The 66,348-nt window shown below is 56.0% G+C and overlaps 5 protein-coding genes across 10 annotated transcripts; 2 read left to right on the forward strand and 3 right to left on the reverse strand.

Annotated features, from left to right (window-relative positions):
- Positions 1-5,857: 5,857 nt before the first annotated feature.
- On the forward strand, positions 5,858-15,132 carry FKBP1A (FK506 binding protein 1A). Its single transcript, XM_017833212.1, has 5 exons — positions 5,858-5,961; positions 6,077-6,124; positions 12,082-12,194; positions 12,954-13,106; positions 14,117-15,132. Exons 1-4 carry the CDS (start codon positions 5,925-5,927, stop codon positions 13,080-13,082), a joined length of 327 nt encoding a protein of 108 aa, XP_017688701.1. The 5' UTR covers positions 5,858-5,924; the 3' UTR covers positions 13,083-13,106; positions 14,117-15,132.
- A 105-nt stretch (positions 15,133-15,237) lies between these two features.
- Positions 15,238-20,082, forward strand: SDCBP2 (syndecan binding protein 2). 3 transcript variants are annotated; one of them, XM_017833208.1, is made up of 10 exons: positions 15,238-16,630; positions 17,096-17,263; positions 17,919-17,984; positions 18,080-18,155; positions 18,390-18,493; positions 18,665-18,826; positions 19,035-19,210; positions 19,287-19,458; positions 19,582-19,673; positions 19,765-20,082. In XM_017833208.1, the coding sequence occupies exons 3-10, from the start codon at positions 17,931-17,933 to the stop codon at positions 19,817-19,819; spliced, it is 891 nt and encodes a 296-aa protein (XP_017688697.1). In that variant the 5' UTR covers positions 15,238-16,630; positions 17,096-17,263; positions 17,919-17,930; the 3' UTR covers positions 19,820-20,082. The 3 variants fall into 3 exon arrangements, with proteins under 3 accessions (XP_017688697.1, XP_017688698.1, XP_017688699.1); XM_017833209.1 differs by lacking the exons at positions 15,238-16,630; positions 17,096-17,263 and having other exon boundaries at positions 17,856-17,984; XM_017833210.1 differs by lacking the exons at positions 15,238-16,630; positions 17,096-17,263; positions 18,080-18,155 and having other exon boundaries at positions 17,968-17,984.
- A 112-nt stretch (positions 20,083-20,194) lies between these two features.
- On the reverse strand, positions 20,195-33,118 carry SNPH (syntaphilin). Of its 2 annotated transcripts, none has more exons than XM_017833207.1 (6): positions 33,068-33,118; positions 32,872-32,929; positions 26,268-26,344; positions 25,324-25,425; positions 23,516-23,665; positions 20,195-22,662 (listed from the first exon to the last, which is right to left on the reverse strand). In XM_017833207.1, the coding sequence occupies exons 3-6, from the start codon at positions 26,309-26,311 to the stop codon at positions 21,525-21,527; spliced, it is 1,434 nt and encodes a 477-aa protein (XP_017688696.1). In that variant the 5' UTR covers positions 26,312-26,344; positions 32,872-32,929; positions 33,068-33,118; the 3' UTR covers positions 20,195-21,524. The 2 variants fall into 2 exon arrangements, with proteins under 2 accessions (XP_017688696.1, XP_017688695.1); XM_017833206.1 differs by having other exon boundaries at positions 25,324-25,524.
- Positions 33,119-35,222: 2,104 nt separating this feature from the next.
- RAD21L1 (RAD21 cohesin complex component like 1) lies at positions 35,223-47,658 on the reverse strand. Of its 3 annotated transcripts, none has more exons than XM_017833145.1 (13): positions 46,829-47,658; positions 46,540-46,669; positions 44,961-45,060; positions 43,933-44,039; positions 43,372-43,557; positions 42,658-42,759; positions 41,570-41,680; positions 40,306-40,535; positions 39,339-39,441; positions 38,424-38,566; positions 37,640-37,720; positions 37,091-37,168; positions 35,223-36,273 (listed from the first exon to the last, which is right to left on the reverse strand). In XM_017833145.1, the coding sequence occupies exons 1-13, from the start codon at positions 46,970-46,972 to the stop codon at positions 36,067-36,069; spliced, it is 1,722 nt and encodes a 573-aa protein (XP_017688634.1). In that variant the 5' UTR covers positions 46,973-47,658; the 3' UTR covers positions 35,223-36,066. The 3 variants fall into 3 exon arrangements, with proteins under 3 accessions (XP_017688634.1, XP_017688633.1, XP_017688635.1); XM_017833144.1 differs by having other exon boundaries at positions 35,223-36,276; positions 46,829-47,657; XM_017833146.1 differs by lacking the exons at positions 38,424-38,566; positions 39,339-39,441 and having other exon boundaries at positions 35,223-36,276.
- Positions 47,659-57,321: 9,663 nt separating this feature from the next.
- Positions 57,322-63,428, reverse strand: PSMF1 (proteasome inhibitor subunit 1). Its single transcript, XM_017833281.1, has 7 exons — positions 63,261-63,428; positions 62,101-62,253; positions 61,491-61,573; positions 60,672-60,848; positions 60,469-60,522; positions 58,525-58,683; positions 57,322-58,399 (listed from the first exon to the last, which is right to left on the reverse strand). Exons 1-7 carry the CDS (start codon positions 63,387-63,389, stop codon positions 58,348-58,350), a joined length of 807 nt encoding a protein of 268 aa, XP_017688770.1. The 5' UTR covers positions 63,390-63,428; the 3' UTR covers positions 57,322-58,347.
- Between the last annotated feature and the right edge of the window lie 2,920 nt (positions 63,429-66,348).

Below are 66,348 nucleotides of genomic sequence, written 5' to 3' on the forward strand. Positions count from 1 at the left end.
ATTCCCTACCAGATGACAGGCAACACCCTGGGGTTTTTCCTCCAAATCTTCCTGTTGGATGTTGTGCAGGTGAGTGGCCATGTGAGATGGGGGTATCTGCGAAGGGGCTCAGCAGTCTGGGGCAAGGGTAGAGTTTGGTGGGTGTTTCAAAGCCCTTGGAATGCTTGTTGGAAATAGACATTCAAACTGGATCAGAATCACATGATGTAAACATTGGTGGTGGAGATGTTTCTGGGCCATTTCAACACTTAGAGGGATCTCCAGGGAATGCAGATGAAATGCTGGCTGGAGTGAGTTGCATCATGCTGCTGCTTCACAGTGTTTTGTTAGAATTTCCTTTCAAGCTGTGATTTCCCTTTCCCCCCCCAGCTGGAGGCATTCCATGCCTCCTTGATAATTTTCCTTGGAAGAGCCTTGGATGCAGTTACTGCCCCTGTTATTGGCTTCCTGGTCAGCAAGAGCCCAAGGAGAAAATACAGTAAGCTGGTCCCATGGTGAGTGTCCATGATGGAGCCTCAGGAGGGTCTTTGCTGGGCTCAAATTCCTTGAGTGGTGGCACAAGGAGGCAGCTGGGATGCCCTGCTGGAAGGTAAGGTTTGTGAGGGGTTCAGTGCTCCGAGAGGCCAGTGAGGTGGCACATACAGAGTTTGGCAGTCAGCTGTGCCAGCAGCTCTTCACCAGGCTCTAACCACAGGCAGATCTCACACGTAGAGGGTTATTGCTGCCCCAGGGTCCTGCTGCAGGGCAAGGACTTGAAGAAGTTAAGCAAGAGAATACAAGATGTTGTCAGCTTGGACACTACCTTTTCTCTCAAATGTTAGTACCTCCTCTCGTAGATCTTGATCTTGCAGCAGCTGGGCTGTGGTTTGGAGGCCAGGATTTAGCTGTGCTGAGTAGCTTGACTTGTGCAAGGAGCAGTGTAACCACCTTATCTGAGGGCTGCATCTGGCCAGCTCTGCTTCCTCCCCATGGCTGCAAGCTCCACGCCATCCGGGGTGCTTGGCTACAACGAGACGTGGTCCCACCCCCGTCTCCCTGAAATTCCTGTGGCACCTGTTCAGGTACTGCTTCTTCCAGACTTGCAGGACTGTAAGGAACATGGTGCCTGGGGCTGACTGTCTTTACACACCATCTTGTGCTGCAAGGGACGGGGGCACAGCCAGCTGGGGAGTCCCAGCCTCCCCAGGAAGGGACCTGGAGTGGAGCCTGGGAGAGCTCTAGCTGGGGAGCAGCAAGGGATGGATCCAGTTTAAAGCCATTTCTCCTTGTCCTACCCTTGTCTGGCTTCTCACCAGGTTTCACAAATGCTTGTGTTCCTTTTAACCCACATCAGGTGGAGTGTGGCAGCTGGGAATGAATCCGGGCTGAAGAGGGTGAGTTCACTGTGCAGGACGTGGATTTGCTGCGCTGTCAGGATGTGCTGCTGTTGGGGAAAGTCGGTCGCTTCCTGTTGTTTCCCATTCCCTGTCCCAAAGGCCTGGTTTGTATCCTGACCCCCTCCCTCTCCTGGCTGGCAGGCACAGGGAGGGGGTCCTGCTACAGCCCCAGCTCTGCCACCTCACCAGAGCTTTTCCAGGGCTTGGCCCGGCAGGTCCTGACAGATCTGGGCAAGGCAGATCCATGCTTTCCTTCTGGGAGAGACTGCAGTGCTGGAAGGAAGGGCCCCCACCAGCCCTGGAACAGCACTGACACACCAGGGTGTGGAGGTGTCACTTAAGCTGGTGGGAACACATGCACAGCAAACACAAGGGTTCTATTTGAGAGGAAACTATTTTTGACCAGTTTTTAGGGAAAATGCTGCAGAGATAGTGGATTTCTTTGTGCTCAGACTGCCCTTTCATGGGGAAAGGTTTAGAATTTCTTTGAACAAGGCTGAAGTTGAAGCCAGTGGTGGTTTCAAGCAGAAACAACAACTGGTAGCAGGGGTGGGAGCCAGCTCTGTCCACCTGCCTGGGCCATGTCACCTGAATCACTTCTGGGAAAACAGGAGCTTCTCCCACGAGAATGGGCTGTGCTGCCTCTGGTCAGGCAGCTGGGGTGGGTCTGGCAGCTTGTCCTGGTTTTTGCCAGGTTGGGAGGTTATGGCAGAAGTGTCAAATGAATGCCAAGAAGTACTGAGCTGCTTTTAAATCGTAGCCTGTAGCTAAATCTCCTGCAGCAGCATCTTCAAGAGATGCTGGCACCCCCACATTTCTCCTGGCAACAGTGAGGGGGCAGCAGGGGGAGAGGGGGAAATCAGCCATCCCGGGGCTGTACAGCTGGGCTGGGTTCAGCCTCATGCAGAGGCAGAGAGGGAGGCTGGTTATTTTTAGGGCTGGTGCTGGATCTGACCGTAGGCTGACCTTGCAGCTCTCCAGTCTGGTGCACACTGGCAGGATTTGAGCAAATTGCTCCCCAGTTGCGAGATGAATTAATGCAAAGCCTTAAGTCTCATGGTGCAATGCTGTGATCAACAGAGGGACGATGTTTTAGAGTGGCATCAGGATGGTTGCAGCAGCCTGGGTTCAGAACCATTGCTCAGATGCACAAAGAATCTCATTTTTCTTTTTTGTTTTGGTTTGGTTTGTTTGTTTGCTTGTTTTGTTTTTGTTTTGTTTTGTTTTCTGGAGCATGAAGGCTCTTCTTTGGGATCACTTGGCTCAGCCCAGCCAGGTGTTGGAATGTGCTGCACTTCGTCACTGCCTCGCTTCCAGCCTGGCTGCCTCTGGATTTAGGAACAGCACAGGGGCATGGTCACTGCCCTGGTCCTGCTGGCCACACTACTGCTGACCCAAGCCAGGTGCCATTGGCCTTCTTGCCCACCTGGGCATCTGCTGGCTCATGTTCAACTGCTGTTGACCAGCACCCCCAGGTTCTTTTCTGACAAGCAGATTTCCAGCCTCTCTGCCCAAGCCTGGAGCACTCCATGGGATTGCTGTGACCTAAGGGCAGGACCTGGCACTTGGCCTTATTGAACCTCATACCACTGGTCTTGTCCCATCAATCCAGCCTGCTCAGATCCCCCTGTGGAGCCATCCTGCCCTCCAGCAGATCCGCAGCTGCTGGTGTGTGCAGTGCCTGCCAGCCCACTGCTGCCCGGGGTGGTGCTTCTGTAGCTCAAATAATGTTCCTTTTATTTTTTACAGCATTAGATCTGAATGGTCACTCTTGGCATTTCTTACTTTGTGAGTTCTGCCAGCGGGTGATCCAGAGGGCAGGGACCCGTTTGGGCAGAATTCACTAGTTTTCAAGTCTTTGTGTTTTCTCCAGAGTTTAGGCACCAGAATTTGACCTGAACCTGTCCTGCGTCTGTCTGCTGGACCATGAGCAGTGAAGGGTGATCAACCCTGGCTGAGCTCCTTACCTCTGTTGAAGCACTGCTTGTTCCAGTGCCCTTGCTGCTGGTAAGATGAGCAGGTTATGCCAGGAAGTTAAAAAAAAAACCAAAATACCCCACCCAGAGCAAGAGCTGCTGTGTCTGACGTGTGCAAGCGTGCCTGCACCAGTGAGGTGAGGGCTCCAGCATGGGCTTACATCCAGCAGCATTTTCCCCTTTCAGATCCTTGTTTATCAGTGGTTCTTGTAAGGAAAGCAGGCCCAGCTCTCCACAGAGACAGTATTAATCAGGAGGGATGAGAATGTGCCCCTTTTTCTACCCTGTTGTTTTTCACCTTGACTCAGGGCCTCACACATCCACCCTGCTGATGTGGAAAGTCAGGGACCACAGGAATCATCAATGTGCTGGAGCTTTAACGTAAAACATAATACTATGAATCAAACAAGAAGAAAACCCCTTGATAGTTCAGTATTTAAAAGATGCAAGGAACAGAAGCAATTAAAACTTGCTTCATGCTATTATCTGTTATTTTAAGTCTCCTCCTCTTGTGTCCCATTTTAATGCACTTGCTGAGAATCCTGGCTTTTTATTAGTCTCTTGGCTGTCCTTGGAACTTTTCTGTTCCCTTGTGGAGGCTCAAGTTCATCTCCTTGAAGTAAAGAAATAGGACACTTTGAGGCAAAAATCCTGTGCTTGGAGTGATTCTTTTTTTGACCAAAAAAGAAAATAGTTGCTGCTTTTCCCAGAAAAAAAAAAAAAAGTCCTTTTGAGTGTTAGATTGTTAAAACCTGTGTGTCTTCTTCTGAGCCTGCCCCTGCCCTATCTGCACAGTGGGGAGCAGCACAGGGAGCAGCATTAATCACAGAATCATTTTAATCAGAAAAGACATTTAAGATCATTGAGTCCAACCGTTCCCCTGGCACAGCCAAGGCCACCACTAAACCGTGTCCCCAAGTGCCACATCCATGCGTGTCCTAAATCCCTCCAGGGATGGTGACTTCACCACTGCCCTGGTCAGCCTGTTCTAATTCCTGAGCACCATTCTGGTGAACAAATTTTCTCCAATACCCAACCGAAACCTCCCCTGGTGCAACTTGAGGCATCTTCTCTTGCTCTGTTACTTGTTGCCTGGGGGAAGAGCCTCACCCCCACCTCACTACAACCTGCTGTCAAGGAGCTGGAGAGAGAGAGAAGGTCCCCCCTGCACCCCCTTTTTTCCCAAACTGAGCCCCCCCCAGCTCCCTCAGCTGTTCCCTGTGTTCCAGCCCCTTCCCTAGCTCCACTGCCTTTCTCTGGACACATTCCAGCCTTTAATATCTTTGTTGCTGTGAGGGGCCCAAAACTGACTCCAGGGTTTGAGGTGCCTCAGCAGTGCCCAGCAGAGGTGGACAGTCCCTGGTCCTGCTGGTCACACGATGGTGGGCACAAGCCAGGATGCTGTTGGCCATTGCCATTGGGGTTCCTGAGCAGCTCCGAGGCTGCACTGCGGCCTTGACTGTGTCCAGTTCTGGGCTCCTCACTGCAAGGAGGACATTGAGGTGCTGGAGCGAGTCCAGAGATGGGCAATGGAGATGGAGAAGGGTCTGGAGCACAAGTGTGATGAGGAGCGGCTGGGGGAGCTGTGGGGGCTCAACCTGGAGAAAAGGAGGCTCAGGGGGACCTTCTTGCTCTCTACAACTCCCAGAAAGGAGGGTGTAGCCCAGGGGGGGTCGGGCTCTTGTCACACGTAACAAGCAATAGGACAAGAGGACACAGTCTTAAGACATTGGAATGGGCTGCCCAGGGAGGTGGTGAATTCACCGCCCATGGAGGTTTTTAAGATGAGACAGGATGTGGCGCTTAGTGCCATGGTCTGGTAACCACAGCGGTGTTGGATGAAGGGTTGTACTTGATGATCTCGGTGGTCTTTTCCAACCCAGTTGATTCTATCATTCTATGATTCTAAGATGCACTAGGGGAGGTTTGGGTTGGACATCAGGAGGAATTCCTTCACAGAAAGGGAGATTAGATATTGGAATGGGTTGCCTATGGAGGTGGTGGAGTCACTGCCGCTGGAATGCTCAAGGGCAGCCTGGAACGCAGCACTCGGTGTCATGATCTGGTTGACACGGTGGTGTTTGGTCACCGGTTGGACTCGATGACCTCGGAGAGGTCTTTTCCAACCTAATTAATTCTGTGATTCGATGATTCTGTGCTGGGCCACACACCTCGGGCCCGGGCATGGCCATACACGGGCACAGCCCACAGGGGCCCGAGCCCGGGGGTCCCTCACGGCCGGCCCGCGTTTCCCCGGCAACCGCGTGGAGCCGAGATGGCGGCAGGGCGGGGGGGGGGGCGGAAGATGGCGGCGGCCGGGGCGGGACCGCTCCCTGGCGGGGCGGGAGGGCCGCATGGCGGTGACGGGCGGGTTCTGTGGCGGTGGTGGGTGGGCTGGATGGAGGTGACGGGCGGGCTCTGTGGCGGTGATGGGTGGGCTGGATGGCGGTGACGGGCGAGTTCCCTGGCGGGGCGGGCGGGCTTTATGGCGCTGACCGTCGCGGCTGCGCACACGCGGTCCCTCCTCCCTCGGGCTGCGGGCGCTGCGGGTGCGAGCAGCACCGGCACGGGCATGGGCGTGCATGTGGAGACCATCGCCCCCGGCGACGGTGAGCCGCGGCCGTGCCCGCTTCTCCCACAGCCCCCATCCCTTGTCCCTGCTCTCCCCGCGGGTCCCGGTGCGGGTCCCGGTGCCGCGGGGTGACGGTGCGTGTCTCCCCGCAGGGCGGACGTTCCCCAAGCGCGGCCAGACCTGCGTGGTGCACTACACGGGTGAGTGCGGGGCGGCCCCGCCGGCACCGGCAGCGGAGGGGCGGGAGGGTCTGCCCGGCCCGGGCACCGAGGGAGCGGGGACTGCCGCTCCCCACCGCCCGCCGCCGGCTGCCTGCGGGGACCCCGGGCCCGGCGGCCGGGATGAGCCGTGGCGCTCCCCGGGGGAACCGGGGGGGTCCGGGCCACCACGGGCGGCTCTCCCGGGCGGGGCGCGGGGACGGGATGGGGGGTCCTGTCGGTGCCCCGTGGCCGTGGGGAGGCCCCGTTGTCCCCGTCTCTCCCGCAGCCTCATCCATGGAGGGGCCTTTTCCCGCACGCATCTCGCCTTGTTTTTGGGGGTGCACTGGGAGAACAGCTCGGGGGGTCCCCGGGGGACAGGAAGGGGCACCCAGGGCAGAGTCCAGCGCGTCTCTGGGGGTTCCAGGGCAGCCGAGGCCTGCGGGCTGTGGAGCCCAGAGCCCCTACGGGCTCCACGAGTCATCCCCGAGGCGTTTCAGGGTCCCCTGCCTTGGAGCAGGACCCCCCTGCCAGAGCTCCCTGTAGGGATGCAATCCCCCTCCCCACTACTGCCCCAACCCCTTCTCCCTTATGGGGCGACACCAGGGATGCCTGTGGGGCAGCTGCAGACCCAAATTCTGGGCTTTTCTGGGGCAACCCCAGTGTGGGTAACCAAGGCACTGTTTGGGGGTGGGGGTAGTGCTTCGATGAGGGGCTTCCCCAAAGCCAGAGAGGGTCATGTTCCATTCGGTGTTCTCCAGCAGCCTTCTGCAAGCTCGGGGGGCGGGAAGAAAACAACCTTGAGACCCCAAAAAATGCTTTGGGGAGTCACTCCTGGGGCTGCTGTCCCCCTCGGGCTCCTTTTGTACAGCTCTGGCTCATCAGGTTGGGTAAAAACGAGTCAGCGACTCATTTGTGACTGTTTTTGCTAATAACCAATTCCCCTTTCCGCCTCCCTGGCCATGGTGGGGGGCTGGGGAGCCCCTCTCTGCAGGGCCCGGATAGCCCAGCCTGCCGGGAGGGCTCGGCGGGCATCCAGCCCATCTGCTGCTCCTCCATCTCCCCCGTTCTTTCCCCTTCCCTCGTCAGCAGGGAGAGGAAGCAGCTTGGTCTGCCCAACCGCCCGGTTTCCTTCGCCGGTGGAAGAACAAAGAGAGGCTGGCAGGCAGTCAAGTGGCTCCCGGTGGGCCAGTCCTGCCGCCTGCCAGCCCTCCCAGCTCCCAGCCCTTCGGCTCCCAGCGCTGACTCCCCCCCTCCTGCTGGTCCCCCCGACCCTGGCAGAGCTGCCTGGGGGGTCACCAACGTCCAGTCCCCACGTCATGGTGCTTCAGGCAAAGTGCTACGTGGTGACTTGCTCCCGACAGGCGCTCCCCAGCAGCAGCGATCCGCTGCGCCCCTGGGAGCGGTTCTCTAATTTCCTTTATTTTGTTTGTTTGTTATTATTGTCTCCTTTTGTCCTTTATTCTCCCCCTCCCCCGCCCGTTCCGTCCGCAGGCGGCTCCTGCCCCCCCCACCCGCCTCGGCAGGCAGCAGGAATCAAACACCTCCAGGCCCTGATGCCGTTTCCCTGCGTCGGCAGCATGGCTCCCGCAGCCAGCCCTGCCAGAGGCTGGAGCGGGGCTTGGCTCTCGGGAATCCTTACAAACCTTTGATTCCCGGCTCCGTTGCAGAGCAGCATCAGGGATGGCGGCAGAGTGCAGTGCTGGAGGTGCTGAGCTCCCAGGGTGCTTCCAGAGCCCTGTGTTGGCTCCGTCCCCGGCTGCCCTTTGCTCCAGTGCTGGGGAGATCCAGCCTGTGGTGTACAGGAGGCAGCTCTCCCTGCACTGGGTTACGGATGCACAGTGATTTGGGTAAAAACCATTTTTGGGAAAAAAACAGTGATCCAAGGGTGAGGGACTGTGAGGAGCTGGCTCAGTCAGCCAGAGGCTGGTGCTGCTTCTGCCTGTGCCCCAGCTCCTGCTCCATGGGGCCTGGCCCCACCGAGAGCATCCCAGGCATGAGGGATGGACAGATAGACAGCCCTGGTGTGGGAGGCAGAGCTGGGGAAGGAGGTGGAGAGCTAAGAATCCTCTGGGCCTTCTGCTTGAGAGATGCCAGTTGCTTATGCTGGGATTGCAGAGGTGGAGGTATATGAGGGGAGCTGGGGGAATTGGACCCTTTCCCCCTCCTCCATCCCAGGACCCAGGTATTTTTGTGGAGAGCTCACACCGTGGGGCATCTTAAATAGCCTTCGATATGAAATCTGCTACATAGAGCCCTTAAAGGAGCTAAATCAAGGATAAAGTTCACTGATACGTTCAGGATTGCTCGCAGCAACTGGCATGGAATGGGAGGGTGGCGTCGGAGTGAGTCGGTGGGGAAGGGGTGTGGGTTTGGGGGCCAACAGAGCTGAGCCCCCTGGGTCAGAGCAGTGGGCAGAGTGGGGGGTCTGGCAGTGCTGGTGCCAGAGGGACCTGCTGTCTGAGCACACAGGGGCTGCGGAGAGTATGGGGAGAATGTGGGTATGCCACCATGCTTCTGGATGGGAAATGGGGAGCTGTGGTCATGCTAGGCAGTGCCAGGACAGGAGCAAGTCTGACATGGCTTGGCCAAAGGGCTTTGCCTGAGTGGCAGAGCGCACTCAGCATCTGCAGTCTTGGAAGGAGAGGGGTTTGGAGCAGGGAGGAATACTAGAGAAAACTATCTTTCTCCAGCAAAGTAGCACCGAGGGAACCATCCTCTCCAGCACCTGTGGGGTGGTGGTGCTCTCCCACTGCTCTGGGTGCTGCTGCCCTTGATGCTCTCCTGCTGCTCAGTGAACACCCTGTGGTTGTGAGACATTTCCTACCAAGGCATCTGACTGTCAGTTTGCTGGTTGTGACACTTGTGGCAGCTCCTGCACCCCCTTCCCTGCCTGCACTGGGGTCGTCTCTCCTGCCAGGCCGTGTGAGAACAGTGGACAAAACCCCCTCTGCATCCAGCTGCAGGTGGCAATGGGTGGGCTGGGTAATGGGGAGCACTGGTGGAGGCAGGATTGAACCTCAGCTGTGCATCCTGGTCCTGAGCAGAGAGGGGTTGGAGCATGCTGGGTATCCCAGGACTTCTGGGAAGGGTTTTCCATCCTGTCCCAGCTGGAGCAGGGGGGCCTGCACCACTGCTCTGGTCGCTCCCTGCTTCTCCTCAGGAAGCTGGCTCCACGTGGGAGCCCCTGGGCGATGATTGTGCCAAGAATTGGCAGCCTAGAGGGGATGGAGGAGGTGCAGGTGGGGCTCTGCACCCCCAGCAAAACCCGACCCGGCAGGTTTGTCCCAGGGCTGACTCTGCCTGCTCCAGCGCTGCTCTCTGCCGCCTCTGCCCGCCCAGGGGGGCCCAGAGCCAAGTCGCACGTTGCAGCCGGCGTCTCCCAGCTCCTGCCTGCCAAGTGTGGCAGAGACCTGGCACTGCCACTCTGCCCGTCCTGGGCTGGGGCTGCACTCCAGAGCCCCTGCTCCATCCCACAACTGCTGCAGCCTCTGCAGGGCTCCGTGCTCTTCCTCACTGTGGTTCCCTGAACCCTCCCAGGGTCTGTATAGCCCAAGTGGGATCTCTTGAGGCTCAAAGCCCTTCAGGCTGGTAACCAGGGTAGGTGGATCTCTGTAACCCACCTCCATGGGCTCTGCTCCCCTCACAGGACTGGTGATGGCAAGCACAGAACTGTGCCAGGGACTGTCTGCTGCTCCTGGGGCTCTACCGGGGTGGCTGCTTTTGCCAGAGGATGCTTTGCCTCCATAATAGCTTTAAGATCTCGTTATCTCCTTGCTCAGGGATGGCAGAGATGAGGAAATGGTTGCTCATACTTGTCCAGGGCTGGAGAAATCTCCCGGGAGGCTTGTGGGCAGAGGAAGTGCCTGAGATGAGGACGCTGTCTCCAAAGCATTGGAGCCTCTTTGTTTTCCCCGGTGGCGTAATGGGGGATCATGGCAGCCTCACAGCAGCCCCATGCTGGGGAGCAGGGATGGGCTGTGTGTGACCTCTGTCCTGGGCTGGGGGCAGCTGAGTGATCAATCCCTTGGGCTACTGCAACCAGCTTAGTCTGTCAGTCCCTCTCTTCTGCAGGCAGGGTACTGCCAGCCCTGAAACACTTCCCGAGGCTGGACTGGGTCAGGTGAGCTTGGCAGCAGGGTTGAGCAGTGCCATCCAGTCCTGTGCAAAGTTGACCGCATCTCCTGGGCTGCTGGTGGTGCCTCTACGTTGCCCTGCTCGGGACACCAAACGGGATGTGCTTCTGCAGGCAGCGGATGCCCCAGGAGCAATCCCGGAGGTCCCTACTTGCTGTGTGAGGTCCCTGCTTGCTGTGGCGAGCAGGGGATTGTGCTGCATGGCCCCTGGGGTTTTCCTCGGTGGGTGTCCAGTGAGGGGGATGGCAGAGAGCTGCCACCTCCATCCTTCCTCAGCCACCCCAGCTTGTTGCAGCGCTGGAGGGCTCGGAGCCGGAGGCAGGGTCAGCTCGGGGCTCAGCCAGGCAGCGCTGCCGGTGCCAGCCGGCACGGCCTGCCCCGTGTCCCTGCTGCCAGCGGCCCCGCCGGGCGGGAGGAAGGCCAGCGGACGGGAGCAGGGAGCAGTGCCAGACGGGGCTGGAAGCAGGTTCAGCGGCAAGAGGTTTATCCTGGAAGGAGGAGGTGAGAGAACTCCAGACTTACTGTTCCAAAGTCCAGGGCTACAGCGTGACTGGCTGAGCTGACGCTTGACATCTTGGAGAGGGGATTTTTGCTGTTTGTGAAATTAAAAGCTTAATTCTACTCCCTGAGAGAAAGCTTCCTGCAGCCCAAAGGTCTCAGTGCTTTTTGCCCCTGCAAAAGTGATGTATTTTTTCCCGTTCTCTTCTTTCCATTTGGCATCTCCCATCTCTGTGGCTGCTGGTCCCTGCATGCCATTTGCTCTGGTAACAGTGCAAGCAGGGGCCAAGATCCTCCATCCCATCTTTTTCACAGACACATTTTCCCTTGCCCATGTGTCCTGGCAAAGGGAAGTCATTCTACTCTAGGCCTTCCTGGGAAAATTTGGGTTTTCAAGGCTACAGAGCATTTTCCAGCCAGGAAAACAGGTTTTTTGGGCTGTTTCAGGAAGTGAAGAAGTGAAAAGCATTTGGAAGAGAGTTTAATATTGCTCTTATCATACAGGGTTTATTGTGCAGGGCACTGGCTGTGTTAATGCAGAGCTGGAGCTGCCTTATAGGAGTTGGCCAGTGGAGTTACTGCTCCTATAAGGCAGTGCCAGCTCCAAGATTCCCCAAGAAGGTCAGGCAGGGAGCAAGGGAGGGGAGGAAATTCCTCCTTAGCTCATGTTGGGGAGTTATATTTAGCTCTGGGGATATCAGCCTGGCTCAGCCCTTACTGGGGAACGAGGGCTGCCCCAGGCACACGCATCCAGCACTTGGTGCTGCCTCTCCCCGTTGTCATTCCTGGGCCCGGGAGGGATTTGGCACAGATCAGCAGGACACAGCTGGGCATGGGAGGGCTGGAGGCTGGTCAAAGCCTCCAGGTGGGGCACTGGAGCATCATCAGTGTTTTGGATGCCTAAAGGTGGAAGCCTGGCAAGGAGTGAGAGGTGTGTGCCGGTGTGATAGGAAGTGCCAGGCCGGATCCTGCTGCCTGACAAATGGCTGGCAGTGGTGCTGTGAGGTGGGCAAGGTTTTCTTCCCCCCCTTCATCTGCTCCCCTTATCAGTCCTTGGTCCCAGCCCAGAGGACCATTCTCTTTGGGCCAAGACAGCCAAGAGCCATCCTGCCATGCCCCAGGCTGGGTGATGCCCCAGGGGCTTTCCCCTCCAGGACCCCTGTGCAGGTGTTTCCCAGGGAAAAGGAGGCTCAACTGAGACACATCTTTGACTCAGAGCCATGTGAGCTGTCCCAGGGGTGACTGTCACAGGTCACAGCAGCTTCACGCTGGCGCGCGTGGCTCTGTCCCTGTGTCACCATCATATCTCTCTCTCTCTCCCTCCAGGTATGCTGGAGGATGGGAAGAAGTTTGATTCCTCCCGCGACAGGAACAAGCCGTTCAAGTTTGTGATGGGCAAGCAGGAGGTGATCCGCGGCTGGGAGGAAGGAGTCGCTCAGGTGCCTGGAGCTCCTTGGAGTCGCGATCCGCGTGCTGGGCTGTGCCGAGCCGTGCGCCGGGAGCTGCAGCGTGGGCAGAAATCACTGTGTGGAGCTCATTCCCTGTTTTATTATTTTTTTTTATTCTATTCCCCTGAGATTTCCACCCCTCCGCCCCCTCGGCGCTGGGAGGTGTGGGCGTGAATATCACCTTCTGCATTGCCACCTGCCAGCTGGCAGGGATGGAGCCGGGCCGGGCCCCAGCAACACCTACGGCACGTCGGTGACTCAGCGGTGACATTTCTCCACTGAGTCAGCTCCGAACGAGCGCGGCGGGAGCGCTCCAGCCTCCAGGGCTGTGAAGCCCACGGGGAGGGAGGGCTGGTGGGCACAGCACAGCTCCAGGCTGTGAGCCCACACCAGGGAGGGCTGGTGGGCACAGCACAGCTTTGGCTCCCGCCTGTGTGACTGCACCCGCTCCATGCCATGCTGGGGACATGAGCACAAGGGTGACAGAGGCTGGAGGGAATTGCCTGGCATTCCCTGCTGTCACCTGTGTGAAGGACATCTCAAGCTCTGCTCATTTTCCAGCCCATGCTGCATGCCTTTCCCCTCTGATGTTCTCCCCATTCCTCTCTTGCCCCTCTGGTTTGTTCAGCCCGGGGCCTTGCTCTTGCCCAATGTAAGGAAAGCAGTGGGGACAGGTCTGTCTCTCCCCTGTCACTCACCTGGCGGCTGTGCCCATCTCCTGACATCCCTGTGTTTCTGTCCCTGCCCCAGATGAGCGTTGGTCAGCGGGCAAAGATGACCATCTCCCCAGATTACGCCTATGGCTCCACTGGCCACCCAGGGATCATCCCGCCAAACGCCACTCTAATTTTTGACGTGGAGCTCATGAAATTGGAATGACCCACCCCAGCGCCCTGTCCTCGGGTAAGGAGGGGCAGCTGCTGGCAGGGAGTGTGTGGACTGGGGACAGCTTAAGGCCCCTGTCTTTGGTCTTGGGACAGTGTGGGGAGGTGGGATGGGGGTGAGAGGCAGGAGGAGTGGGTGGCAGTGGGGGAGTATGAGAAGGAGGGGGCAGGTTTCTGGCTGTGGGTAGAAGTTGCTCTTGGGAGTCTGGTGAGCTGGGGATCAGATCACTGCGGTGATAAAAGTGAAGCTCCCAGCCTGGCAGGGCGGGTTCATGCCATGGATGTGTTGTGGTGCTGGTTGTCTGTGCCTCAGGTTCCATGTGCTGTGTTGCTGCACCGTGGGGCTTGGCTGCTGCTCCCCCTCCTGCCTCTCATGCTGATGGTGCTTGAGGCTGATGGTGTGGACAGCAGGCTTTGATTATGACTCAAGAGCTGGAGCACCTCTGCTATGGAAACAGGATGGGAAAGCTGGGGTTGTTCAGCCTGGAGAAGAGAGGGCTCTGAGGAGACCTTAGAGCTCCTTCCAGTAACTAAAGGGGCTTTAAGAAAGCTGGAGAGGGACTTTGGACAAGGGCCTGGAATGACAGGACAAGGGGGAATGGCTTCACTGACACAGGACGGGGTTAGATTGGATATTAAGAAGAAATTCTTCCTTGTGAGGGTGGTGAGGCCCTGGCACAGGTTGCCCAGAGAAGCTGTGGCTGCCTCATCCCTGCAAGTGTTCAAGACCGGGTTGGGCAGGGCTTGGAGCCACCTGATCTAATGGAAGGTGTCCCTGCCATGGCAAAGGGTTGGAACGAGATGAGCTTTAACGTCCCTTCCAGCTGAGACCGTTCTGTGATTCTGTGGGGCTGTGGTCTGGGGTGCAGGGTCCCAATGGTGGGGGCAGGATAGGGCTGTGCTCCCCCTGTAATTGGGGCCTGACTTCTGCTTGAAAGGCCGGATGTGGTTTGTGCTGAGGCTGCCATGCCCTGAGTTCCCTCGGCGGGTGGGCGGCTCTGTCACGCTGCCTCTCCTCTCTCCCCGCAGGTTTGGCACATGGAGGAATCCAGAATCTCAGCTTCAAGAAGAGTGCACATGACTTTGTACGGAGCTTTTCCTGATAGTCCACTACACTCATTGTATAACCTTACACCTTGATTGAATGCCTTTGGTCACTAAGCTTTGCGTCTGACTCTTCCTCCTTGTATCGTGTTTTTATGTCTTTTTAAACTATACGCCGTAAACCTCAACTCTTTTTGGGTCAAGTTCTTAATCTTATTTTTGTTCCAGGTGTAGACTGCGTTTTCCCAGTAGCACGCAGATGGGTTGACCTTAGATAGGAGTAATTTGAACAAAAGGAATCCTGTTAGTTACTTGTTTTGGTGCAGATTTATGGTGTTTCCAAACCAGAAATTGCTGCTGCTGCAAAAGCCATAGCAGAGTGAGCCTGTTGAGGCTAAAGGGATGCAGAGAGCAAGGTAGCACTAGGATTGTTCATAGGAATTCTGCCTGGAATGGGACAGCGAGGGAGCAGCCTGGCCTTTCCCTGTTCTCCATGCAGGGAGCAGCATCGGGGAAGGGGGGGCTGCTCTGCCCCTGCTTCACCCTGCCACAGGGTGAGCCTGCCTTCCCCCCAACCCACTTTTGAATTTAGGGAGTTGGGTTTCCATCAGAGCTCCATTGCACCCTGAAAATCCCACAGCATGGAGCATTCTGTAAAGAGAAAGGAAAACAGTGGACAAAGGGAAGGTGCTGTTAGCAGGGGAGGTGATGGAGGCTCAACTCAACAAAAATGCCCCTGTCCTCCCTCCCTCCCTCGGGAAAGGAACCATCAGCCCCTGCTGTCCCTGCTCTGAGCACACCTGCCCGTTCTCTCCTGCCACCTGATGCTGGTCATCGCCGCTTGCCTGGTCTCACAGGACACATTGCTGCCCCCCGTGCCCCCTCCTCTGCTCTGCCCAGTCCGTTGATAACAGAAATTCCTGCCGGTCACTTCCTTCTCCGCCGCACAAAGGTATCCAATTTATTATTGCAATAAAAACGCTTTATGCTGGCTTTTCTCAGCTCTGTGTCCTGGAGGTTTTTCCCTTGCCCGTCTGTTGCTCAGCGCAGCAGGGCCTGGGCTGGGCTTGTGGGGTGCTGTGGGTGCTGTGCCCGGCTCACGGGGTGCTGTGGGTGCTGTGTGGGGTGCTGTGGGTGCTGTTCCTTCCTCACAGGGTGCTGTGGGTGCTGCTCTGCGCTCCCAGGGTGCTGTGCCAGGTTCGTGGGGTGCTGTGGGTGCTCCGCCAGGGTTGTGGTGCTGTGCTGGTGTGCCTTTGTGTGAGGCTCAGGTGCTCAGCTCTGGGAGCGCAGTGGGATGCCTGGGGCTCCTGGGCTCTGTGGGGAGCTGATGGCAGCCTTCTGGAATTTGCATAATTAATTGCCTCACCATAACCTATTAAGTGTTGCCCTCACAGCCTCGTGCCCTTGCAGCTGTGAATCACCCCAGACTGGGAGCATGAAGGGCAGACTGATGCATGTTCCCAGGGTCCCTGTACCTCTGGGGAAGTCTGTCCATACATCTCCCTGGATTTATCTTGGCCCTTTTTGGAAGCCGGACATGGCACGTGGGACACGGCACATCCCCCACTTTGGGCTTGGCTGCTCCAGCTGTGGATGTTGTGTGTGTAGGAGCTGCTCGGGCACCAGCACAGGCCAGTGCCCGGCTCCTCGGCTGACGGCCTTTGATCCAGTGCCACGACTGATAACACAGCCATGATCGATAACATGGCCAGTCCCAGCTCCAGAGCAAAGTTTGTGTGTAACAACAGGGCCTGGAGGGAACTGTGGCCCTGGGGCAGGAGCAGCTCAGCCACTGGGATGCATCCAGGAATAGGGGGCTGTGCAGGATTGGGGCCAGGCTGTGCAGGAATTAGCACTGCCCTTAATTGCTGCTCAGTGAAGCAGAATGGGAGCTGCTGGGGCACCAGCAGCCCACTCTGCCCTTGGCTGTGGCTGTTTCTGGGCGGAAGCTAAAGGCCAGCTTGGGTTTCTCTTCCTGCAAAGCTTTTTGCTTTAATTATTAACCAGTGCCAGGCAGTGCCGTGGCTTCTGGCTGGAGATAAGCCAGGGCTAGGGAGAGGCTTAGGGGACCTTGCTGACCTCAGGCCCGCAGCCCCTGCATGGTTCCTGCAGCACCTATAAGTGCAGGTGGGGTATAGGTTCTTCCAGATCTGGTTTTGGGGAAGGGACAGACTCCTAGGAACCCTCTGTCTGTATAGGACTCTCCCTGCCACTGGGCTGTTCTCGTCCCGGGGTGGCCACGGCAGCCAGGGACCATCCAGCTAAAAATAACACCAGTAAATAAAATGCTTCCTCCTGGTCTGGCACGCAGGAGTGGAGGCACAGGGAGCTGGGACTTGCCTGGCCATGGCTGCACAGCAGGACTGGCCCCAAGCCAGAGAGCTCTGGGCTGGTGCCACGGGCTGTGGGCCCGGCTGAGCACCCTCAGCACCACACTGCCCAGCCCCTGAGGACACAGTGTCCTGTGGTGTCCCTGGTGCGAGCAGCAGGATGTCACAGGTGAGTGCTGGAGGGCTGGATCCCAGAGTGACACAGTGATATCCCATGGCAGTGGGATGCCACATCCACCTCGCGCTGAACTCCGCACTGGTTCAGTTTTTCCCTCTGTGGTGTGGGACTCCCACGGGGCTGTCATGCCTGGCACGTGTCCCAGGTGACAGCTGGAATGGTGCAGGACACGGCATCCCAGTCACGGCTGTGTCAGCCCCACGTGCCCGGGCAGTGAGGTGTCAGCAGGAGCCACCGCCCACGCAGGGGCTCACGGTGGGGCATCCCCTTCATCCCCCGGCAGGGCCGTGGAGCCCAGGATGGGGTGTGGTGGGGGGCCCCCCCTTGGGGGGGCCAAGCCATGTGCTGGGGCTGACAGGAGGGGTGATGTGTGTGGGAGTGCTACAGGCCCATCCCTGCTCCTCCAGGATGCCCAAATCCATAGAAAGCCATCCCTGTCCTCATCCCTGTCCCCAGGGCCCTGCACAGTGTTGCCTTCACCTTCCACTTCCTCTTCCTCACCTATGCCCTATCTGTCCGGGCTGCAATCAGCTGAGGCTGCCTGGCCCCTCCCTAGGCTGGGCATGGCTATAAAATCCAGCGGCCAAGCAAAGGGTGTCACAAGGATCTGGGAGCTGTTGGCAGGTGAGTGCAGGGGTGCCAGGGTTGGGCTTGGACAGTCTTGTCCGTTGGATGCTGCTGCCATCCCTGAGCTGCGGGTGGGATCCTGCCTGGTTCCCACAGGGCTCAGAGCTGGGTCTGGATTTGGCCTCTACCCACCAGTTTTGGATGATACTTTTTGGGGAAGGCAATGCTGTGGGGCAGAGCTGGGGGAGTGCAACCTTGCCCTGGGCACAGTATGAGGTGCACTGGGGACAGAGGGGGCTAAGGGGGGGCAGAGAGGCTGTTCCCATGGGATATCCCTCTCCCTTGTCTGGATGATGCCGGGCTGGTCCCTCAGGGCAGGTGGACATGGTGAGCAGAGGGGCTGATGGGAGGCACAGGGTTTGTTCCCATGGGATATCCCACTCCCCTGTCTGAGTGATGCTGGGATGGCCCCACTGGACAGGTGGACGTGGGGAGTGGGACCTGCCACCAGGAAAGCAAAGCCCAGGTGCCTGTGCCTGGCAGCCACCCATGTCCCAGCCACCAGGAAGTGGTGGAGGTGGTGGCCCTGGTGACACAGCCTTGAGTCACGCCAGAGGCTCTGGGTGACAGCCTGTCTGGGACACCTGGGCCGGGAGGGGGATGCTTGGAGAGAGGTACCCCAGTCCCTGAACTGCCCCATCCCTGTCCCCAGGCAGCAGCAGCGATGGCAACGCTCTACCCCTCCCTGGAGGACATGAAGGGCCATCAGGTCCTGCAGGTCAGTGCCAGCAGCATTCTGGGGGGTGAGCAGACCCCAATGGAGGGTGCATAGGGTGGGGGGCACAGCACTGAGCAGACCCCATCTCTTGGCAGGCACAGGCAGCTGCTGGGGTGAGGACCCCCCCCACCACAGTGGTCACAGAGAAGCCAAAGCTCACCTCGGGCACCGGTAATGTGGGGCACAACCAGCTCACCCTGTCCAGGGGCTGCCTGGGGGGGGTGATGCTCACCATGTGGGGGACTCAGCTGCGATCCCCCAAAACTCAGTACGTGGGTGGGGGATGGAATTCTGGGGGTTTCTTTCTGCTGGCCCATGGTCCCAGGGGGCTCACAGGCTGGAGGGTGGCAATGTCTGTGGGTAGGGGACCCCAGGAGCTGAGATCACCCTCGGTGTGTCCCGCAGAGCCGCCCATGCTGTACCCCAACCTGTCCGAGCTGGAGAACTACATGGGGCTCACGCTCTCCAGCGAGGAGATCCAGAAGAACCTGCACCCAGAGGACAACACTGTAGGTGTCTGAGCCAGCTGCTCTCCCTGTCCCACATGGGGTCCCCGTGCCATGGTGGGGGTCCTTTTGGGTCCACATCTTGCCCAGGGAAGGCATGCAGCACCCCCCAAGGGCTGAGGTGCACAGGCCCCGTGTCCCCCCCATTCCCACTGACCCCTGGCTCCACCACAGGCCCTGACCCCTGTGGGCCCCACCCCAGGCCAGCTGGTCGCCCCTCTGACCGGGAACAGCGCGGGGCTGCGGCGGGCAGAGATCAAGCCGGGCGTGCGGGAGATCCACCTGTGCAAGGACGAGCGGGGCAAGACGGGGCTGCAGCTGAAGAATGTCGACCAGGTGAGGGGCTGGGCTGGCACGGGGCTGGGCACGGCACAGGACAGTGTGGCACGACATGACGTGGTGCACTCGTGGCGTAATTGTGACAGTGTATCACGGCACGGTGTCTCATAGCACGGCAATGGGTGGCATGGCACAGCACAGCAGGGTGCAGAGGGCATGGCACGGCATTCCATGGCACCGTGCCACCGCTCCTCTGTGTCCCCAGGGCATCTTCGTGCAGCTGGTGAAGGCCAACTCGCCAGCAGCGCTGGTGGGGCTGCGCTTCGGGGACCAGGTGCTGCAAATCGATGGCAAGAACTGCGCGGGCTGGAGCAGCGACAAGGCACAGCGGGCACTGAAGAAGGCGAACCCCGAAAAAATCGTCATGGTGGTGCGGGACAGGTGAGCGGGTGGCAGTGCTGGTGGCAGTGCTGGTGGTGGCAGTGCCAGTGGCAGCACTGACCGTGCTCTCCCACAGGCCTTTCCAGCGCACTGTCACCGTGCACAAGGACAGCACCGGCCACATCGGCATCGTGGTGAAGAAGGGGAAGATCGTGTCGCTGGCCAAGGACAGCTCAGCTGCCCGCAATGGGCTCCTCACCCACCACTGCATCTGTGAGGTGAACGGACAGAACGTCATCGGCATGAAGGTAGGGCTGTGCCCTGCTGGTGGCACAGGATGTGCCCAGGGAGTTCAGGATGTGGCCAGAGAAGCTGCGGGGGTTCTGAGCAAAGCTGGGCACCCCACAACCCCTCCCTGCTCTCCCCCACAGGATAAACAGCTCACGGAGGTGCTGGCAGGGGCTGGGAATGCGGTGACACTGACCATCATCCCCACTGTGATTTACGAGCACATGGTCAAACGGTGAGAATGTGGGGCTGCAGGGACCCCCACACCCCACAAGGCCCCCTGGGTTCCCCTCAGTGATCTCCTCTCCCTCTGTCCCTCTGCCCAGGCTCTCATCAGGGCTGGTGAAGTCATCCATGGACCACTCCATCCCTGACCTGTGATGCCATCGCTGCCTTCCTGGGGAGCTGACACTGGAAGCTGGGAGGAGCTGCTGAGGGGACCCTACAACATCTGAAAAGAAGCTTTTTTAGTGTGAATCTCCTCATCGCTCCAGAGGCTGGTGGCTGCTGGGTGGTTCTTGCTCTCCTCAGAAGGGGTAGGGCAGGTGTCCTGTCCCAGGGTCCCCATGTCCCCCTGTCCCTGCTCAGGCCAGCCCCCCTCAGGGTGGACGCCAAGGGCTGGCTCCAGCCAAAGCAGACACAGACCCAGCGACGTTTATTACATCCACCACAGAGAGCGAGTACAGGACAGGGGAAACAAGAAAAGGGGGGTTTACAGCTTTTTCAGTTCTGTATTTAAAAAATATATTATATAGATTTGTCTTTCAAATATAATCGTTACATTTATTTCTTGGCAAAGCTTTGGATAGTCTAACAGACGTGTACACAGATCCACAAATACATTGCACGAGAGGCGAATATCCCAGCTCCGCTTACATCTGCCCCGGCTGCCTGGACACTGCTGCTCCCCAGATCTTTTCCCCGGCACCTGGTGCTGGGCTGGTGGAAGAGCTGCTGCCCCCCACTGCCCCCCAGCACAGGCAGAGCCGGCGGATGGGGGATGCAGGGAAGCGTGGGGCACGCGGGATGTGGCTCGTGCCCCTGCAGGGACCGCTGGGTGCCGGTGTGTGGAGCATCACCAGCTCCCAGGGCACCTGGCCAGTGGCACCCATGGGTGGGGGAGTGGGCTTGGGTTGGGGTGGGGGGAAACACTGTTAGTTCAAGTCACGAAGAAACCACAGACATTCGTGGGGTGGGAGCGCGGCGCGCACGGGGGGAGCCCGAAGTCCCGCGCCCCAACAGCCCCGCTGAGCAATCCTCGCTGTCTTTGCGTCTCGACAACAAAAAAAAAGGCATTTTTCTGGAGGCCACCAGCAAAGCGGGGATTTGGGTGGGCCAGGGGGGCAAAGGGCTTGGCTCTGCCTGCACGGCACTGCCCGCACCCCGGCAAAGGCATCCGAGCTCCAGCACATGGTGGGATAACCGGCATCACCGCTGCCAAAACTGCGAGAGGCCCCCGACCCGCTGTCTGGCGGCCAGAGTCCCAACACCCGGGCTTCAGTCTGTACCCAAAAAAAAAGTGAATATAGTGCAAAGCAAAGGGAGGGAGAGCCCACGGCTTCCTCAGGGCACTCCATGTGTGAGCAGCAGCACAGTTCCATCCTGGTGTGGGGAGGCATCTCCCAGGGAATGGGCAGCTGGATCAAACCGCTCCGGAGCTGGTTCCTGTTTCCGGGCAGGATCCCCCCATCCCGCTGCCCACAGACAGACTCTGCACCTGGAACAAGGGACCACTGCACCCCCAGCACTCCCCGCTGCCAGAAGCTGCTTGCCATCACCCACCCGTGGCAGGGCTGACCCTCGGGACAACCTGGGGACAACCAAAAAGCAAGTGTGATGGAGGGAGAGCCCACCTGGTGGGTGCAGCCCCCCGCAGCCAGAGGTACGGGCAGGGATGTCCGTCAGCAGGGGGTGATGCTTAGTGCCCCTCTTCCAACAACAGTCCTCCAGGACAGAGGAGCTGGAAGGGGCAGCACACCCCGACACACCCACAGACCCCTCCACCCCGTCCCACCCGCCAGTGCCACACCAGGGTTTTACAATCAGCAGTCGGGTCCGTGGGGGCGGGTGGGGGGCCTCGGGGGGGTCAGGGCTGGGCGCTGCCCCCGGGGCCAGGGCTGGCGACGGGGCGACAGCCCATCCTGCGGATGGAGTGGAGGGCGACGGTGCAGCAGCCCCGCAGCAGGGAGCTGATGTTGTAGATGGGCTGGCCCTGCCGCCGCTGCGAGCGGCACAGCCAGGCCACCGTGGGCACCGCCGGCACCACCACTGCCAGCAGATCCACGATGAAGTGGCGGCTCCAGTAGCTCTTGGAAGGGTTGTTCTCGCAGCCGGTCGCCTCCGTCAGCTCCTCCTCCGCCACGCAGGCGATGGCCACCGAGGGGCTGGCGCTGGGGGGCTGCCGCACCGCCGGGTTGCAGGGGGCACTTCCCTCAGCACCGGTACCCGCCGTCGTGGCATCGGGCTCGGCCACCAGCATGTCCGTGGCCCCAGTGGGGTTGGCAAGCTCAGGGACGGGCATCGTGTCTTCCATTTCGGAGACCCAGGCGGAGGTGGGGCTGCCCAAGCTGCAAGCCTGGGACTTCATCACCTTCTCCAGGATGGTGTCCAGGTCGGGCTGGCAGGGCACAAAGTCTGTCTGGATGGCCCGTTCCTGCATGCAGCTGGCCTGCACCCCTGCCTCCACGCTGCCCCGCAGTCCCAGCACCTTCTCGTAGGTGTTGTTGGGGGGCAGGCGGGTGCCAGGCTCACCCCCCACCTCCAGCGTGTCCGTGTGGCCCGGAACCTCCTCCATCCCCACGAAGCCACTGTCGGCCCCCTCGTCCAGCGAGATGGTCTGTGAGCCCCCCACGTTGCGGTCCCCGGCCCCCTGGTCGCTCAGCTTGGTGTAGGTGGAGCTGCGGGTGAGGGATCGGGCTGGGGACCCCCCGGCTGACTCGCCGGCCCCCTCCTCCTTCAGTGCCCCGTTCTGCGCCACCTCCATGCTGTGCAGCAGCGTCTCCAGCTTCTTGTTCTGGATGTTGATGTCCACAAAATACTTCTGGAGGCCCTTGTCCTTCTCCAGCAGGTTGTTCTTCACTGTGTCGATGACCTGCTTCAGCTGCTTTATCTCCTTGCGGGCCTCCTTCAGCGCCAGCTGGGCCTCCACGCGGTGGCACTCCTCCTCGATCCAGTCCTCCTGCATCCGTGACAGCTGCGTCTTCAGGTCCTCGATCTCAGCGTCCCTGCGGAGATGGGAGGGCACCGCCACGGCGCTGAGGGGGCTGCGGGGACAGCCCTGCCCTCGTGTGCCCAGCACTGAGTTGGAACCAGATCACCCAGTAACACTCGTGACTGGATCCAGCGGCTCGAGGACCCTTGGGAGCAATGCTCAGGACCCCAGGGGGTGACACTCAGGGACCCCAAGGAGGGATGCTCAGGGAACCTCAGGAGCAATGTTCAGGGACCCCTAAGAGTGATGCTCAGGGACCCTTGGGAGTGATGCTGAGGGACTCCTAAGAGTGATGCTCAGGGACCCTCAGGAGCGATACTCTGGGACTGTCAGGATTGATGCTCAGGGACTCTTGGGATTGATGCTCAGGGATCCCCTGGGAGTGATGCTCAAGGATCCCTGGAAGTGACACTCAGCCTTCTCCTGGAGGGGCTGCAGCACCCAGGGCTCCCGAGGGCTGCGTGGGGGTGGGCAGGTGCCCTGGGCAGGCGTGTGGCAGCTGGCATTCCAATGAGGACATGCCTAAGCCCGAGAGGAGCAGATGGGGATTAGCCACCCTCTGACGCTGAAATTCAGCAAAAGCACGGCAGGGACTTAACCGGGGCGAGGGGAGAGCGCAGCCACCACAGGTGGGACGTGGGGCTCTGTGGCCCCCTAATCTGCAGCTCTGGGTTGGATGGGCAGCAGTGCCAGACCCCTGCAATGCCACAGTAGAGCTGTGACCTCGGTACCTGGGCACGAGCCTGAAGACAAGATGCCGTGCTGGGAACTGAGACCCCCAAAAGGACCAGTCCCAGACAGGAGCTGCCACAGCAGGTGGTGATGGCTGGTGCCAGGGAGTCAGTGCCTGCTGCTCCCGTGCTCACCTGTCCTGCAGCCGCTCCTGTGTGTCCTTCAGGCGAGCCTTCAGGTGCCGGATGCAGACCTCCTTCTGCTGCAGGGGGGTCAGGTACTGCTCCGGCGTCGGCGGCTTTATCCCATGGTTGTCACTGCAGAGGTTGTACTTGGACGAGCGCCTGCAGGGACATGGATGTCACCCACTGCCAGTGCCAGGGTCAGCACAGGCTCGGCCCAGGGGTACCAACCTGCTCCCGGGGTGCAGCCCCATAGCACATCCCAAAGGAGCTCTGAGAGCAGAAGGGGCAGGATGAGTGCCCGAGGGTGCTGTGCTGCTGGCAGGAGGGGCAGGATGCATGTTTCAGGTGCTATGCCACTGGCAGGAGGGGCAAGGTGGGTGTCTCAGGTGCTGTTTGCTGGCAGGAGGGGCAGGGTGGGTGTCTCAGGTGCTGTGTTGCTGGCAGGAGGGTAGGTGCAGCTCCTAGACCCACTAATGCTACTGGCAGGCACTGAGCCTTCTGTGGAGCTGGGATTTTGCTAGGGAATGAGCAGAGCTGGGAGCAGGTGGGCACCGAGGTCTCTGTGTGCCTGTAGTGAGCTTTCCAGGAACAACTGATGTGGATGGAGACCCCAGGGTGGGATCAGCCCCATCAGGAATGGAGGCAGAGGATGGGGAATGGAAGGGTTTGGTAAGGAGTAGGTCTGGAGATGGCAGCTGTCCTGCCTCTGGAGAACAAGCAAGGGCATCCAGCATTTGCTCCAGGCTGGGCCAGCGGCACATCTGGACCCTCCTTGTGCCACCCCTGGCACTGGGGTGGAGGAATTGACATCTCTGGCCCAAAGCCTAGGGCAGTGTAGAGACCTGGGGCTGGTCAGGGAGGCTGGTTTTGCACATTTAGGGGTATATGGTGGGCTGGGAGGCACATGGAGAGCTGGGAGCAGAATGAGCGGCTCCCGCATGGCAGTGGGGGAACCGAATTCCCCGTGCATGGCAGCAGGGTGGTGGGAATTCCCTGTGCATGGCAGGGGGCCATCCCAAAGCCCCCATGCATGGTGGCCAGCAGCCCAGCAGCCTTCGGCCAGGGACAGAAGCATCATGTTAGAAGCATCCAGGCAGGACTGTAGCCTTGGACTGCCCCATGGCCACTGCCCCCAGCTGCAGCACTCATGGGCCCTGATCACCATGTCACCCGCGGGCCCTTCAGACCCTCCCAGACTGACTCCACCTCTGGGAGCTGGAAGGTGACTGGGGACACGCAGGAGTTGGGCCTCACTCCCTGGAGCAGTGCACCATGGGCTGCTGTGCCTGAGGGGCTGGGGCTGGGGCTTGTCCCACAGATTGGTGCCAGCTGTTTGTGCCCCAAACACACCAGCAGCTCCCTGCTAAGAAGCCGGGGTGCCATCAGCTCTTGCCAAACCTTTGCCAGGCAACACAAGGGGATGGAAGCGAAGTTCTTGCTCTCGTGCCTTTGGTCTGGAAGGATCCAGGTGCTCCTTGGAGTGCGGGAGCAGCAGGAGGGAGCGTGCAGCGTGCAAGCCACAGCCACAGCAGGACGGAGGGAAGGGGACGGGGGTCCCTGAGTGGCAGGCAGGGGGACAGGGAGGGACACAACACAACAGCAGCAGTGGAGAGGTTTGGAGGAGGATAGTGAGGGTCTTTGGAGACACACCAGCAGCTCTGCCAGCTCCAGCTCCCCCAGCCACCACGTGCACAGCCTCACTCCACTGGGCCCTGCACTCCTGTCCCCGCCGGGCACCGGCACCGGCAGCATGGGGGGCTGCTCCCCCTGCCCGGGGGCACCCGGCAGCCACCCTGGGGCCACGGGTGATGGGTTACCTTGGGGTGGGGCTGCTGTCGCTGCCCTTGCAGGAGCCAGAATTGCTGCTGCTGCTCAGCGAGGAGGTGCCGTAGGTGTCCCTCCCGGGGGGCGAGGGGCGCCTGGAGGCAGGGAGAAGAGGCTGTGTCTCAGGCCGAGTGGCTGAGGGCGCTGAAGACTTAAAGAAGGAGGCAAAGCCACTCCGTCCATAAACCCCGCGACTGCCAACCACCACACCGAGAACACACAAGACAAAAGGACAAAACAAACAGCAGGGATCAAAATGGCACGGACATGGCGACGGGCACAAAGGCAGGGCTGGGGGGGATGCCCACCCGTTCCCCCCTCCCTGGCGTGGCAGCCCCTGGATGCTGGCACAGCATCCTTGCACCCTGAGGACCTTGGGAGCCCCTGGGACCCCCCGGGAGCCCCTGGAGAGTCCCCTGGGAGCGTGGTCCCGGCAGAGCTCGGGCCACGTCTGCCAGAGCATCACCTCCACATGGGCAGCTCTGCCTCTTCTCCCTGCCCATTCTGGGCCTCGACCTCCATAACAGCAGTCCAGGTCATGGAGACACTGGAAAGGAACAAACGCTTTTTTCCTCCCTTTTTTGCCTCTATCACTCAGCTCGAGGAGAGACTTTCCAAGGGCTAACACACCTCCCAGTTTCACTGCCCCAACCCCAGTGCTCTCCACCACTCACTGCCTGCCTTCGCCCAGATGGACGGTGGGGTCGATCCTGGCCGTGGCACAGACGGACAGAGGGACGGGGAGTGCAGCGCTCAGGGGGCCACATGCACGGACAGGGAAGTGCTGTGCAGTGGGCAGCGCCATGCAACCCCCCGAAAGCTGGGCTGGGGGTTCGTGCTGCGAAGTGGCAGCTGGTGGTGGAGGCGTGGGGATCATCCCCTCCCGGCTGCAGGCGCTGGTGCCCGGTCCTGGAGCCAGAGGTTGCAGCATATTCACCTTCGTGATCCAGTGGACGAGCGTCTGCTCCCCGGCATGGACATGGCCGCGGTGCCACGGGTCCTGGGCACGGGGAACTGCGGGTGAAGGCAACAGAGAGAGGAGGTGAAGGCAGGAACGTGGCCCCGGGGAGGCAGAAACCCTGCAAAATGAGAGGTGAGCCCTGGCACCAGGGTATCACTGTAGGCCCGAGGGCCACCAGTCCCAAGGCAGACATGGACAGCATCCCCTGCACATCTGGGCTGTGCTTCCTGCCTGCCTCCCATAGACTGGGAATGCTGGGATGCAGCATGCCTTGGGCCCATCGGGATGCTGTGGGCACAGGGCGAGGGTGTTCTTAATTTAGAACAGCAGAGCAGGTGCCTGCCCATGGTCTGGAGCTCCTTTCCCACCAGGCTCCAGACACGGGACAAGATTCCCGCTGCCCCCAGGTGCCCATCCATGCCAGAAGGAGAGTATGCCTCAGAGACACAGGGTGCCTGCAGCGGTGGCATTACTCAGGGCAGAGATGGGACAAGGGCTCTGACACCCGTCCCTGGACCTCCCTGGGCAGGCAGCTCTCCCCGCAGTGGGATGGGCGCCTGCTTTGCCATAATTAAGTCCAAATCACGCATTCAGCAGTGAAATCAGGTGAGGGAGAACAGATCCCTGCGTGATGAGGCAGCAGCAGCTAATCCCTCGGGAACCACAGAGCCTGCTTTCCTGTAAATAAATAGGCCAGATCCAGAGGCTTGCAGCACCTCGGGCACACGCAGGATGTCAGGGAGTGAGGGAAGCATCCGCTCAGCACCCGCATCCTGCCAAACATCCCACGGCACCGCTGGGATCCCCACTGTGCTCACAGTCTGCCAGAGAAGGACGGGATGGGGGCACTGTGTGCTCCTCCCTCCCCCCATCCCCAAGCCCATTCACAATGCCAGCATTTATCCCAGATTTTGGCAGAGCAACGCGAGCGATGGGACCAGCCAGCACATAATCGATGGGTGACAGGAAACACCCGGTGCTGCTGGCCCTGCTCCAGGGGAGTGCGAGGAGTAGGACAAGAGGGGAGGCAGGAGAGGAGGGGGGACATAGCCAGCTCACCCCAGGGCAGCCTTTTGCATTTGCCACCCCAGGCTATTTTTTTCCAGGCTGCCTCAAAGCCCACCCTGCCCAGCCCAGGCCTCTCCTTTGCCCAGGATTCGCTGTTCCCCAATCTCCAAACCAGGGCACTGAAGAGCCCAAAGTGCTGGGGATGTGCAGCCATAGGGTACCCCCAGCCCTAGCCAGGGTGGGGGCAGCACCCCCGGGACACTGCAAGAAGGAGCTGGAGGTACTGGTGCTCCGACCTGGGATGGATTTGCCAGGAGATGACCTGGGCAGGGGGAGGCAGTGCTCTGTCCTGCTGGATCACTGCTCCTGAGTGGCTGCAAGCTCTGCTACTGCAGCAGCGTGAATCAGCATCCATGGAGAGCCAAGCGTGGCCAGCAGGAGCATCCTCCAGGATTCTCCGGCATCCTCCAGCAGCGCCATGCAGGGCTGCGGCACAGCCTGCACTCCAACAGCTCTTGAGCAGGGATTTAGGGAGATCTGTGGCCACAGGGGTTGACTCCTTGCCCTCTCACAGCCCCAAGCCCTGTGTCCTGGGCCCTGCAGCCAGTGATATCCGTTATCAGCCCAGTGGTATTCCAGCATCAGCCCAGCAGTATCCCAGTATCAACCCAGCGTGCCCAGCATCAACCCAGTGTGCCCAGCATCAACCCAGTGGTATCCCAGCTGTACCCAGGTCTTTCCCCACCCACGGCAGAGTCACCCTCATGCCAAGCCACTCTGCACAGAGGTCCCTCTGCCCCCTCCTAACACGCAGCACCAGTAAGTCCCAGCACCACAGATGGCATGTGCGTGTCCAGCACTTGGGGCTCCTGAGAGCACCCTGTGCTGCACCCCAGGCACCCCCTGCCAGCATCCGCAGCCAGGAATGGCTCTGTGGGGAAGCCTGGATTTGACCTTATGTCTGAGGAGCTCATTTCGTTCTCTTCCTCCTCCCACTGCTGCAGACTTGCCTGGTGCCCACGCCGAGGCTCAGTGCCTCCCACAGCACCCAGGGTGTCTGGAATTCAACCACCGGTAATAAACTGTCACTGTCTTTATTCTCAAAGAATCAACGGGCCACTTCAGTCTCCCCAGAAGCCTCACCATGCCCAAGGGCTGCCCAGGACAGGCAGGGTGGGCAGACTCAGCACCAAAGCCAAACACACACCTTCCCGTGTGGTGCATGGATCCTAAAGGCTGAGGAAATTATTGATCTGCACACAGAATTACCCCCATCACATGGACCAGGATGAGCTGCTGCAGCACCAATGGAGCCTCACTAGGAAGGCAAGGAGAAACCCAAGATTAACTCTGGTCTAGTGGGTGGCATCCCTGTCCATGGAGGGGGGTAAGAATCACAGAATGGTATGGGTTGGAAGGGACCTCAAAGCTCATCTCATTCCAACACCCTGCCATGGGCAGGGACACCTTCCACTAGACCAGTTGCTCCAAGCCTCATCCAACCTGGCCTTGAACAATTCCAGGGATGGGGCAGCCACAGCTTCTCTGGGCAACCTGTGCCAGGGCCTCGCCACCCTCACAGGAAAGAGTTTCTTCTTAATATCCAATCTAATCCTGCCCTCTGTCAGTGTGAAGCCATTCCCCCTTGTCCTGTCACTCCAGACCCTTGTCCAAAGTCCCCCTCCAGCTCTCTTGGAGCCCCTTGAGGCACTGGAAGGCACTCCAAGGTCTCCCTGGAGCCTTTTCTTCTCCAGGCTGAACGACCCCAGCTCTCCCATCCTGTCTCCAGAGCAGAGGTGGTCAGGACAATTCCTGGAGCAAGATCAGGGGGCACTGGTTTGTCCCCATACTGGGGGGACCAGAACCAACACTTTCCTGGAGCCTCTAACAGCAAAAGTCCCTGTGAGTCTCCTGCCACATGTAGAACAGAAGGGGAGCACTTTTAGAAACAACAGCACAAACCAGGGCTTGTTCCATGCAGTGGAATTAGCCTGAGGAATTCCTGATAAATGAAAGCAATGAGCCTTAACAAGGAAACAACTGGAGCTACAGCACGAAAAGCAGATCCCCCACAGAGGGCTGGGATGCAGAACTGGCACAAGACCCACACACTGCCACTGTCCTGGCATGGGTGACCACAGGGCACATCTCCTGGTGGGTCCCACCAGCCACAGAGGGGACCTGGGGCTCTGCCCACCTACTGATCACACCATGACAGTGGTGCAAAGGGCAAAGGATGGCAGAGCAGTGAGAGCAGGGGTAGAGCACCCTGAGGCTCAGCCTCATGCCCCAGAGGAAGATTTTCCCAGGAAGAGCAGCTCAGCTCCTTTTTGGGATCACTGCCCCGCAGAGACGCCTCTTCACCTCCAATCCTGCCACTTCCCCACTCCATCATGGATCCACCACCTGTGCCAGTGATACACTGGGCTGGGCAGGTATTGCCCCTCCTAGGTGCTTCCCATTGGGAAACGGGGCCATGGAACCCTTGGAGAGACCCTCACTATCGGCTCAGTGAAGTGTCCGATGGTTCCTCAGCTTGTTCCTCTGAAGGTTTCATGGCCACAGGCTGATGAGCTTCCAAAGCTCAACTCCTGTGGGATTCAGAGGAATCCGGCTGCTGTGCTGGCCTGAGACACCCCAACAGCTCATCCCATCCCCACGGGGAACACGGGAGAAGGTGTGAGAGCCCGGGGCTCACCGCCAGTGCCAGCCCTCAGCACAGCGCTGCTGTGCCAGCAGTTGCCACATTTCCCCAGATTTCTCGCTCACTGCTTCCTTTGTCGAGGCTCCCATCACCCTGCCCGCTGCCGGATTCCCGTGTTTCCCTTGGCACATCCTGTGTGAGGAGCGTTTTGCAATGGTGGCACCGAGCCCAAGCGTCTGAGAGCAGCTTCACCCACTGCAGAGACCTGGGAGAGGAACCGTGGTGCCCCCTGGGAGATCTCCAGCCTCCCAGGATGAACAAGATTAAAAGCAGAGGGAATGCGGGGAGGGAAATCACAGCTTTGTTTTTCCACGGGGCAAAAAGGGCTCCACAGGAGCCTCCCTGCCTTCCTGACACTGCCTCTGTTTTTCTTCACACTAAAAATAAGCACAGTATTGGAGGTGGCCAACTACCAGCAGCTGATGCAGGGCAGAGCCCTGTGTCCCCAGACAGCAGCAATGCCAGGGGTGGCTTGCAATGGAAAAGGGACTGGGATACAGCCGGGCTGTGGTGGGAAGGAGAAGGATCCAGCATCCAGGGACGGCAGAAGTCCTGATGGAGGAGGGGGGTCAGCACTGGAGGCACCATCCGAGCAGCTGGGGGCAAACACTGGTGACCATGTCTGTGCTCCTACTCCTGCCATGGGGGATTTTTGGGATACAGGGGTTGCATTGCTCCTGCTCAGGAGATTCCAAGGATGTGGTGATACCTCCGTGGAGATGGCTCATCCCAAAGCAGGCAGAGCTTCATCTGGGTTCTGGGCAGAGGGAGATCATGGAATCACAGAACCATTTAGGTTGGAAAAGACCTTCAACATCATCAAATCCAACTGCTAACCCAGCACTGCCAAGGCCACTGCTAAATCCAGCTCAGGGCAGAGCTGAGTGCTCAGGGCGCAAGCAGGGACAAACCCCACGGGGTGTTTATGCAACACCACCAGAAAAATCAATGGTGCTAAAAGTGGTTGTATCCCATTCCAAAGTGCAGGAGCATCTCCTTTTATTCTCCTGTTTGTTATAAAACGCTGAGTTGCCACACGGAGATTACAGGAAAACAAAGACCATTTGGAAAGCTCGGGTTATGCAGTTCATCACTTTTCCAGCTGACCTGGCTGTACCTCCAAATGGGGAGGTGGCAATTCCCAGCCCTCACCAGCTAAAAACAAGGTGCCTGATCAGAGGGTGCAGTCTGGGCTCTCGCTGGGCCCACTGGAGTCAAGGGAAAATGGGAAAAGAGCTCCATGACATGCTGTAGCAGCATGACAGCAGGAGCAGGACACCCAGTGTGCAGACCCCATGTCTCACCCCGGGCTGGGAAGGTCAGCAGGATGGGATGGAGGTGACGTTGCACCGCACAGCCCATCCTGCACAGGTGCTCTGCCAGGAGCAGAGCTGAGGACTGGGAAGCAGAAGGAAGAGCCCACTCCTTCAGGATACAAAGGCAAAAACATGGAAGACAAATCCAGCTTCCAGTGCAACAGCTACTCCTCCCCTCTGTGCCTCGGCGCAGCGGAAGCAGGTCTCCCCTCACCACCATCCACCTTGAGAGAGGGCTGGGAATGACGGCGGTGCCGGGGGATTAGCCCTGGGTCTCCGCACCGCTGGAATGGCCTACTTTAACCACACACCACATCTCCTGCCTCAGCCCTCTGCAGCGCTGCCGAGGTGGGAGCAGGGGCACTGCCCCTCTGACCCCCACCCTGGGACCCCACAGCCCTGGACACCGGGATCTGCACCTTCTGGCACAAGGTCACAGCACGGTGTGTCCACTGCCCAGGGAGGGTGGGAACACCAGGATTTTATAAGCAGAACAGGCGCCCAGCAGCGGGTTCTGTGCGACAACCACAGCGCTGACCTTGCGGGGAGGAGAGAACAGAGCACCCGGCTCAGCCCACTCGGGTGTTTCCGTGTCCCTTTGGAGATGGAGCATGAAGCCATTAAGTAATAAAATGTCAACTGCACAGCAGCTCCAGCTCCTGCAATGCCCCACGGAGCCGGAGACACACTGGGATGCTGCACGAGCAGATATGGGGCTGGTGTTTGCAGGGACAGTCTGGTGCATAAGATGAGAGTCTGATCCCTATGACGTGGGACTGGTGTATGCAGGAGGGTCTGGTGCAGGAGAGGGGGGTTTGGGGTGTGCAGGGAGGGTCTGGTGCATGTGATGTGGGTCTGATCCATGTGACATGGGACTGGTGTAAGCAGGGAGGGTCTGGTGCATGAGATGCGGGCCTGGGGTCTGCAGGGAGGGTCTGGTGCTTGCAGGGAGGGTCTAATGCATGTGATGGGGTCTGATGCATGTGACAAGGGTCTGATGTGGGTCTGGTGCATGTGATGTGGGATCGGGGCATGCAGGGGAGGATCTGGTGCATGTGATGTGGGTCTGGGGTGTGTAGGGAGGGTCAGGTGCATGAGATGTGGGTCAGGTGCATGAGATGTGGGTCTGGTGAGCGTGATGTGTGGCTGATGCTGCTGTGTGGGTCCTAGTGCATCTAATGTGGGTCTGGGGTTGTGAAGCAGGACTGGTGGGTGTGGTGGGGGGTCCAAGTGGCTGCAGTGTGGGTCGGGGTATGCCACGGGGATCTAGTGCATGCCGTGGACTCCGGCGCACGCAATACGGTCCTGCCGTGTGTGCCGCGGGGGTCTGGCACACGCAATGCGGGTGCGCTGCGGGCCTAATCCGTGACCCGCCCGGAGAACCCTGTGCCCCGGGAAGCCCCCCATTCTGACCCCCCGCGATGCGGAGCGGCGCCGGCAGACCCGTGCTGCGCCCCCCGCCTCCCCTCTCCGAATCTGCAGCCAGAAAGGGATGAGTCACGGTGGCCCCGCACCGCGCCCCCCGCCCCGCACCGCGCCCCGCACCGCTCACCTGCGCGGGGCCCCGCAGACGTCGGGGGCGGCAGCGCCGGCGGAGGGGGCTCAGTGACCTGCCGGGGAAGGGAGAGAGCGGGCGGTGAGCGGCGGCGCGGTGCCCGGTGCGGTGCCCGGTGCGGTGCCCGGTGCGGTGCCTGGTGCGGTGCCCCGCGCCACCCCCCGCTGCCCGCACCCTCCCCCGCCTCCATCACCTGCGCCGGCCTTCATGGGTGCGGCGGGGCGGCCGGGAGCGCTGGAGGGATGAGGGATGGAGGGAGGGATGGAATGGGGAGGGAGGGAGGGATGAAGAAGGGAGGGAGGGATGAGCCGAGCAGCTGCGTAATTTGCTCCCTCCTCTGCGATCTTAAAGCGACGGCGCCGCGGGTGCCTCCCCTCCCGCCGGGTTTCCCCCCGTTTCTATGGCAACTCTCCTCTGTCGGGGCGTAACCCCCTCAAAAAAGAAAATAGCTGGTTTTGGGGTCCTTCCCCGTCGGCGGAGCCCCGCGGACCGGGTGAGCCCTGCGCCCTGTGGCGCTGAGCTCCTCGCCCCGCGTAACCCCGGAGGAGGAGGAGGAGGAAGGGGAGGGGGGGAGACGGGGCAGCCCCGCTCTGCGGCCACCTGGCCCCTGGAGTCCCATCGGCGTCGTAATTTTCATTTTAGCAAGTCCAGCTCTGAGGAGATCCCTGCCCCAAATTAGTGACGCATTTTCATAAAGTAAAATCAATAAATAACTGGAATTCTCTGCCCTATTTCCGTCCGCTCTGGGTGAGCGCGAATTGCCGGGGCTGGGGTGGAGAAGCAACATCAGCCACAGCGAGCTGCTGCCCCGGGCTGTTCCTGGGGTCCGGGGGTTTGGGAGATGAGGCTGGAGGCTGGCACGGCACGTCCTCCAGCACAGCCCAGGTACTCATGGCACTGCCCGCACGCTTCCTGCGGTAGCTGTCGAGATTAACCTTCCCAAATTATTCTATGAGGAAGCATCTCGGGAGCCCCCGCGCCACGTCCTGCAGCCTGCGAGTGGGTGGGTTGGGGGAGCAGGAGGGCACTGCTCCGGTGTCCGCGGCCGGGAACGCCCAAGGTCGTCTGCGGACACCCCTGTGGAGACCAGGAGCATGAGATGCACGTGTTACATACACCCAGGTAACATCCGACGCGTGTGTGTCCACATACGGACTCATGGAGGGAAACGTTCCCGTGTCGCCGCGGTCAGAGCAGAATCAGCTCCTGCTTTGGGTCCGGACCTGAGGCCCATTGTGCTTCCCAGCCATTCTCAGCTCCCTTTGTCACACCCCCACGGTTATTCTGGAGTTCTGACAAACCTGTTTGGTTAATACATGCCCGTCTTTCCTCCAGCGCTATTTCCTGCATGATTTGTACCTCATTAATCCCGACACACAGACTGTTTTCAGTGAATATATATATATCTTTCCCATTTATTCCTGCCCGCCTCCAGCTGCCTTTTGTTCCCCTTGTTCCTGGTGAATCCAGTGCACAGCCTCTATCCTTGAAAGGAAAATTAATGAGTTATCACATCTGCTGCCACTGGAGCAGCTCTGACCATGTGGCACAGGCAGCAGCTCTGCTGTGAGATGCAGAGTCATTCCTGATGGCTTTTGGGGGAGACAAATAGTTCCTCCTTCCCTCTGCAGTCTGCAGTGCTTGGTTTCCTGGGATGCTCAGACTCTCAGAGTGGGAGCACTGCTCCAAGAGGACTGGACCTGCCATGGGGAAAGAGGGAGAGGTTTTCACCAAAACCAACTCCTTTTCCCACTCAGGTCAGCCCTTGGCTCTGGAACTGCCAGGCCCAGCCCAAGGAGAGGATGAACCCACCTCGGTTCCAGTCTTGGCCTGGGCCATGCTCCTGTTCTCACCCAGAAAGGGAAATAGAATTTGTTTTGCTGAAAAGGGGGAGGTATTTTACCAAACAGGGACACTTTTCCCTTTTCTTACACCCCTCAGAGAACAGCAGCAAATGTTTATTGCTTATTTTATCAAAAATTCCTATGTGGAAATAAAAGGACACCAGCTGGAACACCCCATAGCCAGTGGCCACCCTGTGCCATCCTCCTGCCCCAAACTGGGGCTTCACCCCTTTTTAAAGCCTTTTTACTCCCTTAAACAGACCCTCAACCCAAACCTCACCTGCCCTGAACCCTGTGTGACAGGAACCACACATGTTTGAGGGCCCAGAGACACAGGGGTGTCACTGAGGTGAAGTGAACACCCAAAAGCCAGGTGACAATATCACCCATCCTTTCCAATTTTAAGTAAAATCACCACATCCCTGACTGAGATGAACCCACAGGATTCGATCCTTCAGAAAAAACACCAACAAGTGAAGGAAACATCTAATTTTTATTGATTCCACATGAAGGGAGAGTAGTGTCCCCACAGCACCTGAGCGGGGGCACAACCACTCCTGTGGTGTCTGTTGGGGCCAACTGGAAACCAAGAGCTTCAGAAAATGACAGTAAAAGGGGTAAAATTTATCCTAAATTAGACAAAAATACAAGGAACTAGTAATATTTCAGTTAACATCATTTTTAAAGTAAATCTACACATGAATAAAGGTGCTAGTAAGTAAACTATCTCTGAAATCTGAAATTGCAGGACTTCTAGGTAATAGAATTTCTTCCTGAAACTTATGGACACTTCTAGGGCCAGTGTAACCTCTGTCTCTCTGGACACACAAAAGCAACACTGGAGACAGGACCTTGCTAGGTCTTAAAATATCAAATACTGAACGTTCTTTGAAAGGAATAATTTTAAATAGACTAAATTTTTTGCTAAGGAGAGTTAACAGATGTCTCTTACTGATGGTGTGAGAGGATTAACAGACACAAGCCTCCATAAAAACAATTTAATCTCCAAAAGTGGTCTATGAGAAACGTTTTGAAGGACTTCTATAAAATCCCTTCAAGGACTTTTATAAAATTCCTTTAAGGACTTCCATAAAATCCCCAACAATGTAAATCTCCTATGTAGAATATATGTCAGTGGTATCTTATTAACCTATCATATAACCATCCTATAACTCATCGTATAACCATGAATATTAAAGATAAGCCCAGCAGTGAACACCCGGGGCAGCACACCCGCACAGGCCACTGCTGCGTGGTGTAAATGACAGGGAGCTCTGCTCAGCTCCCATGGTTGGACAAGGCACTCAACCCTTTTCCCAGGAAAACTGTTTGCTGAGAAGGTGTAACTTCAGGTGTGTTTTGCTGAGCTGACGATTCTGTCAAACATGGGCCCGGCCGTGGCCGTGAGGTCGGCGAAGGGCTCGCGCTGCCGCAGCTCCAGGACCAGCTGCTTCTTCAGGACCAGGAAGATGTAAAACTTGGCTGCGGCTTCTTTCCGGTTGTTGTTCCGACAGAGCTCCCGAAAACTGAAGGAGCACGAGCCTGATGTCCTCAGTTGCTGCGTGAGGGAAATGAGAAATCAGTCAGGTCAGCTTCCCCACCGGTCAAACAGGATCCCACGGGCTCCAAGCAGAGAGAGCTGCCCAGAGGGAATATCTCTGCTTGAACGCCTCGAACAGGATCCAGCCTTCGTGGAATCATGGAAGAACAGAACAGGTTGGGTTGGAAGGGACCTTAAAGATCATCTCATTCCCCCGCCCCAGGCAGGGGCACCTTCCACTAGACCAGGTTGCTCCAAGCCCACATCCAACCTGGCTTTGAACACTTCCAGGAGTGGGGAGTCTACAACCTCTCTGGGTATCTTGGCATCCGTGTTTATGGAAATGGCTCTGAACATTTTATTGCCACAGTATTGCTGGTACCTACATGTGTTACTAAAATCTACAATTCCAATGAATTCCGTGACACCAATGGATCACTTCCACCGTGGTTCGTGTCTGAAAACACTAAATATCCATGTGCAGCCTGTTCTTTGGTTACAGGGACCTCACAGGCAAGAACTAAGTGTTCTTATCTCTTGTTTTTTAAAGGCTACACTGAGGTTTAAGTATGTATTTATTATTTGCACAGAGCCTTTGAAATGCGTTCGTATAAAACGATGTTCAGAAAATTCTCGTGATTCCCGCAGCTGTGGGAGGAGACCCCACGTCAGGCACCCCAAATCCTGACATAAATACCCAGAAAAGCACAGTTACTTGCTGCAGGTGAGGGGCAGTGACATGGACAGTGTGGAAGGAGGAGCTTTTCTGACACGGTCCATCTGAAATCAACACCTGGTTTTGATGTCTAATAACAAGATCCAGAACTGGTACCTGTAAAGTTTTGTGTAACTGAAGAGTTCTTTTGCTCCATTTTATTTCTTCACTGTCTTTCTTGATCCTTTTTTGCTCCTTGAGAGGAAGTAAACAGAAGGTTAGTGTTTGTAAAAAGTCACACACTGTGATGAAAAGGACAGGAGTTCCAGCTTGACTGAAAACCTGAGCATCTGGGTGGCCAAAGTCAGGGAATCTGACACGTCAGTGCTCACACAAGGTTTTGTGAACAGAGAGAAGAAGGGTACCTGTGTGCTTTCTGCTGCAGAGACAGCTCAGGTGCAACAGGCCAGGTACCATGGAAGGCATTCCAGTGAGGCAGCTCCACAGCAAGGGACTGCTCTGTGGGACTGGGATTCTGACAGTATTTGTACTGGATGTTCAAATATTTGGCATGGGATTTTGGGCTTAACCTCTGAAGCTGGCAGCTGACTGCCCTGGTTCCTGATACCACATTTTCTTTCTTTTTTTTTTTTTTTTAATTTTTCTGAGAGAGAACAGGGTTCTCTTCTGAAACAAGCCAGGGCCACCAGCTCTGAGGACACACACCTTTGGCACCTCCACCTGCTGTTCTTCAGATTCCTGGCCCAAGGAAGTTTTTGAGCTCTCGGAGAAAGCTGCTCCATCCAGCTGTGGGCACGGAAAGGACAATCAGCAGGGCTGACCATTTATCCATACAGTGAGATTCTCATTACTTAGCTCTCTGCTCAGAGGATTTAATTATAATGAAGTTCTCCAAAATTAGTTAACAGTTGCTATTTCCACCATGCCTTTCCTGACACTGGGAAGGACCTTGCTGTAGGAGTTATCCTACAGCTGAACCTACACATATGGGCACAGTTCAGGCACAGAGCACATGTTCTCTGCTGCCATTAGGTCCAATTTTGTCACTTTTCAACTTTAATGAGGCTCACATTCTCTAAAGAATGCCCTTCACCCTAAGTGAAGATGGCAGAGATAGATAATTTGTTATTGCTTAAGTATTTCCTCAATATGAGACACAAAATGTTTTATCCTTTATAAAGATTATTATATTTATCTCATCAGTACAATATTTCATATTTAATATTAAGCTTTCATTTATACTTAGTGATTAGACTGTAATCTATACTTATCAACAGACAGTTTCATTAACCATTCCTTCACTGTGAGAATTTACCAAAGTAATTATAAATAAACTTTTATGACACAAGCTACTTCATGTTCTCTTGGTTGGCTTTAGCCTCCTTTTCAAACATTAATAATTTCTTAATGTGTTTTAGGTGGAACCTTAGCACAAAGTGGAACCAATATAAACACACTTAGGTCTCTAAAATTGAGGAAAACTGCTCACTATAGTTTCATCACAGTTCCCATTGGTTTCATTTCTGGCATTCTGTGGTGAAATAATCATAAAGGAGTCATTTCTAATATTTCTCTCAGTCTCAGAATGAGCTGACTCCTGCAGGTAACTTGGCTCTTCTACTGGCAGCATCCCTGTATTAATAGAAAACCAGAGTTCAAGAGGCAATTACTGTGAGTCACTGTCCTTAAAAAAAAACCACCACTGAAACCCAAATATCACACCCTAGTTTGCAATCTTTGAGAGTAGGAGCCATAATGAGCAAGTATTAAAGCAACATCCTTCCCAACAGGAGAATGGAAGAAGAACCTTCCAAGGGAGTGTTTCCTTTTCTAAAAGTTGACCTTTGTGGATTCACAGGAGGTGGGTTTGTTGATTCATTTCTGAGGCAGAAACACAGGTTAGTTTTCACAGAGTGAAACATGACATTTTTTCTTGCCTGATATTAAGAAAACCAAATCTTCCAGATAGAAATAGAATTATGTACAGGAATTTGAAAATTTGGAGAGCGGTTTGATTAAGCTCACAATAAGTGGGAATATTTTTTTTTTATTATATTAAAAAAACCCCAAATAACACCACCCAAATCTGCAGTTTCAGAGACAGTCAGAAGAACCAAAGGTAACACTAAACATATCTCTTCATGCCACAAGGAAGAAAAAGATTTGCATTTCATTTAATTTCTAAAGAACAAAAGAACAGCAAAGGACCAATAAAAGCAAACATACAAACCAACCTTTTTTTTTTTTTAATAACAACAGTCCCTTAACTCCCTTAACATTTAACTTTTTTGGCCTTTGATTTGTAGACTACTGCACACAAACACCATGCATGTGTCTCAAACATTATGTAGAATGGAAAATAGTTTCTAACAGCTAATTCTGCACAAGAGAATTAAAATATTACCTGTGGTATCTTGGTCTTTTCGCATTTCTTCTATTTCAGAGACCCTCTGTACTCTACCTCCTCTCATCTTAAATCTGACACTCTTGAAGCATTTTTCAAACAACTGAAAACAATTATTTTTTTCTTTGTTTGCTTTCAGAATATCACATCAGATCATTTGCAAACATCAACACAAAGGTATGAAAACAAGCTGCACGTTAACTATCGGTACCCAGAACTTTAATATTTAAATTAGGTCATTCTGAAAATCTGCAGTTTTGATTTTTTTTTTTTTTTTGAAAGAAAAACAATACGCAACCTCAACAATGGCCAAGAAACCCAAGAAAAAAAAAAAAAAAAAAAGATCTTAGGAGCAGCTTGGATCATTTTCCCTTGAAGCCAGGGAGGATGAAAGAAAGAAATGTCTGCAGTTTTTATCCTCTTAGAGAGCAAGTTGTAATTCTGCAGCTGGACTCTAAGTGGTGAAGCTGCACTGCTGCAGTGAACCCTTCCAAATCCATCAGCAATACTCTAACGGTAATATTTAAGTCTGATGCACATTTAAAGTAAATATAGGCCGAAGATGTCTCAGATTGATTACAGAGAGGGAACAAGCCAGAAAACAATAAAACAAAGGAGAAAGTAGAACAGAAATGGACAGAAATGCAAAAAATTGTGTCTTAGTGTAGGATCAGTCAGGTGCCAGTGTGTGAAATGAAACGCCAACTCTCACGTCTTTGTAATTTTTCCCTTCTTGTTGGACTGCAGGAGGTTAAGGCTGTGACTCTACAGATGATGAATTAATAAGTGGTGAGTGTGCAAATAATCCTCAGGTGTCCAGCTGACTTGCACTGCAGAGCAATGCTTCCCCTGACACTGAAATTCGGATCAAACTGAGTCTGCAAAACCCCTGTCAGCCAAATCCCACCTCTGCAATGGTCCTGGAATCTACTCAGTGGCATAAACCCCACAGGGAGCTGATCTTTACCTTTTGCAGGTCAGCGTGAACCACAGGCTGTGTGGAGTGGGACAGGAGTTTATCCACACCTCCCCACTCCTTCCACATCATCGTTTTCTTGGTTGGGGGAGCGAGGTCCAGCGTGGCCAGGATGTCTGTGCAGTTGGTGAGCTGGTTGTAAATGGCACTGCAGCTGAGCTCCTTCTGTACATCCACCAGCAACTTCCTCTTTCTTTTGGTTTTTTTCCTCGGGGTCACAGCTACATAGAGCAAGTAATAAAAACCAAGTCTTAAGGTCTATTCCCAGGACATTAGGCACAAAAAATAAAATAAAAAACAACAGCCCCGTGAATCAAACCAGCTGCTGACCCCCCAAACACCACCCAGACTTGAAAAATCAAAGTACAAGTGCAGAGGCCCTTTCTTCAAAATATTGCATAAAGTTTTCACTCTTTGTACTCCTTACAGGAAATTCCCATATGTTTAATTACAGAAGACATATGACTATTGTACTAAAGAACTGGGAACAGGAGGACTTAATGAGAACACATGATATAGCAGCAAGACTGAATAAGCTGTCTTTAATCCATCAGGAAGTTAAGTGTTCCAAAAACTGCTGGTGCACTCAACAGGTTTCATTACCTCATAATTCGTATCTGTATTTGTCAGTTTAATCCTTTAGCAATTTAATCAAGATGTAAGCACAAAAGGAAGACACAGGTTGGTTATATAGTCATAACTTCCTGAATATTGTTCTGGCAGGCTGGAAAATTCCAATGTGGTAAATATTGCTGTCAACGTGAGCTTGTTTATTTGCAAACAGCCAGCAAGGTGATAGGTAGCATTTAGATTTACTCACAGAGGAAATGTAATACTTTTTTTTTTTTTTTTGGATCTTTAATCAGAGTTAAAAGTTCACAAACCAACATTTTCCAAAGGCCTGAACGTTTTAAGATTATTATTTTAAACATAAAAGTCATTGATGTAATAAAATTAAAAATCACTGGTGATAAAAGTTCTTCAGGTGAAACTTCAGTACCACCCCTGAGCAGGCCAGGCTTGCAGTGCCAGCAGAGCAACAAAACTTGATTTGGTGCATGGAATAAACTGCAAGAAGAGACTTGGGCAGATCAGACAAATGACCTGACACTGGTTTTGTATAATAGTTACCATAAAATGGAACTCTAACAGAAGGAGCAGAGTGGGAATAATCTCTTTTGCAAATATTTTGACTACTAAGGAAACCAAACATAGTTAATGCAAACATCCAGCAAGAAAGTGATCAAGTTCTGACCTGTGTCATCGACTGGCTCAAGCACAAATCCCTCTTCTTTGAACAAAAGGAATGTCTCGTCCATTGTGTGACTTACATCCTTCATGGTGGTGTCTGCACAGTTGGACTCAACTGCAAGAAAACCCAGCAAATAACCCAAATGCAAGAAAGCTCACAAGATGGACTGACATCTCAACTGCACAACAGAGAGTGATATCAGAGGAAAATGGTGACAATTAGACAACTGTGGCTTTGTTTATAAGCTCATAATTATGTTGAGCAGTAATCAGTGGCACTGCTGCTGCTCGTGCCCTGCCCTGCGCGTTTCCCTTCGCTGACCCCAGAAGGACCAGGCAGTGGGAGAGGCAGGAGAACTGATCTGGAGAAAAAGTGTTTAGGGGGAAATGTGTGTAGTTTCAATCTGTATCTGTTTGCAGTTCCAGGCAAGTGCAGGACGGTGTGGACATTTCTATCAACAGAGAAGGAACAGGGAGCACCAGCACTAGCACAAGCAGAGGCAAGAGCCACTCTATGCCTTTAAAGCTGTTCCAGAATTCTCAGTTTTAAAGCAACACCGTGATGGGGGAACAGGGATTTAAGATAACAAAAATTTCCCAGAAACACTTTTCAAAATGTAATTTATTTCATCAACATCAAACCAAAAGATTAGCAACACCTTTATGAACTACTTAAGTGTCATTTGTCACAGAAATATGAAACCAGAAATAGAATTTTTTTAGGTTGGGAAAGACTTTTTAAGCTCTCATAGGGAAAGTTCACAGTTATAGCACACCCTTATAGGGTTCTCTTCCCCCTCAAAAGGAAGATCACACTGTGAGCAGCAGGGTGGACCAACAGCATATCCAACAGGATGCCACATAAAAGAGTTTCTAAGCAAAGTCAGGTTACAAATTTGGAATCCCTAAATCAAATGAAATTACCCTAAAGTAGGTGGATGAAGCAGTTTAGAAAAAAAAAAAAAGAAAGGCAAAATAAATGAAGAAAGGAAAAAGCCACAGGATACTGCACAAAGCTGAATGTGTGTGACCTTAGGCATTAACACAGGAACAGAGGGTTTGTGTGAGATGGAGCAGACTCTGCAAACTCACTGGTTGTGCTGTTCTCTGGCAGATCTGGTGACAAAGGACGTGCTTCCTCTATATCCAGAATATCTCTATCTAGGCCATTTTGCTCATCCCTCAACAGGATTTCTTAAACACAAAACACACAGTTTTAGTCATCCTAAGCCTTGGTAGTCATGAAATAGCCTGATACAGCCTGATGTTACTTAAGGTTAATTCTCTGCAAAGAAAGCAAGCTCAGCTTCCCCAGATGGCTGTCAGTGGTGGGGCTGTCTGCAACAGCACAAAAAGGAGAAGGTTAGTCCTAAGTTTGAAATTTCCACCTTTTCTTTGAAAAACATGGTCTTGATAGTGTTAACAGGTATAAATCTATAAGGTTTACATAAATATTCTAAGCCATAACAATGTAGAAGCTACTTTGCTGCCTTTGTTATTTCAACAGTAAGGATAAAAATGCTGCATTATTTCACCTTTGAAAATAGAAGTTAAACTGTTAAGCATTAAGCATAAATTTAATGCCTTTAATTCTAAAATAATGAAATATAGCCTTTAAACCAATTTGGCAATGTCTAGGTGATCACAGATTTAGTCATAAGTAGAAAACAAATGAAGCATGAAAACAACAAATAACACAGAATTTATGTTTGAAAACAACCACTTTGGTGCTGTCTTGTTTGTTTTCCTGTAAGAATAAAAATATTTGGAGAGAAACTGATTCTGTTTGTCTGTTGCAAATCCTACCAATCATATCTGCAGCATCCTCCTCATCTCCAAAACGGTCATGCTGGAAGCAGAACACATCTTCATGCAGCACAGACTTGTCTCCACTGGCACTGGCTGAGTTGTGATCAGTCACCAGACTGTTGCTGCTCGTCAGGAAGCTGCCCTCAAAGAAGCTTTGTCTTCTCAGTGCATCTGCTTCTTCCTCTGAGGAAACACACAGCTTCTGATGCCTCATCTGCCCGAGCTTTGGAAACCCACATTCATCCATTTCCTAGGTTTTTCAAATAATTTTTAAAAGATTGCAAGATAACCCCATACCTCAGTTGGGATAATCAATAAACAATTCTGCTAGCTCAGCAAAAGCAGAGAATGCTTAGTTTGATTCTCACTCTGATATCAGATTATATTGCTTACATAAAATTTTAAGCACAAGATGGTATGACAGACCAACCACAACAAGCATGGAACAAATGCATGATAAATCACAGCTTTTTCACACGTGGAAAGGGATCTGTACAAAATTTCACATAAAATACAGTTTCCCTTATGGAATATTTCTAATTTCTCAACTTCTCTCACCAAAGTTTCTGACACAGAGAGGTATGTTGCTTTCGTAATCCTCTGTAAGTGTGATGTCTTCAGCTCTGCTCTGATTCAAGGTGAAATGTTCAGCAACATCAATGGCACTGATGAAAAAAACATTATAAAAATAGAGGGTGAATTGAAACCCATTGAGCATTCAGCTGGAATGTGAAAATTGCTTCTAAATATCCTTCAATCCTAGAATTTCATCACAAACCCCCATATTTCTCCACTCTCTTTTGCCAGTAAACTTGGACTCATTTGATTTTGTTCCTGAAACATCTTTTAAACCGAATGAGACAACTATTTGAGCTGGCAGAAAAGGCACCTTTACAGAACACACTTACCACACCAAGGCCCTTGAATAAATGGTATTACATTGCAGCTGTACTTACGAAATAATAAACCCTTACTGATCCCATCAAACTGTATTTATGGGGAGGTGCAGAGGAAGCCTCAGTGGAAATCTGTTACCCTGGACCTTCAGGGCATCAGAGCCATCAGAAACATAACTTGGCCTCCTGCTTTTTTTTTTTCAGTTTTCTACTGAATTAATGCTGATCTGTGTTAGAAAAGCCAAAGAAATATGCTGGCTTTTCCTCGGGAGCCAGGCTGACTCCTGCTGATAAAACACCCCGGCCACGGAGAGCAGTGGAGCAGAAATGAAGTCACACAGTGGAACAGTACAACTGTGGGGTTACTGGCCAGAGCTTCCAGGATTGATACTAACTTTTATCTCTTCTCTTGAGATCAGAAAGCTGTTTGCATCCTTCACTCAGACAATGTAAAATCCTGAAGTCTAAGTTCAAGGCATTAATTCGTTGTGAAGGTCTGTTGATTAAAAGACTGAGGAAAACTACCAAAGCACAAAGACTGCACCTGCAGCTTTGTAAAGCTCAGAATTTAGGAAAATTCAGTTATCAAATCAAAACAACCCCATCTGAGTCTTGATCAGGTAACAGCAAGGATAGCTTTTACTTCTGAAAATACTAAAAAGAATGAATAAAAACTAGGGAAGCATTTACTTTACATCTGGCAGTGGTGTTTCAAAATCATGAAATTCTTCAGGTAATGTAACGGACTGATAAGCAGCCTCAAAGTTCTCTTCTGGAAGGTCAAGAAGCCCTGAAAGAAACAGACAACATAACAAAATAAGTATCAATAAAATAAAAGTAGTGTTCTCCCAAGTAGGTATAATAAGCCTATAAACCTGTCAGGAGGGGCTGCTGCCATTCTAAATCACAGCATGGTAAAGCTTAGGCACTCCAAAGTGGAATTTTATTTTCCACATCTTTTAGAAGATCTATTTTTTACAGGCAGATACAGAAGAGTCTGCTGCAATAGGACCTGAAATACGTAAGTACTTGTGTTTCTGAATAGTTGCTTTAAGTTCCTGGAAGATTCTCCCAGCTGACATTTAGCCCAGAGTCTTTCATGGCACTGCAAATGAATCACTGTGGTTTCCTTTTCTCTCCTGTGTCTCCAGCATCAAATAATTATGTACTGAGACTGCAAGTACTTGGAAATCAAGAGAATCCTGGAACAATTTGGGTGAGAGGGGATTTCTGAAGGTCATCAAACCCAACCTTTTGCTCAGAATAGAGTTCATTTCACAGTCAGATCACTTTTGACTATTTCTGCTGATGGAGATCCCACAGGATCCCCGGACAGCCTCTTTCAGCATTTTACCACTTCCACTGAGATTTTCTCCCCCCTTCTGTCTAGTTTTAGTCTCTGTTTCTGCTGTGACACTTGTCTTGTTCTTATGCTGCATGGTGCCCTCCAAGCTGCTATAGTATCTATCCAAAATAGCCTCAAGATGTGCCAGGGGGGTTTCAGTTGGATATTAAGGAAAGTTTCTTCACTGAATGGGTTGTAAAGCCCTGGCACAGATTTCCAAGAGCAGTGGTGGAGTTGTCATCCCTGGAGGGATTTAAAACACGTGCAGATGTGGCACTTGGGACACGGTTTAGTGGTGGCCTTGGCAGTGCTGGGAGGAACAGTTGGACTAGATCTTTGGAGGGCTTTTCCAACCTAAACAGTTCTGTGAGTCTATGATTCTATAATCATATCTTTGAAAATAATGCAGAGTAATTTTTCTCTATTCTGCAAACAGACCAGGTCACAAAGCAATTAGAGCTGGCAATAGACATTAGTGTCCCCATTCTCAGCCTTTTTTTAGACAACAGTGCCTCCCATTTGTTGCCTAAGTACAACAAACATAGAGCCTGTTGGATAAGGACCCAGTCATCTCAGCTCCCTTCTCCCTGGCTACATGGCCAGAGCTCAAAACATGCTGTCAGGTCTGGCACTGACACTGTTAGACATGCTGTCAGTGTCATCAGAAATTAAAATTAATTATCCAGCAATGGAGGCTGAATTCAAGCATCTCCTTGTAAGCCTACTTAAGATGCTGCTTCTGTTAAGGGAGTCAAAAACTTGAAATAGCATTTAAATTAAGCCAGACTAAACACCAGCGGTAGGCACAAGTATGTTCAGTTGCCTTTGGGATCAATAACGTGTATTTAACAATATCCAAAAATTAATTTTTAAAATGAGAGCTGTAAAGGATACAGCTGGGAAAGTGCTATATTCTGAACACACCTGGGCGAAAGGCTGACTTCATCTTGGTCAGAGCTTCGCTGCAGTCTGCCAAGAGGTACTTGGCTTTCCTGTGGTAAATCCGCACCACTCCCAGGAGTAAGTGTCCAGAGGTTCGCAGAGCTATAGCAAACTTAAGGATTTAAAAAAAAAAAAAAAAAAAAAAAAAAAGTTGTTCAGGAGTTAGGATTTTTTTTTTTTTACAGTTACAGTAGTAACAGAGTTCCCTATGAGAGACGAACACCTCCACCCCAGGACTTTGCAGGAGATTGCTCCTCATGGCACAGCCTACCTTTGGGGAGATGATCTTTTGCACGGTGTCCTCTAAATTGCACTCAAAGATATGTGCCTTGGTGAGCTTCTTCTCCCAGTGGGCAGCCAGCCAGATTTTGGCCAGCGGCCCCCGCTTGTTGATGAGCAAATGGACGTAGAACATGGTGCCTGGCCAAGGGTTGCAGGGCAGCCCTGCTGAAATTCCCCTTGGGAAATTCCCCCTCCCAATGGGAAATGGGTCCTGGGGCACCAAGTGGGACTAGGGATTTAATGGGATCTAAGGGAATGGGGGACCCAGTTGGGTGCTATGGGGGGGGGGGAATTTATGGGATCTGACTGGATTGGGGGGGGGGGAAACCCAGGCAGGTATTGAGGGAATGGGAGGATTTACTGGGATCTGAGGGGATGTGGTACCCAGGTGGGTATTGAGGGGGTGGAGGAATTCAGTGGAATCATGAGGGGATGGGGACCCCCAGCTGGGTGCCAAGGGGATGGGGGAACCCTGAGAACACTGAGGGAATGAAAGGATTTAGTGAGACCCTGAGGGGAGGGGGACGGTGAGGGGGAGATTTGGCAGGACCTTGAGGGGACGGGAGGGGAAGGATTTAGTGACCCAGATGGGCGCTGAGGGGATGAGGAGATTTAGTGGGATCTGAGGGGACAGGGTGCCCGGAATGTCGGGCTGGGGGGGGTGGTGGTGGTGCTGGTGGATTTAGCGGGATCCTGAGGGATGGAGGGGCCCAGCCGAGCTCTGAAGGGGCCCAGCTCGGCACTGCGGGGATCAGGCGGGATTAGCGGGCGCTGAGGGGGCGCGGGGGCTCGGCGGGGCGGGCGGGCCCTCCTCAGGCCGCGGCTCAGCCAAGGGCGGGAAGGCGCCGCAGGGCGGTCCCGGTACCGTCCTCGGAGCCGCCGGTTCGCGGCAGCCCCGGCCGCGGCCCTGCAGGGCTTGTGTCCCCTCGCCGCGGCCCTGCACAGCTCTGGAGCCCCCGCAGGGCCCTGCCACTGGAAACTACTCCCCATTCCTTCCTGGGGCTCACCGGGAGCACACACACATCCCTGGGAGCGCCCACACATCCCCGGGAGCACGGTGCTGCACCCCGCATTTCAGGTTCCTAAGAGAGGGGAGCAGTCTCCCTCTCCTCCTTCTCCTTCCTCTCCTGCCCCCCTTCCTCTCCTCATCTTGCCTCCTTCTCCTCCTCTCCTTGTACTTCCCCTCCTCTCCTCCCAACCCCTTTCACCCTTGACATTCTAAGAGCCTGCTTGCAGGCACCACCCCATCCATCTCTTTCTCTCCAGGTGAGCAGCTCCTCTGTGGCTCCAGGCACGTCTGATAAAACTCCCTTGTGAAGGAAATTTGCAGAAGAAAAAGAGGGGAAAAAAGGGGAAAAAAACCAAACCAAAACAAAACAAAAGCAACAAACACAAAAATTCCCCAAAAACCCAGATCTTCAGACAGGACCTCTGTGCAGAGGGAGAAGGGGAAAGGTTTGCAGCCACCCACCTGCACCAGCCCCAGCCACCACCGAGAGCAGAAGGCAGTATGTTTGCACACTTTAGTGTCATCAGACAGGAAAAAATTAGTTTGCAACCCTCTGCTTCGTGCTTTCCATGCTTTATATTCAGGCAGAGCACAGCAAGGCTCCCGCTGCTCCCAGGCACAGCCCAGTGCATCAGCTGTTGCCATATCACAAGGCACCTGTGGTTTTCCCTGTCTCCCTGGTGTTAGCTGAAGATAACGAGATCTTAATTATCACCAGGAAAGTGCTGAGCCTCTTCCCAGTGTGGCTCTGCAGTTGGTCATAGTGAGAAGCAGGGCTCTGTCCTTCCATCTGCCTTTGGGCAGAGTGGGAACACTGGGCTGGGGCTCAGATGTTTGAGGAAGGAGAGGGATTTTTGCTATAAACCTCCCTTGGAATGATGTATCCACAATGGGGACATGGAGGAACCTCCCATGAGCCCCAAAGCAGGTATTCACTGCCCCTGCCAAGGCACCAAACCTGCTTGGGTGTTCCACACACTATGAGAGGGAAATTGCCCTCTCTAGTGCCCACTGTGCTGCTCTCTGGTGCCCACTGTGCTGCTCCAGACCTCCCCAGTGCCGAGGCTGATGTCCAGCCCTGCCTGCCTGGGCAGTGGCAACAGCTCCTGGGAGCAATTTACAGAATCAGAACCCCCCCTGCCCTGTGGGGAGCACTGGGGTGCTGTGTCTGTGTCACACAGGGACCAGCAGTGACAGGTGGAGAGGCCGTGATGTGCCAGGCACCGCTGGTCCTCCCAAACTGCTGGATCTCTTGACGGTGTGGAGCCAGCTCCTGAATTGCCCAGCTGCTTCTTCCCTGACCTCTGAGTCACCTTGAGCCATGCTGGCTGTGGGCGCTCGCTCTGCCATGGGATGCTCTGAATGCTAAGGAGGCAGGAAAGAAGCTTCACCTTCACCTCAGTGGTGGGGCTGGATCGGGGTCAGCACTGCCAGGGGGCACCAGACAGCTGTGCATGCCCCAAAATCGGGCTGTGCTGCACAGGGCTGTGCTGGGGGACAGAGCCCGGTATACAGCCCATCCAGCTTCATCACATTCCTGCTCCTGCTGTCTTCCTCTGCCTGCCTGAGGCTCCCATTTGCTGTCCCTCTCATCCACGTTAATAATTTCTTCTGAGCAGTGACATGTGCCCATCCCTGGCAGCCCCATCTGGCTCCCTCACCCTGCTCCATGTCCCAGACTCCCCTGCCCTTTCCCTTTCTTTCCAAGCCCTCTGTCTCTCCCCTCCAGCACTCCTGCAGTTTCATTGTGAATTTTGGCAGTGCTCTCTCTGACCTTGGCTGTCTCCCTCCTCTCTTTGCTCCTGTGCTGGCAGCATAAATCCTGGCTGTCTCTGTCTCCTTCCCTTCCCTCAGTGCCAGCACCTTGGGGATGGAGTGGCCTTTGCCAGCCCTCAGCCTCACGCTCAGCCCCTCAGGATCAGGCTGGGGAAGGTTTTTGGGCTGTCCTGGGGCCCTTCAAAGGCCTGGGGTCACCTCCCAGCTCCCATCCAGCAGTGGCAGTGGGATCCTGGGGCAGCACAGTGCCAACAGCGATGCTGGCAGGATGTGTCCCTCCACCTCATCCATCACAGGTGGCCTTCCGAGCGTTGCTGTGGGATTGGGGTGCAGGAGCAGCCCCCCAGGCAGCATGGAGCCCTGACCCCATGGCAGGCTCAGCCCTGTCACTGTATAAAGGCATGAATAGCTCTGCTTCTGCCACCCAGATTCCCATTCTGGCAGGGCTCCCAGCCTTTGCATCCCTGGGCTTGGGTGCTCCAGAATGGAGGGCTTGACCAGGACTCTGTTCAGGAGCAAACTGGCGTCGGTTCTGTCTTCCCATGGAATTTGGCAATGGTGAGACAGCAGATCTCCTCCTGCCCGTCTGTTCACAGAAATGTGCCCGCCTGCTCCAGATCCATCTTTTCCTGCTGATTCGGGACAATCTGTGTCCCATGACCTACTTGTCTCCAAGCATCTCCTGCCTTCCCGTGGAGTGGGTTGATACTCAAGCCTCTCTAAATGTGGTTAACGTGTCAGGATGCACTTACATTTATTTTTAATTCTGCTTTTTTCTCGGCCCACTTTTGGCTGAGTCCCCAGGGACATTGTGCTGGGAAGCTTCTGTGTTTCATAGAGTCACGGAATGGTTTGGGTTGGAAGAGACCTTACAGATCATCTCATTCCAAGCCCCTTGCCATCGGCAGGGACACCTTCCTTTAGACCAGGCTGCTCCAAACACCCTCCAGCCTGACCTTCAACACTTCAGGGATGGAGCATCCACACTGAGGAGGGAGGAGCAGAGAGCAGGTGGGTCACGGCACACAGAACTTCCACTGCAAACTTAAAAAATAATAAAATCACGTGTATCCATGCCCCTGAGATGGGAAACAGTGATGCTATCAACCACCCTTGGAGTGATGTTTTCCTAGCCCACGCCGCAGCCCTGTGCCCTGCTGCAGCTCGGGGAGTAGAGGTGCCATGTGTTGGTCTGGTGAGTCCCGGTCAGCATCATGGATAGGCACTGTGCCTGGATGGGTGCTGAGCTTGGATGGGCGCTGAGCCTGTCCAGCCCTCAGAAAACACAAATGCACCTCTTTATTTGTGCGGCACTTCCTAAACTCTCTGACCCCTTTTGATCCCTTTTAGCTGCATCTGACAGAGACTCCAGAGGAAATCCCTGGGCCTGTCATGACACAGGTGGCAGAAGACTCCCGTCTGACATCCCCACACAGGGCAATGCTCTCCAACTGTGACTGGCAGGGAGCCCAGCATGGCTGCAGAGGAACACACTGAGGGGGGATAAGGTTCAGGACATGGGCGGGACAGGGTGCAGGGCATGGGGGGGGCCAGGGCGCTGGTCATGCATCCCTGTGTCCCTGGCACTGTGCCAGCAGCACTGGATGAGCTTGTGGGAGATGCTGGAGGCATGTGAAGCTGTTGAAGGGAATGGCAATGTGATGGACAAACCTTCCCGGCAGCTGTCAGCAGCCCACCCGCTATCGCTCGGGATTTACATCCACATCCCCAGGCACCGCTCCAAATGTGGAAATAGACCACGTCTTATTAACAAACGAGGGGAAGCGTGCGGCTGCCAGCAGGTCACTGCCGGGGCACGGGCCTGGGTCCGGTGCCAGGTCAGGGAGAAGCAGGGTGTGGGCACTGACGTGAGTTCTCTGTGAAAAATTGAATAAATTGTGTGTGCGTGTGTGTGTGTGTGAAGGGGGGACTCTGTGCCATGGGACTGCAGTGGGACTGTGGTGGGACCACGGGGGCCAGGCTGTCTCAGTTTGGAGCATTTCATACCTGATGTAAACCCGGGTCAAACCCCCAATTCCCTCTGGGGATTTGGGGACAGGCTGTAACCTTGTGGAGACTCAGGGTGGGCAGTGGCCGGGTGGAAGCTCTCCCTGCTGCCTTTAAGACTGGGGACGCTCAGGTTGCAGCCCCAGTGTCCCCATCCCAGCTGTGCCCCGTGGCTGTGGGGAGCACGTCCCCGTCCCCCAGGCACACCCCATGCAGACCCCACGGTTCTGCCCTGTCCTCTCCTCCAATGCCCCTCCCCACGCAGCCCCCCGCGGTGCCCACGGAGGGTTCTGGCGCTGTTGGGGGGTGCACGGAGGGGTCCCTTTGCACGGGGTATGTGAGCAGGAGGTGCCGGTGTGCAGCCGGGTGTTTCATGTGTGTGCCCCCCGTACGTGTGTGTGTGTGTGCGTGTGCGTGCGGCTGCCGTGCGCGACCGCAGCTCGGGGCACCCACCGCCCGCCCCGCGGCGGCACCGGCACCGGCACCTGCCCGGGGAGCCGGGGAGGCGGCGGGGGTAGGCATCTCGGCTCGGGGGGCCGGGAGGAGAAGGGAGGCAGCTCGGTGCGGGCACCGGCGGGGCGGGCAGACCGAGCGGAGAAGCGGGAGCGGAGCCCAGTGCGGGAGCGGGGAACCGGCGGGCAGAGCCCGGCGGGAGAACCGAGTGCGGAGGGGGGCAGCTCGGTGGGGTCACAGGGACACATGTCCCCACGGGGGGTGTCAGCTCGGTTCGAGGAGGTGGGTCGCGCAGTGGGAGCACGGTTTGGGAAGGGGGAAGAGCCGGGTTCGGGGAGGCAGGTGCCGGGTTCAGGGAAAGGGAGCAGCCCGGTGCGGGGACTCGGGGAAGGGGAGAATTCCAGTCTGGGGGCTCGGCTCCGGTGAAGGGGGACAGTCCGGGCGGGGACTCAGCTCCAAAGGGTAGCCCGGTACGGGTAAGCGGGATCCCAATAGGAGAAGCCCAGTTCGGGGACCTGCGGGGTGAGGTTGGCAACCCGGTTTGGGGCAGCGGCTCTGGGGACAGAGAGCATCCCGCTCCCAGGGGTCATCTCGGGTTTGGGCGAGCATCCCGTCTCCTGTCCGCGGGAATATCCCATCCCGGTCCGGCCCCTCACCTCTGGCCGCGCAGGCCGGCGGCGGTTCCATGGCGTCCCCGCGGGTGGCAGAGCTGCGGAGCCCGGGCGAGGCGGCGGCGGGTGCGGCGGGTGCGGGGGCTGGTGCGGGCGCGGGGGGGCCGGTGCCGGCGGGCCCGGGGCTGGCGCTGGCGCTGGGCTGCGCCCTGGGCGGCGCGGCGCTGGTGGTGCTGGCGGGGGCCGTTCCGCGGGCGGCGCGGCCCGACCCCGCCGTGCCGGCGCGGCAGATGGAGCGGCTGGAGGCGCGGGCAGCCCGGCTCCGCGCCCGCCTCGACCGCTGCACCGTGGCCGGGCTGGCGCTGCTGGCCCTCGGCGGGCTCCTGCTCGCCGCCCTGCTGCTGGCCGCCGCCGCCGCCCGCCGCCGCGCCCGGGCCGCCCGCCGCACCGGTGGCACCTACGGCTCGGTGCGGCTGCGGCTCCGGAGGGTGTCCGCTGACGGGACGCGGGCGCTGCTGGAGAGCCAGCTGAGCCCCCCGCCCCAGCCCCCCGAGGGGCCCGGCTCCTAGCCGTGCACGCCCCGGGGACACCCTGCTGCCGGCAGAAGCGGGAGTCCCCTTGCCTCACCCGAACACCGATACCACCTGGTGAGACTTGGCCCGTGCCAGCCTTCAGCCACCACCCTCGCCTCCTCGAACCCTTTTCGGATGGGGCTCCCATCCGGCAGCACCAGAGTGATGCGGCTTTGGGATACACCACTGGCCTGGGCTGTTCCCCACCACCAGCACTGGGACAATGTGGCCTTCAGACCCCTCATCGCCTCCCCAGCACCTTCCTGGACAGGGTCCTGCCACCAGAATCATGGCAGCAGCACCATCAAGGCACCCATGGGATTTCCACACCGTGGCCGGTTGCAGTCTGGGCTGAACGTGAGGCTGAGCTCCTTCTCACAGCCAGGACCTGGCTGCTCCTCTTCCCAGTGGATCTCCTCAGTTTCTGCCATCAGTGACCTTTCCTAGCAACAGTTTCCTGTAAAACTCTGTGGCACAGAGCTGGTGCTTGCACTGCTCCAGGCAGAAGAGGAGGAGGCAGCAAGAACGCCCACCGCCCGTGCAGTGGGGGCCAGCCCCACCCCACCCCCTATCCCTCACACCCCACCAGCACTGTTCCACACAGCAAGAGGAAGGCCAGGACACACACCTGCACTGTGCTGAGCATCCCACTACCACCAGCAACCCCAGAACAGCCTCCTCAAAAATCATGGTGCTCTGTACAGAGGAGAGCGGATGATTCCCAGTGCCACGGGGGAATTTGGTGGCCCGACAGTGCTGCCGCCAGGGTGTCCCTGCGCCGACCTTTGTGCTGATCCCAGGGCCGTTGCCTGTGGCAGGAAGGCAAAATTGCATCTCGGGAATTAAACATGAAGCGTCATTAAAGCACAATGTTCTGTGGAAAGAGAAATGGGTATGAGCGGGGTGCTGGGAAAGGGAAATAATTATCCCATTGGAAAATGCACACCCACAAAAGGTGCTGTTATGAACTGCCACCAGTTTTCAACCCATTCTGTAAATTACCCACTTCAAACATTCCCAGGCGGGGACAAATCCCTCCAGACAGCCCGACATAGAGGAAAGTCACTTTTAGATCCAGTACAGTTGCCTGGGTTGGGCTTTATTCCAGGGCTTCCAGTGTCCCCTTGGATGCCGGGGAGTGTCCTCTGCCCTGTGTTTCCATTTCCAAGGCTTTGCAGCTAATTCTTCCCACTGCCGTGAAGGGCCATGTGTCCCTCTCCATCACTACATCACCCAGCCACGCTCTATATTTATTGTAGGATCCCAGGAAACAACCTTGAATGGCCTCACACCCACAGTTCTGACACACAGGTACCTCTCCCTTTGATGAAACCACGCTTGGGGTGAGATGTATGGCTGTGCTCTGCTGTCTCCAAACGGTCCTAGACGGACACAGGGGTGACACCGTGGGAGGGAGGGGATAAAGGGAAAGGGGAGGAAGGGGAGAAAGGGGGAGCTCTGGGTCTTCCCAAGGCACTGCCCTGGGGAAGGCAGATGTCCCTCCCACAACTCAGCACTGGCCCTGTATGTCTGGATTAGAAAATAAACCCGTTAGATGGAAAAATCATCCTCATCCCTTTTTGTCGCTTTAAATAAGCTGGAAGAAGCGTTTCCAGGATGAAAGGCTGAGCCTGGTGGAGGTTACAGCTGCTGAGCAGCTGCTGTACGTGAGCACGAGAAATACTCCCGTGGATTAGGGCATGAGGTTGCTCAGGAGTCTGCGGGAAGGGGCTGTTGTTGCTTTGTCAGCGTGTTGCTGGGCTGTGCCTTGAGTCCCTGCAGGACTGGGGGGAAACCTCTACATGGAGAAAGATATATTTGCAGTGAGCAAACTGTGTTGAGGAAGGAGTGCCATTAAAGACGATTTACCACCGAGAGTCCAGGGCTGGGAAATGCTTTTGTACACAGACACCCCCCCTGCCAGGCTGAGGCAGGGGGGCACGGAGCTCTCTGGCCTGACTGTCCCTTTATCACTCTGGCAGGCGCTGGGGACAAGGCACTGGTCTACAGCAGTCAGTGTGCAGAGGGGTATTAGGAAGCAATCCAAAATAATCCAGAGTGGTGGGAAAATTTGACTGGGAAAGGCTGATGCTATGCAGCCTGGGTGGAATGAGGGTCACTGGCTCTCCAGTCCCCCAGCAACAGTGTTTTTGGGGTGTCTCTGCTTGTGCCAGGGAAGAGAAAGCAGGCAGGGCCCACCGTGCCTTTCCCAGTCCCACATAACTGGGCCTGCTTTGTTTTCCTGCTGGGCCACACGCATGGCTTCCCTGTACCCGGGATCCCAGGGATGGAGCACCAGCTGCAGGGTAATTAGCAGCACTGGGGGCTCTGCCATCCCATCAGGAGTGTGTGGGCAGGTGCCATGGGCTGGGCGGGCTGGCAGATGGCCTGAAGGGCTCTCTGGGGATCCTGAGCTATTACCAATAATCCAGTGCCTCTCTTTAAACGTGTGGTGGAAATGCCTCCCCGGTGCTGCCGGAGGAGGGAGGCTGTGCCTGTGCCAAGACCGCACACCCAGCCCCAGCCGCTCCTTGCAGACTCCCCATAAAATTAACATGGGGCCTGTTGCTGTGCTCCCGTGCATGTTAATGTTTCCTGCCACTTAGGGTAGCAGCAGCGGTGCCGAGGACAGGGACACATGGCTGAGGGCCTGGACTGTCTTTCCTGCTGAAGGGAGACCTGGCCCTCACAGCTGTTGTGGTACGAGCCCGCAATGGGGGTGGCTGCCCCCAAACCATTCGCAGGGAATGGGGTCTGGGCTGGCCAACCCTATGGATGGAACAAGGAATGTGCTTGGAACACTGGCCCTCAGGAGCCACCTCTGCCATGCTTTGTCTCCTTTAGTGTGAGCCAAGCCAGCCACAGGGACAGTGTCCTGATCCCACCATCCCCTGACCCAGAGAGGAGGATCCTTGCCTCCTTTTACCTATCCTTTCCAGAGTGGATGGCTCAGCCCTGAGAGCCCTGAGGCTTAGGCACAGGCCTGCAGTGGGCACTTGTCCCCTTTGGCACCCACTCCCCTCCTCTGCCACCTGTTTCCCAGCTGCACAACACCACGGACCCGCCGGGGCCAGGCGCTGCAGACAAAAGCCGGTTCCTCGGCCCCGCCGCAGCCTCTCCCGGCGCTGACTCGCTTTAATTAGCCCCATCAAAGCCGGCTGCGTCTCTCCCTCCTGGAAGGTTGCAGAACATGATTAATTCAGGCACAGAAAGCAGCCTCCCCCCCGCAGAGAGGGGCCCCTTGATGAGGCCAAAGCTGTTTCCTCTTCCCCAACACCCCACGAAGCAAGGCTGGGGTCTGCAGTCTCTCAACCCCAGCGGAAAGGTTTGGGGCTTTGTTCTCCTGGGACAAAGCTGTGGATGGGTTCAGGCTGTCCAAGGAGCAGGAGGGGACAAGCAGGAGCGATGGCCTCACCGATTCCTGGGTCTCTCTGCCCATCCCTCCCATGCTGCTCTGGTCACAGGCATCACCCACAGCCCATCCATGGGTCTGCAGGTGAGACTGCCCATGAAAAACCACCAGGTGTGCAGCTGGGATGGCACATCCAGTGGGTCTGGGCTTAGAACCAGCCCCTGCACATGTAGGGGTCCACACACAAGCCCATGGGGGATGCAGGGGATGCTCCAGCTGCCCCCAGCCCCAGATTTCTCTGGCTGGCCTTTCCTGCTCTCCCACCTGTGCATAGCCCGGGGTAGCACACACTGTAACACAGCTTTATTAGCTGCATCTGTAGGCAAAGAGGTTTTAAAAGGAAAAAGTCTTTGGGGAAAAGAAATAGATAGGGGGGATCCCTTCCCTCTTTTTATTTCTGCCAGTGCAGCTGCATGCAGCGTTCCGACAGCACTCAATGCCCTGGAGAGGCAATTACTGCAGGAGCTGGGCTGGGCTGTTCTCCACTTCATTTTCCTAATACAGTTACATCGTCTTGGAAAAGCGCTGCTGGCTCAGGGGAAGGTACAAAGCGGGTTCCCAGCATGGATCCTCTGCCTTGGGAAGGGCTCTGGGGCTTCCCGTCAGAGAGCAGGGGCCCACCCCAGCAAGCACCAACACAACACTGGTATCATGTTTTTATTTCAGTCTCACAAACATCCTTCCAAGAGATCAAACCACGAGAAGAAAACCAGTGTGAGCCCCTGACAAGAAAGATGAGCTGCAGCCCCAAAATCAACTGAGCTGGGGCATCTGTGGGGAAGGGAGGAGGTTTCCAGAGAGAGCTCAGGAGCCTGAGGCACACAGATCTCACCCATTCTCCCAAAGCCAGACAGGCAAAGCCACACACAAGGCTGACAGTAGCAAAATGTGTTCTATAAACCTCTTTTGCAAAGCTCCCTCCTACCCCAGCCCCATGCAGTGTTCGGTGGGCACCCCTCGTCACGCTGCCTGTGGGGCTTCACGGACACCCCAGGAATGAAAAATACCACGGCTGCAGGGAAAAGAGGGGGCATGGTGGGCCAGGAATTCAATCTATGTCTCTTCTCGTGCACATCAAATGCTTTGCTGGTAGTGCTCTTCCAAGCCAGCAGGCACAGCCCTGTAGAAGCTGATCCCAGTCGCTGTTGGGGCTCTACCCATGGAGACCCCGTGGGTTGGGCTTTCCAGCCCTTCAATCAGCGCCTTGCTCAGATACAGAGCAAGAGAGAAACCCCCTCTGTGTGGGGAGCCCACTTCAGCTGTCCCCTTCAGTGAGGCTGCTGTGGCTGCCTGGCAGAGGAGCAGCAAGGAGCCAGCTCTCTCCTCACACCCACTGCTTTGTGGGACCCCAGCAGCAAGCTCTGCCACCCTGGAGAAGCAGGGAGGAGAAATCCCACAGCACCCAGGCTGCTCCCAGAGCACCGCGCCCCACGCTGCCACCTCACTGGGTGCAAACGGCCTGGCACCCTCAGAGGAGCAGGGAAAAGAAATGGACCTACTGCCTCCTCTTCTGTTCTGCAAACAGGGAAGCCTTTATAGCAGATGGCACACACGGGAATGCGACCCCAAACGGAGAGAAACGCTGCTGGAAAGATCTAAATCCACCGATGTGGAGCGAAGAGGGGAAGCACACCTGCTTCCCAGGAGACTCAGCCACTCAGTGACTCCTCACATGAACATGTCATCGTAGCCTGGAGGGGGAAGGTGGTCGGGATCAGGCCTGGAAAGAAATTTTAGAGCAGAGTCAAACAGGAGTGAGAGCTCAGGTCTGCAGCAACAGGGATGAGCTGGGATCCAGCAGCAGGCTGGAAGCAGGCTGGAATATCAGCACGGCCAAGGACCTACCCAGGTCGTCCAGCTCCTAAGGGGCTAAAGGGGTCGAATCTGGCGCCCGGTGGAACAGCTCCTGGGGGAAGCCGGCCTGGGATGCCTGATGATGGGTCAATGCCGGGCTGCCGGAAGCCAGATCGGAGAGGATCCACGATCATTCCCCCACTCCGACCTCTGGGGAGAGGAAAGGCAGAGAAGATGATGAGATTGCCACTGGTGAGAAAGGAGTAAAGCACATCCCTGGTGCCAAACCTCCGCTGCAGGAATGCCAAGCATGGGAACACGGGGTTAACCTGACACACAGCAGTGGGAAGGAAAGCTCCTGGGACAAGCCAGTGAGGCAGCCCATGGCAGAAAGACAGAGAGCCCTGCACAGAATCCCCAAATGGTTTGAGTAGGAAAGGACTTCAAAGCTCATCTCATTCCAACACCCTGCCATGGGCAGGGACACCTTCCACTAGATCAGGTTGCTCCAAGCCCCATTCAACTTGGCCTTGAACACTTCCAGGGATAAGGCAGCCACAGCTTCTCTGAGCAACCTGTGCCAGGGGCTCACCACCCTCACAGGAAAGAGTTTCTTCCCAATATCCCATCTAACCCTGCTCTCTGCCAGTGTGAAGCCACTTCCTTTTGTCCTGTCACTCCAGGTCCTTGTCCAAAGTCCCCCTCCAGCTCTCCTGGAGGCCCTTTAAGCACTGGAAGTGGCTCTAAGGTCTCACCAGAGCCTTCTCTTCTCCAGGCTGAACAGCCCCATCTCTTCCAGCCTGTCTCCATAGCAGAGGTGCTGGCTGTCCCCTCAGGAAGTGTCGGACCCATGGCCCTCGCTGCCGGCCCACGCTCCATCCCTGCTTCCCGTCCTGCCCTGTGCGGTGTCGCAAGAGCCGACGGCCCCGGCTGGGCTCCCACAAGCCATTCCAAAGAGCTGCCTGGAAGTCATTTGCTGACCATGGCTGTTCCTTGGAACTGCCCCACGCTGCGAGTGCAATTCCTCATGGTTGGCTTTGTGCAAACGCGGCTGGAGCCTCCGGACACCGCTGCCATCATACGAGTTATTAACAACCATGCTAATGAGTTCCATTAAGCTGGAACGGCTGCCCAAAGCGCCCCAGGACAGCCAGGTCCCACGAGCATATTCCTGGGAGTCTGGGTCTCCAGCCCCAGTGCTGGCAGGTGTCAGCACACAAATCTGCTTCCATTTACCATCTTTTTTTTGTCCTTTACAGAGAAATCTCTGATGAAGGGCTGGAGGCAGCAACATTTTTAGCTGTCCCTTTTCTAGCCAAACCCTTGGAGAACCAAGATTTGCAGGAGGGGAAAAAATGCCATCCCCACAGGAGACTGGTTCCAGACAGAAGACTCCCCCGGGCTGCAGGACAGTCCACAACAACCCCAAGAGCTGTTTTTTGTCTGAGTGTGTGCTTTTAACTGGATTGGAAGATGACAGGTTCTCCTTGCCTGACCAAACCAAGATCAAGGATGTATCTGTGAAACTCAGTCCCCCAGACAGCCCAGCCTCTGCCTGAGTGCCTCAGACAGCTGGGAGGCTTGCAACAGGACTTGGGAATCCGTGAACTCGGCTTTCAGCCTCCCCTTCTGCACACTGCTGGGCTGAGGACACAGCAGCTGGTAACGGTTTAAATTAGAAGCTTACATTCACTTAATGATGTATTCAGCTTTGATTTACTACAGAAATTACTGCCTGTTAAATGAATACAAGCTGATTATTAAACAGACACAGATTGCAACCTATCATCTCTGCAAGAGATGGGATCTTATTACGATATTAGAACCAGACTGAGCTTTAGCAACTGTCAATTGGTCCCTCACAATGTGCACTGAGCAACTGTCCCATTGCCAACCCCGCTTGGAGACACTTGGCTCGATGCTGCTCCAGTGGTCTCCAGCCACCCCCACACCTCCCAGAGGCAGAGCAGGGGGTGCTCCAACAGCCATACTCACCCGAGAGGGTCCAGGTCTCCCCCACCAACAGCAAAGGGGTTCACGGAGGACGGCCTGAAACACAACACAGCGAGACATTCAGGGAAGGGCAGAGCAGCTCCCACAGCTGCGAGATGGGGACCTGACATGTAGGTTGGGGAGCTGTGTCAGGACCACATCCCTTCTAACAGAGGGCCCTCAGCAGCCACCCACTCTTTACTCACCAGGATGGGGCCCTTGCGCCAGCCGGCTGCCGGGGAGGGATTCGGAGGGGGTCGTCATCCCGCTGCAAATCCTTTTCGGCCTCAGGCTCCCTTTTGGCCTTTTCTGCAGGGGCCCCAAGGGGAGCGAGGATGCCTGAAGTGATTCTCGTCCTCAGCTCCTCAGTGTTCTTGTACACCCTGCAGTGAGGAGAAGGAAGGCAGAGGGTTGGGGAGACCATGGCACCGGGATGTGAGGTGCTGGACGGGCTGCAAAAGGCACGAGGGGACAGACGAGCCCAAAGTGTGTCTGGCACAAAACATGTCCCCCACTGGCAGCACAGAGGGGACAGGGAGAAGTAACAGCACACAGGGGCACCAAAGCCCTCATCCCATTTCAGATGGCCAAGGTGTCATCCAGCCCAGGGACTCCCTTCTGCTGTGGCCCCAGCCTAACCAGTTTGCACTGGAGGAAAGCACAGCACATGGCACTGGTCTTTAGCAAGGCCACAGGGTGTCTGGGATGTGGCTGAAGCTGTCACACCCCTGGGCAGTGTCCACCCAGCGCAGTGCTCTGGAAATAAACATTCTGGCCTGGCCCGTTCCCAGGCAGGGTACCCTCCACTGGGCTCCAACCCATGGTAACACTGTTCCCTAAATCTCTCCTGCCTGACAGCAGCAGATAGAGAGGCAGGGAACAGAGCTCTGGCTGCATTTCAGGGCTGGCCTGGGCTTTGTACTGGGGAGGAAAGTCCTCCAGGTCCTTCCAACCTGGTTTCCCCCACACTCCCCATGCCAGTGGAACATTTTCTCCTGCAGAAAATACCAGGAAACTAAAATTACTTGTGGAAATCATCCAGGTGCTCTGGGTTGATGTAGTCGGCCACTGCCAAGGTCACATCTGCCACCTTCTGAGAGCCACGATCCTGGAAAAACACAGGTAAAGCACAGAGTGAGTAGCCTGGCAGAGGTGGGAACGAGTGACAGAGCAGGTACAACCACAGCTGGGGGCTTGAGACACAATGGGCCTCACTTGCTTCCTGCCATGTCCCTGTGCTGTGCCTAAATCCCCAGGAGGAAAACCCTGTGTGCAGTAAAGTTTTCCCTGCTCCCTCTCCTAATCTGGGCTGCAAAAGGTGAAACACTGAGCAAAACCACCCTGGGCAGGTGCTTGTTGGGGGCTGCAGAAAAGTCCTGAGCTAGGAAAGGGACAGAATAGCTCCTTGGCTGGAGTGCACAAGGCAAACTGTCCCACTGCCCTGACACAGCCAGGGTTTGACCAGCTTCACGCTGGGCCATACCTTCTGCCACACAAACACCCCATCCTGAGGGGCAAACACTGCTGCCAGGCAGGACAAGCAACAGCAAACATTTAAGAAATGGGCCCTGCTGTTCTTTGCAGCCACCAATCCTGAAGGACCCCAAACCCACAGGGGCCAGAATGGATGCTCACCATGACATTGAGGATCATGCTGTCCTCCACCATGATGGCCTTCAGCAGCAGCTCATGGGCATCATCTGTGGACTTGTAGCGCAGTGTATACACCTCCTTGTTGGCTTCCCAGCCAGCAGGCAGCAGCTCCGACTTCCTTTCATCAGGACCTGGCTGCAAAGGAAGAGACAAGCTGCCGAAATCCTGCCCAGGAGCCCAGCATCACCTCCCAGGGCTGAGAGAACCTGTCTTGGCTGCAACGGGAGATCCAGAAGGGGACTGAGGTCTCTGAGACGGGATCTCTCAGCCTGGCCCTTCCTGCATCCCTGTGCTGGAACAGGACAGACATGACCACCCCTTGCTGAGCCTCAGGAGCAGGCAACAAAGACCCAGAAGACCCAGAGAGGAGATGGTGCTCTTCCCTGCCAGGCACCTCTCACCTCCCCAATGTGACACAGAGCTGTCTGGCTTCAGGGGAAGGCTGTCATCATGTCTGTCCCAGCCCCACAGCAGTGCTGCCGGAGGGCACTGCCCTACACTGTCCCCTCCTCTGGTACTGGGGGAGGGTTCTCTGCCATGACAGTGCCCTGCACCGCCCCACTGTCCCCCAAAACTACAGCAGGCACCCTCCCAATACCTCCAGCTCCATACCAGGCTCCCAACCCACTAGATCCCCACCTCAGTACTGTGTCCAGAACTAGCCTGCCCCCCCTCGGTATTGCCCCACTGCCCCCAGCACTGGGACTCCCCAGTAGCACATTTCCTCCCCAGCACTGCACTGGACACCCTCCTTTTGGTACAGGGGTCCCCCTCAGCACCAAGCACTATATTAATCCCCTTCCCGGAACCACACTGAATCCCACCAGCACCGGGATCTCCCATCCTTCGATACGCCTGTGACCACCCCTAGCACCGGGACCCCCGAAGCCCCCAGAACCGGGACCCCTCCCAGCACAGGGACCCCCGCAGCCCCCAGCACTGCTGCCGCCCGCCCCGGCTCCCACAGCAGCACTGAGGCCCCTCGGACCCTTCAGGTTCCCCCAACACCGCGCGGCTCCCCCCGCCCTGCAGCGGTGGCCGGGCTGGGCCGGGCAGCGCCGGCGAGCGGCGCTACGAAAGGCCGGGGCTTCACCGCGGCCTCCGCGGGCTCCGCGGACAGGGGAGCGCGGCGCGGCCCCTACCTGGTCCCCGGTGCCCAGGCAGCGGTAGCCGTGTCGGACCAGCTCCCAGTGCACGCCGCAGACCAGCGCGTCCTGCGGGCGGGAGATGGCGGGCCTGGCCCAGGCGTAGAGCGGCTCCAGCCCCGCCATGGCTGCTCCGGGCCGGGGCGGAGCCGCGGCCGCGCCGCCCCTCACTAGAGGGCCCCCGTCCGCTGCGCAGGGCCCGGGCGGCTTCCGGGGGGCCGCAGGACCGTCCCCTTGTGCTCGGCAGTGAGGAGGCCCCTGGAGCCCTGGGAACATTTCTGGGTCCCTCACGACAAGACAGACACTGAGGGGCTGGAGCGTGTCCAGAGGAGGGAACGGAGCTGAGGAAGGGACTGGAGCACTTGGAGTGGCTGGGGGGGCTCAGCCTGGAGAAAAGCAGGCTCAGGGGGGACCTTTGCGATCTCTACAACTCCCTGACAGGAGGGGGAGCAGCAAGAGGGGGAGCCGGGGGGGTGTGTCGGGCTCTGCTCCCAGGGAACAAGGGACAGGACAAGAGGAAGCAACCTCAAGTTGCACCAGAGGAGGTATAGGTGGGATATTGGGGGAAATGTCTTCAAAGAAAGGGTTATCCAGCCCTGGCACAGGCTGCTCTGGGCGGCAGTGGAGTCACCATCCCTGGAGGGATTTAAAAGATGTGTAAATGTGGCACATGGGGACGTGGTTTAGTGGTGGCCTTGGCAGTACCAGGGGAATGGTTGGACTCAATGATTTTAGAGAGCTTTTCCAACCTAAAGGATTCCGTGATTGTATGAGAAGTCTTTGCCCAGCACCATCCAGTAGCCTCCAGGTTAGAGTAATCCTGATCCTCCTTCCCTACCACTGGGTCTTCCTTGTCAGTCAGAAAAGCATTTTGAGTCCATGCAGGGTCTGCGCGTGCTGCTGTAGAGAGCCTTCCCACTGACACGAAAGGGACCAAAGCACCAAACAGCCGTTGATGGCTATTTCATCCCTTCCACAACTCCCTTCTCTGGGCCACAGTGTTTATAACACCTAAATTCTATTAAAGTTGCCACTGGAAGGCGTTCAGAGGCTTATTCAGAGGCTTATTTGCCCTGCCCTTGGGCCAGAGCCAGTGTCCTCGCTGTGGCTGGCAGGAGGCCGGGGCTTGGGATGAAGCAGGCCCATGCCAGGGAATACCATCATCTGCTGCTTTCCCAATCTGAGCTCCAGCTCCTTGGGGATGCTCATCTTGACTTCATTATGCGTCAATTAATTAACTCGCACTGTTCGCTCTTTCCATTTCCCCCTCAAGAAGTCATTGAGGCTGAACAACCGACCGCAGCCCGGCAGCTCCCATGGGAATCACCACCAGGAGACACCGCGCCTCCTGCCACACTCTGCCGCTCCTGTCTTCACGGAAGACAGCTGGACATGTCAGGAAAGCTACTGCAGATTTTCCATGGGGCTGGAATTTCAGCATGGGAGCTCCATGAGGGAGGTATCAGATGGGGATGTGTTGGGAACAGCAGGAAATGCCTCAGCTAGAGCTTCTCCGTCGCTGAGATGTGATTCAGAGCAGCAGCAGCATTTCCACCCCACGGCTCAGCTCACTCCTGGCAGGCAGAGGCCGTGGTTGCTGACTTTGAAAACATCCACATTTCACTTTCCCACACAGCCTGGCCCTGGGTGGGCGAGGCGGGTACCAGTGGCTCCATTAGAATGTCCCTTCCTGAGGCATAGTTTGAAATTGTGGGTCTCCCTCCAGAATCCTGTATCCCAGTGCTGCTAACTGGCTTTCCCTCGCCTTCCTGCAGAGCTGCTCTAGGTGCTGGAGCACATGGTTGTTTGGGACTGGTGGCCTCAGGAGCCATTGGTGCTTTAGTGGGATCACACAGAAGCTCTGCTGAGTGCTTACCAAGCTTTCCCTTTCCCATCCAAATTGCTGCCATTCCTGTTCATCCACCATCTGCTCTCCACCCTCTCACCCATCATCACACGCTCCCATCCAACCCTCAGGTTGTCCTCCTGTGGCCTCACCTCTGTGTCCATTCTTGGTTACCCGCGTTGTGTCAGTAACCCAGACCGCACATGAGAAGCGACTTCTGGTGCCAAGTCCCCCTTGGCCTGAGCAGCCCTTCTGTGGGCAAGGCAGAGGGAAAGCGGGGTGCCTCCGTACATCCCCTTGCCATGAGTCTCTCCTGACAGCCAGGCTACGCTGTACCTGAGCCCATGGACTCAGGGCTGGCTGCCACTACATCAAAGCCACTGCTCCAGTGCCCACAGTGCCACGCTGGCCCACATCGCCTGACTCCCCGTTGGCTCCTTCCTCTACTCCAGTGCCTCACTCGCTCTGTGGCTTGTTGATGTTGAAAACCACTGGCCACATGAAAGCAGCCCCCTAATGCGAGTTAGGGGCCTGCGAGCTGCGTGGGAGGCACGGACGGCCTGGCCTTGGCTGGGATCAGCGGCCAAGTCACTAACGAGGTGACGAGGATTGCAGAGCTGGCGCAGTCGTGCTGCAAGGCGAGTGCGTCACGGCGGCTGCCGAGCACGCCAGTGCCGTCGTTGGAGCAGCCATGTCCTTTTTGTGGCTGCTGGAGCACAGCCGGGAGTGGGAGCGATGCTGTGGGAGCTGAGCAAAGCCCCTGGAGCAGCCCCACCACCTCGCACATGTTCATGCCCAGCTCTTGCACCAGGGAATCTACCCTTGGCCGTTCTCCTCCCTCTTTTACCCGGGAATACAATTGCAGCTGCTCCCTGCTGGAACGTGGACCGGGGTGATGTCCCAGCGGAGGTGAGGTCTGGAGCTGCTCCGGCAGGGCGGTGGTGCTCAGAGCAGGTAGAAGGATGCATCAGCTGGGATCACCTCCGTCACGCAAACCGCAGCCTCCCCTGACCTTCATACTTTCCCACTGCCTCACAGCTCCCGTTGCATGCGCCCACTGCAGTGTTGTAACGAGCAGAAGAGGAAACAGATTTCCCAACCGCCCGCCCCGCTGGCAGCCCGCGAGCCGTCCGTGCTGGGAATGGTAGCCGGCACAGCCGGGGCAGCTGGCTCACCCCTGTGCCGTGCTGGGTGTGCCGGCTATCACCCAGGGCCTGGCGAGAGGGGCCGTGGATAATC

Source organism: Lepidothrix coronata, unplaced genomic scaffold, assembly GCF_001604755.1.
Source record: "Lepidothrix coronata isolate B3197 unplaced genomic scaffold, Lepidothrix_coronata-1.0 Scaffold212, whole genome shotgun sequence".
In the NCBI taxonomy this organism is placed as follows: Eukaryota; Metazoa; Chordata; class Aves; order Passeriformes; family Pipridae; genus Lepidothrix; species Lepidothrix coronata.

What these genes read in the sequence shown, in the direction of transcription:
- SDCBP2 (XM_017833208.1), top strand. Translation starts at nt 17,931, where the DNA reads ATGGCAACGCTCTACCCCTCCCTGGAGGACATGAAGGGCCATCAGGTC. An exon ending in AAAGCTCACCTCGGGCACCG is followed by an intron (nt 18,156 to 18,389) that starts GTAATGTGGGGC and finishes TGTGTCCCGCAG; the next exon opens with AGCCGCCCATGCTGTACCCC. An exon ending in TGCACCCAGAGGACAACACT is followed by an intron (nt 18,494 to 18,664) that starts GTAGGTGTCTGA and finishes GCTCCACCACAG; the next exon opens with GCCCTGACCCCTGTGGGCCC.
- PSMF1 (XM_017833281.1), bottom strand. Translation starts at nt 63,389, where the DNA reads ATGGCGGGGCTGGAGCCGCTCTACGCCTGGGCCAGGCCCGCCATCTCC. An exon ending in CACCTGGATGATTTCCACAA is followed by an intron (nt 60,849 to 61,490) that starts GTAATTTTAGTT and finishes TCCTCACTGCAG; the next exon opens with GGTGTACAAGAACACTGAGG. An exon ending in TTAGGAGCTGGACGACCTGG is followed by an intron (nt 58,400 to 58,524) that starts GTAGGTCCTTGG and finishes ATTTCTTTCCAG; the next exon opens with GCCTGATCCCGACCACCTTC.
- SNPH (XM_017833206.1), bottom strand. Translation starts at nt 26,311, where the DNA reads ATGTCCATGCCGGGGAGCAGACGCTCGTCCACTGGATCACGAAG. An exon ending in TCGTCCACTGGATCACGAAG is followed by an intron (nt 25,525 to 26,267) that starts GTGAATATGCTG and finishes GGTGGTTGGCAG; the next exon opens with TCGCGGGGTTTATGGACGGA. An exon ending in GACAGCAGCCCCACCCCAAG is followed by an intron (nt 23,666 to 25,323) that starts GTAACCCATCAC and finishes ATGTCCCTGCAG; the next exon opens with GCGCTCGTCCAAGTACAACC.
- RAD21L1 (XM_017833144.1), bottom strand. Translation starts at nt 46,972, where the DNA reads ATGTTCTACGTCCATTTGCTCATCAACAAGCGGGGGCCGCTGGCCAAA. An exon ending in GGATGCTGCAGATATGATTG is followed by an intron (nt 42,760 to 43,371) that starts GTAGGATTTGCA and finishes TTTGTGTTTAAG; the next exon opens with AAATCCTGTTGAGGGATGAG. An exon ending in TTCACGCTGACCTGCAAAAG is followed by an intron (nt 39,442 to 40,305) that starts GTAAAGATCAGC and finishes AATTGTTTTCAG; the next exon opens with TTGTTTGAAAAATGCTTCAA.
- FKBP1A (XM_017833212.1), top strand. Translation starts at nt 5,925, where the DNA reads ATGGGCGTGCATGTGGAGACCATCGCCCCCGGCGACG. An exon ending in CTGCGTGGTGCACTACACGG is followed by an intron (nt 6,125 to 12,081) that starts GTGAGTGCGGGG and finishes CTCTCCCTCCAG; the next exon opens with GTATGCTGGAGGATGGGAAG. An exon ending in GGGAGGAAGGAGTCGCTCAG is followed by an intron (nt 12,195 to 12,953) that starts GTGCCTGGAGCT and finishes TCCCTGCCCCAG; the next exon opens with ATGAGCGTTGGTCAGCGGGC.